The sequence below is a fragment of the Nomascus leucogenys genome, chromosome 5 (assembly GCF_006542625.1).
Source record: "Nomascus leucogenys isolate Asia chromosome 5, Asia_NLE_v1, whole genome shotgun sequence".
Lineage (NCBI taxonomy): Eukaryota > Metazoa > Chordata > Mammalia > Primates > Hylobatidae > Nomascus > Nomascus leucogenys.
This window is the reverse complement of record NC_044385.1, coordinates 73,485,609-73,557,697: the sequence shown is the minus strand read 5'-3', so window position 1 is coordinate 73,557,697 and position 72,089 is coordinate 73,485,609. Positions and strand designations below refer to the sequence as shown.

The 72,089-nt window shown below is 37.7% G+C and overlaps 1 pseudogene; it reads right to left on the bottom strand.

Moving 5' to 3' along the window:
• Positions 1 to 33,496: 33,496 nt before the first annotated feature.
• LOC115835063 lies at positions 33,497 to 33,671 on the bottom strand (annotated as a pseudogene).
• Positions 33,672 to 72,089: the final 38,418 nt, after the last annotated feature.

Sequence of the window (72,089 nt, the reverse complement as noted above, 5' to 3'; positions counted from 1 at the left end):
ATTGGTTTTGTGTTGGTTGGCTTCCAGGCAGGAGGTGGCGCTTTTAAAAGCACATCAGCTGCAGTAGTATAGGTAGGATCAGGCAGTAGGTAGGGCCATAGAGCACCCAAGAGATTATGTCCTTTGTCTTTGGCTACCAGGGCTGGTAGAGAAAGACCATCAGGTGGGGGCAGGGTTAGGCCTGTTTGAACTCAGACTCTCCTTGGGTGAGGCTTGCCACAGCTGCTGTAGGGGATGGGAGTGTGGTTCCCAGGCCAATGGACTTATGTTTCCAGAGGGATTATGACCACCTCTGCTGCATCACACAGCTTGCCAGGGAAGTGGGGGAAAGCCAGGAGTCACAGGCCTCACCCAGCTCCCATGCAGTCCACAGCCTGAAAGGCTGGTCTCACTCCCACCATGCCCTCCACAACAGCACCAAGTTTATTTCCAGGCAGCCTTTGAGCTCAGCTGAGAACTTGTCTCAGGCTACAAGCCTCCCAGCTGAGAAAGCAAGCTGACTCACAGTTCCTTAGCTGTCCCACAGAGCCTGCAGCAGCAATCCACCTCCTTCAAAGGGTCTGTGGATTCTCCCTGCTTTCCTGGTATGTTCCTATGGTAGTTCTTGGAGCGAACGTTCATGATGTGGTTCTCCGCATGCTGCTCTGTCTGTCCTAGTGGGAGCTGCAAGATAGTCCTGCCTCCTAGCCACCTCCTATCCCAAATTATTTTTCAAGATGGTTGTACCATTTACATTTCAACCAGCAAAATATGAGAGTTCCAGTTGTTCTACACCCTTGCCAAAATTTGATATTGTCATTTTAAAAAATGTTAGCCAATCTTGCACATAGAAACTGATTTTTCATGTTTTTAATTTGTATTTACCTTAAGATTAATAATATAAAGCTTACGATTATGTTCTTACTGACTACCTTTATCATCTTTTGAGAAAAGTCTGTTCAAGTCTTTCAAATATTGTTTTATTACTACTTTGGAGAAGTTGTCTATGTATTCTGGATATGAGTTGTTTTGTCATATACAAGTATATCTTTTGCAGCTTAGTTGTTTGCATTTTCAGTTTTGTAACAATATTTTTAAGTACAAAAAACTTTTAATTTGAGAAAGTCCATTATATCATTTGTTTCTCTTAAGCTTAATGCCTGTTGGGTCACTGCATATCTTTCCTATGCCAAGGTTGTCAAAATATTTACTATATTATTTTTCCTAAATGTTTGATGCTTTTAGCATTTATATTTATGGTCTATAATCTATCTTGAGTTAATTTTCATATATATCATAGATATGAGGTAGATATCAAAGTTTATTTTTGTCTATGTGAATAGCCAGTTCTCCCAAGACCACTTACTGAAAAGATTACCCTTTCAATATTGAAATACCATGGTACTGTTCCAAATAGCATTTTTGTATCTATTTTAGGGCTGTCTACTCTGTTCCATAGATCACTATATAGTTATATTTATGCTAATACCATAGTTCCTGGATTTCTGCATCTTTTCAATGAGTCTTCAAATAAAATATAATAAGTCTTCCAACTCTGTTGTTCTTTCTCAAAATTGTTTTGGCTATTCTAGCCATTTGCATTGCATATGAATTTTGAGATCAGTGTTTCAATTTTGATTGGAATGCTATTGAATCTATAGACCAATTTGAGGAGAACTGATATCTTAACAGTATCGAGTCTCCCAGTCTCTTTGTATGGCATATCTCTAGATTTTATAAACATATTCTTTGTATTATATAGAATTTGTTTATCATTTAAAACTGACAACTAAAACTTGTATATATTTATGGTGTATAACATGATGTTTTGATATATGTATACATTTTGGAAAGGTTAAATCAATCTATTTAACATATGCCATCACTTCACAGTTATTTTGTTTGGTGAGAAAACTGAAAATCTCTTTCAGCAATTTTCAAGTATACAGTATATTATTATCATCTATAGTCACCATAAGGTAAATTTTTTAAGCTTATTTCTACTGTCTAACTGAAACGTTGAGCCTTTTGTCAACTCGTACCTAATTTCCCTACCCCCAGCCTCTGGTAACTACTATTCTACTCTTTGCTTCTGTGAATTCAGTTTTTTTTTATTCTGTATATAAGTCAGACCATGTGATATTTGTCAGTCTGTGCCTGGCTTATTTCACTTATCCTAATGTCCTCTAGCTTAATTTATGTTGTTATAATCGATGGCATTTTCTTCTTTTTAAAGGATGAATAGTATTCCATTCTGTATATAAAGTATATCATATTTTCTTTATCTATTCATCTGTTGGACATTAGATTTATTCTTTATCTTGGCTATTGTCAATAATGCTGTAATGAACATGGGAGTACGTGTATTTTGCCAGCATAGAGATTTCATTTTCTTTGGATATATAAAAAGTAGTAGTATTGCTGAATTATATAGTAGTTTCATTTTTAATTTTTTGAGAAACCCTCATGCAGCTTTCTTTATTAGTATGACTGTACTAATGTACATTCTCACTTACAATGTACAAGGGTTCCTTTTTCTCCAAATCTTCATCAACGCTAATCTTTTGTCTGATAATAGCCATTTTAACTGATGTGATGTAATAGCTCATTGTGGTTTTAATTTGCATTTCTACAATGATTTGTGATGTTGAGCATTTTTTCATATACCTATTGGCCATTGGTATGTCTTCTTTTGATGTCTATTCAAGTCCTTTGCTCATTTTAAAAAAATCAGTTGTTTTCTTACTATTGAATTGAAATCCTTATACAACATACTTTAGATATTAATCCCTTATCAGATGTGTGGTTTGCAGGTATTTTCTCTCCCTACATTTTCTGATTAGTTGTATATGAGGAGTTTAGTTATGGGAAAGGAGGCCGGATAGAAAAGGGGGAAGAATTATTAATGGTTGGAAATGTGTAAAGTGAGAAGGAAGAGAAACTAGGTGGGTAAGTATCTTCTTAAAATCTTGGCATTTTTAGATTAGAACTAAGTATATAGAGGGAAAATGTACAAAGAAATAGGAAAAGGGGGCTGGGCACGGTGGCTCATGCCTGTAATCCCAGCACTTTGGGAGGCTGAGGCAGGTGGATCACGAGGTCAAGAGATGGAGACCATCTTGGCTAACACGGTGAAACCCCGTCTCTACTAAAAATACAAAAAATTAGCCGGGCGTGATGGCGGGCGCCTGTAGTCCCAGCTACTCGAGAGGCTGAGGCAGGAGAATGGCGTGAACCCAGGAGGCGGAGCTTGCACTGAGTGGAGATTGCGCCACTGCACTCCAGCCTGAGCGACAGAGTGAGACTATGTCTCAAAAAAAAAAAAAAAAAAAAAAATAGGAAAAGGGATGTTTGCTTCATTTTGGGCAGGAGCCACAGCTGAAGGCACCACTTAGTTTGTTGGGATACATTTTGGGGTCTTGACGACAAACTGATGTGACAACAAACAGAAATCTCTGAGCTTCTCACATTGTGGGAAAAGCAAACAAGACTCTGAAAACACTGTTGAGCTGGGACATTGGGGCAGCAGAAAAGAGTGAAAGAGACAGAGAGAATAGGAGGTAGAGAGATTTCACTATTGAGGTGACAATGAAACATCCAGTTGTAGATGATTATGTAAAGTGGAACCAAAATGCAAGATTTCAAATCAGAATAAGTTTGTGAATTATGTGGGAGCAGCTCATGTAAAAAACCATAGACATTGGAGTTAGGTAGACCCAGTTTAAAACCCTATCCCTGTCATTTTTTAAGTGCATGATACTAAGCATGTTTCTTAATTTTTAAAAATACTATAATAAGCTATAAAATGGGTGCATTATGCATCATGGTGATGTTATAAAGGTTAACTACATCTATTATGGCACCTGGAAATAATGGTTTAGTCTATTTCTCTTCTAGAAGATCAAAGTTTTGTTCAGACTGCATTGTATTGCTTTAAAACTTCAGAAGCCATTTGGCATTTTGTCCCAGAACCACATGTTCCCTCATCTTCAAAATAAAATAGGAAGCAGAGTTAACACTGTTGAGTCACTGTATCAGTCAGGGTTCTGGCAGAAAATAGAGGTTTTAATGAAGGAACAGTTACAGAAGTATAAGCAGGGGTAAAGGACAAACAGCAGATGTTGAGTCACCAGTGATGAACAACTCCAGGAACCCATTACCAATCCTGAGGCTGATGGGGTAGAGGGAAGAAATAGTGTTCCTGTAGCCCAGTGGGAGCCAGAGCCATGGGGGAGGGTTTGCCAGCAGATGATGCTCCTAAAGAGACACATGCGCTAAAGCTGGGTAAGAGGCCAGGGGAAATACTCAAAACCTTTTCTCCTCCCAACTTCTGATCTTCTGGCAGTATTTTTCTTTCACTGAAATAATTTGGAAGCCAGAGAGAAAGGAGTTCAGATGCTACAGATGGTCAGAATCAGCCCCTGGTGAGAAAAGAATGCATCCAAGGATGAAACAAATGTGCACATAACCAGTGCATTCGCTATGGCAAAATATACCAAGGATGAGACACTAGCTACTAGTGAAGATCCCTTATGCATCCCGTAGCGACAGTCTCACTCTCACATTTGAGTGCTGTGAATACTGAGAAATTAGACTTGATGAGACTAACTTCATCCACCAACCCTAGGATGCCATACCTCGGCTGTGAATTTGCATTTCTCTGATGATTCATGATGCTGAGCATTTTTTTTCCTATACCTTTTGGCCATTTGTGTGTCTTCTTTTGAGAAAAATTTGCAAATGCAAAACATCTGCATCTCATCCAACCTACTTGTCTGCTGGAAACATGGGCCTAAATCCCTTAAGCTTTCCTCACCTGGATTTCTTGCTATTATCTCAAAATGAATGATATAACTCCTGGTATCACTTTCAAAAGATTCCTCTTTACTCATGTCTATATTCTCAGCAGACATGAAATCCTTTCTACACATCTCACAGGGTCAGAAGCCTGGAATGATTCCTGTCTCTTATCTGAGCCAGAGTTTTCATCACTGGGTATTGAGACACGTGTATTTGCTATTGTCACTTCCTGGCTACTTCCACTCATTCTTTAGGTCTGGCTTTGACATCACCTTCTCTAGGTGGGTGACATGGCCCTTCAGTTTACTCTCCAGGTACCCTATACTTCCCTGCTTATCACTTATTACCCAGATTTGATATTGTCTAATTTCATGTTGGTATCCACTCCCCAGGTGCTAAGCATTTAAGGAGTAAGATGGTGACTCTCCAGGACTTTGCCCAGTGCATGACACTTAGCCAGGACTTGGTAAATATTTATGGAACTAGTGAATGCAGGAATATGTGAATGAATTAAAGTCATAATGTAACTGTGCTTGCTTGATGGAGGTGCATATGAACACATCTATGTGGCTTTATGACCTTGTACTTGGTACAAATCTTTTGAGCCTCGTATTTAAACTTAAGGCTATTTGTGATCTTTTAAGAGTCTGTTAAGTACTAAAATGAGATATCCATGTTTTATGAAAAATAACAAATATGACCATACTTAATGATTTCTTTTGAGAAGAAAGAGTATCCCCACCCAAATCTCATGTTGAAATGTAATCCCCAATGTTGGAGGTGGGGCCTGGTGGGAAATGATTGGATCAAGGGGGTGGATTTCCCCCATGGAACTATCCTTGCAATAGTGAGTGAGTGCTCGCAAGATTTAGTTTTTTAGTTTTTATTTTATTTTATTTTATTTATTTATTTATTTATTTATTTATTTATTTATTTATTTTTTTGAGACAGAGTCTCGCTCTGTCACCCAGGCTGGATTGCAGTGGCGCGATCTCTGCTCACTGGGGTTTCGCCATGTTAGCCAGGATGGTCTCGATCTCCTGACCTGGTGATCTTCCCACCTTGACCTCCCAAAGTGCTGGGATTACAAGCGTGAGCCACTGCGCCTGGCCAAGATTTAGTTTTTTAAAAGTGTATAGCACCTTCCCTCTCTCTCTCTTGCCCCTCCTCTGGCCTGCTTCCACTTTTGCCATTTGATATGCCTGCCTCTCCTTCGCCTCCCCCCGTGATTGTAAGTTTCCTGAGGCCTTCCCAGAAGCAGAAGCTGCTATGCTTCCTGTAAAGCCTGTAGAACATGAGCCAATGTAACCTTTTTTTAGTATATAAATTATCCAGTCTTGGGTATTTCTTTATAGCAATGTGAGAATGAACTAATACAGAATGGAATGTTTCTTTTCAGAGAATAGGGAGGTGGCATATGAGTGTCACAGTTAATGTGTCACATATTGCTTTTCCGTCCACCACTGAGGATTAGTTTCTGTGATGGTAAAGCACTTTTGGTCTCCATTTTACCTTTGAGTTTCCCAACACCTGTATTATTGAGTTTTGAAGAACACATATTATGATGCCTTATTAGGGATTTTTAAAAGTCTAATACTTCAGATCACTTTGATTGTTATAAACAATTATACTGTGTAGTACTAAAAGTAAGAAGAGAGCACAAGCAATATAGAGGGCCAAGGATCAGCATAGGCAGTGCACGGAAGTAGGGGTCTCTGTGGAGCTTAAAGCGAAGAGCGAGAGATGGTGTGGTTTAAAGTTAAGAGCAGGGAGCTGGAGCAGTTAGGCATGGGTTTGAAGGTCTAAGAGACACAGGCCTTTTCTGCGCTGTGTGATCTTGAGCAAACCTCTGAATTTCTCTTAACCTATAGCTCTTCACCTGTAAAATGGAAATTATAATTCTCAACAATAGTGCGAGTAATAACTGGGGTGTGAAATGTAAAGGATCCAGTGCATAGTAAGTACTCAACAAATGGTAACTAGTGCTCTTATTATAGGCACAATATAGAGTCACAGGTGATAAGAAATGATTATAAATTGTTCAGTTAATCCTGATGAATTAAATAACATGTTCCTAATATCAGTTTTATCATTGTTAGGGTTTATGGGCTGATTTCTTCTAGTAATAATAGTGCTTTACACGCGCTAACAATGAAGTCTGCAATAACATTTTTCAAAGCACCATTAAATGAATTACCTCATTTTGTTCTCATTCCAGTGTACAAAGCAAACAAAATGTTCCAAAAGCCTTCCTGTACTGAACCAATTGTCTGGATCAACTTTTTTTGGGGGGGTATATATTAGAACTAGATCTGGTTCCTTTCAAATGCTCAAAACACTTTTCTAATGTTCTGTTGACCTTAGAAAACAACTGCCAGTGACTTGATAAACTAATTAGTAAATTGCATAGCTTCTTTGGATGAACACCACTCAGATGTAGCAATCTGTATCTCTGAATATTTTCGAAGTATTCTATCTCTAGCATCAAGCTATTTCAACAGGCTTTAATTACTTTGCTGTCTTCCCAAAATCTTATTTTCTTTTGCTTAGGACAGATTTTGAAAAAAGGAGTTCCACATAAATTAATGAAATAGCAGCTAAGAAAAAAATGTTATTTGCCTATAATTAGTGAGAGTTTATTATGCAAGAGAAGTGTCACCAACAATGGCAGGAGCCAATAAAAGCATGTCAGCAGATAAAAAGTCCTCTCTTCCCATGAAATCTGTTCAGACCATCCATCAATACACAGCACAGCGTTCCTATTCAGTCTAGCAGGTACCACATTATTTAATTTTGTTGCCCTGTTGTATGAAGACAAGTTTGGACCTTTTCTGATGATAATAAATTTAATGTGGACAGAAACTGTGTTTCACAATGTGAATGAAAAAATAAATCACAAACAAAATAAATATTGAGGGACTGCTCTGTGCTAGGTACTCCAAGGCATTCAGGATGAATAAGGCAGAATCCTTTCTTCAGGGAACTTACTTTCTAACTGCAAAAAAAAAAAAATCACATACAAAATATAATACAAAGAATGAGTTAAAAAACATAAAAATGAGATGTAGTTAATATTTACAATATGTCAGGCATTGTTTCAAGTAATCTACATGTCCTGTCTAGGGCAATCTTGTGACAATCCTTTGAGAAAAGCACTGTTTCTATCTTTATTTTACAAACGGGAAAACTGAGGCACAGAGCAGTTAAGTAACTTGCTCAAGGCTACCGGGCTATTAAGTGCTCAACTCACGATTGAAATTCAGACAGACCCCAAATCCATGTTTTTAAGCAATGTCGAAAAGTAGAGCCAAAATAGTGAATGAGAATTTCTTGAATTCATTCCAGAGACTAGAGAAATTATTTTCGGATCTATCTCAGAGTGCTTGCCTGTAAAATGTGAATAACTATGATGCCTGTTCATAAGAAAGTTATGAGATTAACGAAGACAATGCCTGCAACGTACTTCACCTTGAGCTGAAGTTTAGACTCTAGCCATGTGGGATCCCCCAACCACAGAGAGGATGTCAACTTCCCAGCACCAGCTGAGCAGGCCTAACCCACTGGGAGCACTGCACCCACTATCCCTCGGCACTGGGTGTGCTAGAACCCCACTGGACATACACAGATTTCAGGGGTAGTGAAGGGAGTCCACACTGTACCAGGCTGGTGTCCAGGAGAGCACTCAATATATTAGCTATCATTGATGTGCCAACTCCAATCCACTATTTGAGGTGGTTTATAGACACCTGAGTTCAAAATGTGGCTCTAAAGACTATTGGAAGCTTTTTTCACTTCTGAGCTGGAAGGTTTCAAGGAGAAACTTTAAAAGTGCCACTGAGATTTTTATAACAAATGTAATTGCCCCAGACACGTATTTTCAAACGAAAACAAAACAAAACAAATTTCATAAAGCTTTTTAACAAAGCAGCATATAAATAAAAGTGAATAGATGAATTTATTTCTCCTTGGGGAATAATAATTACCCCTAGGTATAGGATGGAATGGCAGGAGACAGTTAAAAACATCAAACTTCTAAAATCACTCACATCACTTTTCCTAAGTAGATCCTATTCTGTTCAGTAGGACACTATTAAATTGTTAACCTAGGGGAAATGTAATCAATACATCCTTAAATTATTATATCAGAGAGTCACAAACTCTAACACAAGGATTTAAAATAATCTTAAATTTTAGGAAGGAAATCAAGTTGAAGCTGTGAATGTATGACAGGAGTAATTATTTGAAGAACTCAAAAGAAAATTAAAATTCTCTGACATAAAAATCTAGAAGAGACCAGATGTTTAAGAAAATTAAAAAAATAAAGAAATAATGTCGTTCTAAATATTCTGCCAGCTGGTGTCCTACAATTACCCAAAAGTATAGCCTTTCCTCAAAAGGACTAGAAATGTGATAGTCTGTTCACACCATGATCCATATATCTGTAATTTGCATTTAGTGGTATTTTTAGTTTCTTAGTATCAAACTAAAAGTGCAAAATCAGCTCTCAAATCTGACAGTCTCCTTCACACAGCAACATAGTCACACACACACACATTTCTTTCAAAAGAGACAATTTATTAAGATTAAATTATATATATCAAAATGTTATTACATTTATTTTATTGTATCACCTAAAAGAATTGATACACTGGGTAATTTCAGGATCAATATTTTTGGTGATACTGTTAATGACTGAAATAGGCTGAATAATGATCCCCCCCAAAAAAATATATGTATATATGTCCACCTTCTAATCCCTGGAACCTGCAAAAATATATTACATCTCAAAAGGAACAGTGCAGATGTCATTAAAATAAGTATCTTGAAATGGCATGATTATCCTGGATTACTCAGGTGGGTTCCTTATTAGAGGAAGGCAGAAGGGTCAGAAAGGGAAGCAGGAGAGAAAGCAATGTGATAAAGCTAGCAGACGTCAGAGACAGAGAATTGCAAGGTGCTGTGATGCTTCCTCCTTTGAAGAAGGAAAGGGCCCTGAACAAGCAATGTAGGTGGTCTCCAGAAGCTGAAACAGGAAAGAAAATAGATTGTCCTTTAGTGCTTCTTGAAGGAACCAGCCCTGCTGACACCTTGGCATTAGCCCAGTGAAATGGATTTTGGACTTCTGGTCTCTAAAACTGTAAGGTATAAATTTGTGATATTTTAATCCACTGTTTCACAGTAATTTGTTACAGCAGCTACAGGAAACTACTACAATTACTATTACTGTGTTTTGGGTTTTTGTTTTTTGTTTTTTGTTTTTTTTCCCAGAGCAGAGCAGAGGACAAGCAGCAAGCTGATTGACACAAAGGGGTTTCAATCCATTGAACGTACACTTCTCCTTTGTTGGATCCTACTGAACTGTCAAATACAATCTAAAAGTATGAGATGAAGTCCAGTTTATCATTTTATTTCTTTTATGGCTTATGTTTGTGGTGTCATATCAGGAACATGTTGCTTAACTCAAAGTCATAAAGATTTTCTTCTAAAAAATTTTGTATATTTATCCACCATATTTAGGTCTATGATCCCCTTTGGGGTACTTTTTTTGTGCATGGTGTGAGGTAAGGATCTACTTTAATCTTTTCATTTGTGAATACCTAATTATCCTAGCAGTATTTGCAGAAGAGATGATTTATTCCCTCAATGAATCCCTTTGGCACTTTTGCAAAAAACCAGTTGACCACAAATATAAGGGCTTATTTCTGAACTTCTATTCTTTTCTGTTGATCTATATGTCTACTCTTGTGCCAGCACTGTACTGTTTTAAATACTGTAGTTTAGAGTAAGTTTTGAAATGGGGAAGTGAAAGTCCTCTAACTTTATTGTTCTTTTAAAAAAATTGTTTTATCTATTCTGGATCCTTTGCATCCTATATAAAATGTAGGATTTACTTCTTCATTTCTGTTGGCATTTTGATAGGCTTTGTGTTGAATCAATTTAGGGAGAATTTCTCCTCTTTCTTAAACCCGGCTTGCCCAAGCTTTAGATAGCTATACATGTACTTAGTCATCTGGTTAATATGTGGCCCCTCTTGGTCTTACTATTGGTAGGACAGAGATGTGAAATATTTTCCTGGAAGAAAGTTCTATCTTTCAATTACTGATTCAGGCTGCTTCAATCACATATCTATTTGGCAGGAATAGCTACCCATTTTGCCTTCTGCATTTCCAGCTGGTACCTTACCCATATCCACTCAGCATTGTTCAATCTGTGATCGCCCCGTTCCCACTCAGCCATTTTCTGGTTTGGCCTCAGGCCCCATTCACTTTCAGATTCCCTACTGTGCTTTCCTCTCCCAACAAAACAGTGTGGTTCCAAGTCCTGTGACCCAGAATCTCTTTATTATAATGTCAGCATTTGTCTCTCCCTGGTCCCATTCAAAGGACAAATGGGGCAATTGTGAAACAGTGGATCAGATTTCAGAAGATGTTAGAAAGGCTTTGGTTCCTAACCATATCACATACTAACTATGTAATCATGGGCTGGTTATTTAACTCCCTGCATCAGCCCCTCATCCCTAAAATGGGGATATTGATAATTTTCCCATCAACCTTAACTTCCCATCAACCTTTGCTTGAAGATCAAAGTAGGTAACATATAAAGAAAGTTCCTTAAAAGCAGAAACATACATTAGTATAAAATGCTATATTCATTAAGCATTTGAAACTTAACATATATATTTGTCTCCTCAATTAGATTATATAATACCAGTATATTTTGTGGTATTTAATATTATAAAGTGCTTAGGATGCCTGTAAATAGCTTAGTTGAAATAATAAAAACCAATGAGGCAGTTAGAAATAGTATTTGGACCTGGGACAGGATTATATAACTTGTGTGAGCACAGGCATGCATATGTGCGTGTGTGTGTGTATGTGTGTGGCAGAGAGAGAAATAAAGAGACAGAGATAGACAGAGACACAGAGAGAGATTACTTTCGATTAACATTGTAAGGACTCTGATGTCTGTGGTCCTATGGAGCAAATGTCAGTAGAGTCTTGAGAATGACCATAAAAAACTGAAGCTTGTTTGTGGAGAGAACCACACACTGAAACTCACATCAGTGGTACATAGTTAGACATGGTTAGGTACCATCATCCCCACAAAAGAAGTACAGTTTTCATAGAAATAGAAAAGAGTAGATCTTTGCTTTCACTTCATAGTTCTTTAGAAACACAAAGGGTATAGAAAGAGACATGAAAGTTATAGCAAGATGACAGTTCTAACCAAAATCTCAGAACCCATGTCTACTTGGGTTTAACTCATTACCATAATTAAATCTTAATTTTTAAGATTTCATCGAAGATGACACCCAAGGGTAGGTACGTGCCACCATATGCAGTTAATTCTTCTGAAATTTCTCAGGCCTTCTTCTGTCTCATCCTTTCCTCATATCCTGACACATGTGCTCTCCAGAGTTCTGGATGTCAGGGCTCATTTCCCACTTCTGCCTCCAAGACATTGTTCAGTAAGTGCTGCCTGACTCATCCTTCTGTGCTTTGACACCACACATGCAGCTTGGTCTGCATTAAATGCTTATTGAATTGATTCCTGGACAATCCTCTCTTCCTTATCTACACTAAATGTTTACTGTGTTGAGTTGACTCCTGGACAGTCCTCTCTTCCTAATCTCTTTTCTTCCAACAGAACTAAGTTTTCATTCATTCATTCACTATATGCATGCTTACTCCATGCAAACATGGTGTAGGGGATTAAAACTATATTAATTAAATATATGACAATGTATTAATTAAAATCTACATAGCACAATTTACCAACTGACATTCTGTCATTGTAAACTGTAAGCCACTGTTGTTCATCACCTTTGCTGGAATAAAGCAATCTCTTATAAAGAAGAGTTGTGATCTTAAATTTCAAAGGGCTCACTTGGTCTTGGCACTATGGTTGGGAGAAAGATAGAGTACGTGTTCCTGCTACTCAGCCTAACTCACATTCCAATAGTACTTACTATGTAAGGTTGTTATGGGGAATGAATACATACATGCATGTAAAGTGCTTTAAACAGTTCCTACTGCATGGTAAATGGTATATAAGGGTTTGTTGTTATTATTATTATCTAAATAGGAAATTAGTTTGTATGTTGCAGTATACGCTCTTGTGCCTTCCTCATGTGATCAGTTACCTATTTAGAGGGCATGTTCTTTGAGAACAGATGCTTTGTTTTTTGAATGGAGTGTGTGTGTGTGTGTGTGTGTGTGTGTACTCATGTCGTATCATACAGGACTGTTAAGAAAAAAAGGTAAAAGCCTACTCATCCTTAATGAACCTTATATACCATCTTGCCTCTTCACTGAAATAATACCAACTATCTTATAGTGTAGATGCAATGAAACCTGTAGGTACAAATTTAAATTCTTTCCACCAAACCAAGCCTGAAACATGGAAACTAAGGCTTCCAACAAGCAGAGTAACCAAGCACATTGTAAGTACACATTTTCTTTGATCTTTGCAGGTACCTCACTTCTGATAGTATTCTAAAAAGCTTTTCCAAATCGAAGAAACATGGGCTTAAAGAAGATGGCCCTGTTTGCCCAGAATGCTCAGGGATCACATATTGAAAAATATTGACTTGAGAGTTGGAGGAAGATAATTCTTATACCATGACTACCAGGTTTTTAGAATAAAAACTTAACTAGAACTATCTCAAACAGATTATACTGAGTAGAATCAACACTCCCACCTTCACCCTCCCTGAAAATAAAAAGGTTAAGAAAAGGGTTTTCGTTCTCTAGATTCAAACTTCCCTACTGCCCTATTCATGAGGATTTCTCTCTGAAAAGCACAGAGGTGCTGAAAGAAAAGCCAACTTTTATTCCCACCTTGTCCATTACACTAAAGGGCAAAATCAGGTTGTTTTTTTTTTTTTCTCCAGGTTGTAGCAATGAAAGAGCAAGAGGTGAGAAGGTTCAATTATCTCCCTCCCTTTGCAAATTAGATCTTCCTTCATGGCATAACCTTGACATTGCTCTCAATCCTGAATTTCTTCCTTTTGAGCATGGAAATCATATAATTGACATTAACTAAAAGAAAACATGGTTTTAGCATATAAGTAACTCATATGGGAGACAATGTCCTTTGAAAATTCTTCTAGTCTTTTAATTTCATTTAAAGAACTCTAGTACATTGCTTTCAAACACAATATCTAGACATGTTTCTCAGTTACTTGCTTAACCACAATTATTTTAAAAATAAAAAAGATAAAACAATGATTTGTATGGCTGAAGGGAAAACCTTCCTTTATTCAATAGTAAGAAATCCTATTTTATTTCAAGTATTTAAAAAATTAAAATGGTTACAAAGAACATTGAGATGTGGCCAAGAAACTAAACAGGAGCAATTTATAATTGAAGAATGAAACACTTTGAATATTAAATAATGAAGGGAGATGAAATCAGATGCAAAAAAATGCAAAATACTTAAAACCTTTCATTATGACAGTATGTCTTCCCCAGAGAAAAGTATGAATATTAAAGCTTGGCTGAATTTCTTTCTTCCAGTTTTGATATAAAATACAAAATTCTTTCAATTGACAGAAATAATATCTGTATTTAGAGTCTGTCATGAAGAATATGTTAAGTAGCCTAGGTTTTAAGGATAGACTTTATCTGTAGACTCCTGGATTCATTCTCAGCCTTCAATATCCGTTCCATTTCCTGCAATGTCTCACCCTCTGCTCTCTGCTTGTCTCTCTTCCATTGCTCAAACTTGGAATCACTGTGCAATTGGGCTTATCATCTTTATGTTTGACTTCTTATATAAGTATTGCTTAATGTTAAGGCTGGTACATTATGGACCTTTTGGAGGGTAATAACAGGTAGAGGGGTTATATTTTTTTCCCAATCAAAGAACCACAATGTAGTATCAGCAAATTTCTCTCCTTCTCTTTGGTTATTAGTTTTATTCAAAGTGATGAAGATGGCTATAGTTAGTGCTCTCCGTTGATTTCTCTTGGCCCACAGATGTATAGCATGGAAGTAGGAACTGTCTAAGGAAGGAAGATGTGCATGGAGAAAGATGTGTGGCACCAGCTTCCCTGGCCACTGAGTGCCTTGTGCTGATGGGCAGTTTAACCCAGGAGATAGAGAGGGCAAATATAAGCCTTGGAGGGTTATGCCCTCATGGAAATTACCATATAGCCGGGGATCCTAAAATTGAAACCACTAACTCCAATATGAAAGAGAATGGAAAGCAGTACCACATGGGAAAGAGAGCTTAAATATGACTGGATGACTTGGAAAGGCTTTACAAAGATGCCATTGAGCTTTAAGTTGAAATATGGATACAATTTTGATATGTAGAGAAGGAAAGGTAGAACATTCTGCCTGAGAAAAACAACAACAAAGAAAACAGGAAATGTATGTTGGGTTCTAGGAGAGCAGCCAGGCTACTTGGCTGGAGGACATGGAGGAAGGAGACTGGAGCATATCAAGGACAAGGTGGCATGGGTTTTTGTGCTATTCAGAGCACTGGGGGCTGTGTTCTGCTGGGACGGAAAGCTGTTGAACCTTTACTCCTTCTCCTCATCCTTCTCTTTCTCTTCCTCTTACTGCTACTCCTGCTTCTGATAGTTTCATGATAACAGCTAAATGACATGGTGTACTTTCTATCTACCATGCACTGTTTTAAACATTTTACATTTATTCACTCAATCCTTGTAATACCTTTGAAATTAGGTACTATTAATATCATCTTAAATTCACCAGATGAAACAACTAAGGCACATAAAGATGAAGTAGTTTGCCAACCATTACAGCTAACACTTGACAGTCAGGACAGCAGGCAGTCTGATTCCAAGGTTAGACTTTTATTCCCACCCTGTGCTGTCTCCAGTGAAATTTTTAAAAATTATGTGGTTAAGACCAAGCAAGCAGAGAGGAGTGGGATGGCCCACTGTCACTGCTGGCAGCAGGTGCTGGCTCTGAGAGCCTCCCATCATAATTATTCCTTATCCAGGAGGCAACAAAGAGACACCCCAAGTTCCCATTATCCAGAGTACTGCCAGCATGAAGAATTTTCCCTCTCCTCTCTCACAGAAGGAGGTACTCTGGGCATACGGAAGACATATCATTAGGGAGACCCAGTGCTGGGGGCCCCAGGAGGAAGTTATATAAAGAAGCATGGAATAAAGTCATCTATAGCCATATGAATCCCACTTCCCAGGCTTCCTTTGAAGTTGAGAGTACTCCTCAGTCACACATGAGAAGACTGAAGATCAAAGAAGTTAAGTGACTTGATGCAGTTATATAAATCAATAGTGGCAAAGCCAGAACAATAGCCAGGATTTCTTGCTCTTAGACCAGAGCTTTCTTTACTTGCCCTAGTTGCTTCACTCATTATAGTCCATGAGGCATACACCCAGGGAGACAGACAAGATGTCACTAAAAAGCCAAGATGTGCCCTCACAGTAACAGTGGGAAAGAGCTAGTTAGGAAATACATTTCAGAAAACATGGAAATATATGTGGCCTAAAGCAGAAGAATGGAGCCAGATACTCTATTCACCGTACAACTTCAGCTCCAGGGATTTACAACAAGTGTGACAGCTAAGATAACCTCTTTAAATAAAAACTGTCAGTGATTATAAACCCTGGAGATGTTATAAACAGATTATCAACTTTAATTGTTTGAAATCATTTCCTAGAATTTGATCTTTTAATCTTGCACAAAAATGGAAGATACAGGTATACAATTTGTTTTTTGTGCTTCTTTTACTATTTGTGAATCATCATAACACTGATGTAATTTGCCTTTGCAAGTGGGCTAACGGATTGTTAATATTTTTGTGAACTCATTTGAAATCAATATTTTATGGGTGTCTGCCATGTGCAAGTATGTAGTTAGGTGCTGCATAGTGTGTACTAGATGATAGGGATGCTGCATATACTAAAACAACAATGCAAGATTGACCCTGAAAGATACCACATGAAATAAACAGTTACAGGGATTGGTATCTTACACTCTACAAAGCCTCAAACCTAGTCCTCTCCTGGTGAATGGTTCCACCACTTTGAGGAGCAAATAAAATTCTGAAAGATAATATTGTGAGAAGCACATGTTTAGGAAAAGAAGTGGCATGAGAATAGGTGAAGAGATATAGAAGGTGGCTTGAGCATTTAGTTAACTAGTTTTGGAGAATAAATGGAGAGAGATATAAATAGAAAAGTAGAATTAATATAACAAAAGACTTACTAACACTCCAGCCTACAGAGAAGGCGCTGTCTGTGGCAGGAATGTGGAAGAACTGAATGTTTCTGAGCAGGGCTGATGCTCTGTTGATGCACTGAATAATAATTGTGATAGATTGACTCTTTAGCCCATAAACTGTGAGAGTCTAACTCCGTGATCAAGTGGCTTTGTAAGAACATTAACCAAGTTGGTCCACGAAGGATGAAAGAATCAGAAAGAGAGAAAACCATCAGGAGGCTATTACATTAGCTAAGTTGTGAAATAATAATAATAATAATAAAAATATTAACTGGGAATTAAAGGTTTTCACCTTTAATTGTCTGGTTGGGGATGTAAAGGTTGTAATAAAAGCTATAGAGAATGTAAAGACAGCATGCAGGTGTGTTCAAGAGTCGACAACTTGCTGTATGTAAAAGGTCATATGTGAAAAGTCGAAGATAAACTGTCTTGTAAGCTCCCTAAGGTTAGACTTCTCATCATGCTCTTCTGTTGAATTAGTTTTCTACTGCTGCTGTGACAACTTCTCACAAACCTAGTGGCTTAAAACAACATAAATTTAATATCTTGCTGTTTGGGAGATCTGAAATGGGTTTCACTGCACTAACATCAAGTTATCAACAGGACTGAGTTCTTTCTGGAGGCTCCAAGGTAGAGTTTGTTCTCATGCCTTTTCCAGCTTCTGAGGCTGCCCCCACTCTTTGGCTCATGAGCCTCCATTCTTTCAACCTCTGATTCTGCTGTCAGATCATCTGTTCTTACTCTGACCTTGCTGCCTCTCTCATATGGGGACCCTTGTAATTTCACTGGGTCAACATGGATAATCCATGGTCATCTCCCCTGGAAATGACATAACATTTAACATACTTGGAAAGTTGTCTTTGCCATGTAACATACTTACAGGTTCTGAGATGAGAATGTGGGCATCTATCGGGGTCATTATCCTTCCCACTGCAATGTAGACCCTCCTAACTGCCCATCCCAATGTACATATCTGTCATAGAGAGGGGCTCAACAGTTATTTGTGGTGACTGAGATGATGAAGGTAAAATTAAATTAGTGATTAGCTGACTGTTCAGAGAACTCAAGAGAAGAAGATAAATCGTATAGCAGTATACAACCTAAGAAGGTGTGTGGAAAAGGGCCACTTGGTACACATTCAGTTAGAGGAGATAGAGGTGAGTGGAGGAGCTTCCAGGAACTGCTAATATTTAAAAGGTACCAGGAACTTTGAATTATTTTTGTACTTTGGTTTAGAACCTCAGGTATCCAATGTGCATATCTCAGGCACACAAGGTAGAAGTGCCCCTGAAACATGTCACTGTCATTTAATAAACCATCAAAGCTCTGATAAATTTCTTACTCTCAGCCCACACTTGGGTTTTCAGATTGATTATGTACCTGTACTCATTCAGTCATTGAGCCATTTATCTATTTATTCACAAATTTTTAAGAAGCTATTCCTATACATCTGCCTCTATTCTTAGTGTTAGGAGATTTAAAAATGTACTTTAGTGGGCACCATCATGAGTATGTTTGAAAATTAGTTGCCGTGTTATTCAGTTTAATATTTAATAACTTCTGTGTTCTGGACTCTACAAGACACGTTGAGTTCCTGCTCCCAAAATAAGATAAACTTGTATTGCGGTGTAGGAGGTTTGCAGACAATAAACAGAAAATAGCAGCATAATAAGGTAGAACTGCAACTAGAAATAGGATTCATTCCCTAAAGGGTTAAGGAAGGCATCTTTGAGAAAGGAATATGTAATGTGAATCCTCAATAATATGGCACTAGTGAACTTGCCCTTCTGAGTTTATGATGCAAATACTTGAGCCTTATGCTATAAATTTGAGAAGTGAGCATTTATAGACTCAATAAATAGGCCACCCTTATCAATCAATCCCTATTCACAAAGCATGTAACTTGTATAGGTTCTCAATGAATTCAATCACCTATTCACCTTTCAAAGAAAAGCATTACAAATTCAGAAGCCTTGTGCTTATGCCCTAATAGAATTTATGGCTACATTATCTTCAGCCCACCTCTCTGATGTGCCCCACCAAATGATTCCTACCAAATGACAGATTCTGGCTTCCGATGTAAGTTTCTGCAGGTCACATCTCCTCTAGTATGTCCCCTCTTCAGTCTCTTCTAAGCTGAGCAGTTGCCCACCAAAGTGTTTGGGCCAAACTTTTCTGGGAACACTGATAAAACCATTCATTAGCTAATGGATTTCTAAGATAATTGAATTGAATTTCCTCTTCTTCGATCCAACTACTAGAACAGCAAATTCTTCACATTTTTATTCCAGGACCCCTGGTCTCCAATCGAAATGAAATAAACTGCCTGGAAACATGGATATTGCTCAAATTCATTTTTGTCCTTCAAGTTTTTAGTTTAATCAGAAATATGTGTGAGTCTGCATTAGACAGTGATCTGCTTGGGTAGCAGAAAAGGAGGAAAATAAATAAGAAAGAAAAAGAAAATGAGGAAGTAGGAAGGAAGAAGGGGAGGGAAAAGGGAAGGGAAAAGGAAAGAGAAAAGAAAGCACCTTTTACATTCTGGGCCTATCCAAGCAATATCGATGAAAGGTTGTAGGATGTATCAATATTTATTTACCAATATGCTATCCTCAGAAGTTTAGATCCTCTTCTAGGGCTGACAGCAGTATTATTGTTGAACCAGTCTACATTCATATAAACAGCAGGTAGAGAACACTTCACATCATATATTTGAACAAAAGAAACACAAACATTTCCCTACCTCCTCATCCCCTTTTCTGAAAAATCAAACAAGACAATGACATTTTTTGAAACAAATAGCACTTCCACTCCAGTAAAAAATTCTCCTCAGGGGAAATGTATATTTGCATGCTCTCTTAGCAACTTTAATAACTTATCAACGTTTAAGAAGGGCAAATACTTCATGATACCACTTATATGAGGAATAGTCATATAATATAGTCAAAGAAGCAGAGAGTGGTATGGTTATTGCTAGGGTTGAGGGATAGTGGGGAAAATGGAGGAATCAGTCAAAGGGTGCAAAGTTTCAGTTACACAAGATGATTTAGTCCTAGAGATCTACTGTACAGCGTAGTTCCTATTACAGATAATACTGTATCGTATACTTAAATTTCACTAAGACCAGAGATCTTGTGTTCTTATCACATGCAAAAAAATAATAATAATAAAGAGGATGGGGATAAATTTTTGGAGTAGGTGTATGTTTATGATGTAGAATGTGGTGATGGTTTCACAGGTGTATACATATTTCCAAACTCATCCAATCATATACATTAAATATAAAATATATACAGCTTTGTGAATGTCTGTCATACCTCAATAAAGCATTTTTTTTCCAAAAGAATTGTGACCATTTCTGATTTCTGATGGTAATGTTTTAGAAAAAAAGAAGAAATTCCTTCTAGGAGAATAAAGCAGATAGCGGGAAAGAATAAAAGGGTTTCTTCTTCTTCCTAAAGAAACCTTGGGTGGGAGGGGGAGGAGGAAGAAGGAGGAAAGTAAAATTGGATCTTTCAAGGACACTTTGGAGACCTCTCCAGGGCAGATGGGACTTGAGAGCCATCAGAGTAGCTTGTCCATGTAGTACTCATGCAGGTGGGGACCTGGTACCTGGGAACTGCTAACAGCATAGAGGATCAGATTCAGGCACAACTTCTTGGTGTGTTTTAGCAAAAACAAAACAAGATGCATTTGCCAGCACACACTGAAACTACATGGAAAAGAAATTCTGAAAACGTTTCAAAGGATCAAGGTACAGTAGACCTAAATTAATAGTACAACATCTCTCATTACTAGAATGGAAACAACAGGTCTGGTTGATGCCTGTTTCATCCCACTTTCTTCTGGCTCTCCTGCCATCCTCTAAAGAAAGGTCATTACTTGCCAGACAGATTCTGTACAAAGAAAGGTGCACAAATGGTAAGTGTGCAGCTTGATGAATATTCAAAAAGTGGACACACCCATGAAACTGCCACCCACCATCACAGGAAATGGAATATTGGCAGCACACCAGACAACCTCTGTGCCCTCAGTCATGATCCTCTCCCTGCAAAGGTACACACCAGCCTGACTTCTATCAAAATTTTTTATTTTGACCTTCTTTAAACCTTATATAAATGGAATTATACAGTATATACGACTGTATCTGTCTTCTTTTGCCAAATGTATGTTAGTGAAATTATCCATCCATATGCCAATAAATTCCCATTGCTATATAATATTCTATTATATGACTGTACCACTATGCTATTACCATTGCATTTAGGTTGTTTCAGATTAGTGTAATTAAGAAAGCGCTGCTATAAACATTATTTATTGAACATATATACTTTTAGAAACCTGTGTACACCTATCCAGGAATGAAATCACTGGGTCATATGGCATCACACTTTTGCGTTAGTGGAGACTGACAAACACTTATGTGCTCATAGCATATGAGAATTCTAGTTTGTGTACTGGTAATATGTGGTATTGTTAGTCTTCAATTTCAATCGCTGTGGTGATTGTTTAGCAAATAGTTGTGACAGTAAGTTCTGGTTCCAGAATCACTAACAAGTTTAAGCACCTTTTTAAAATATATATATATACTTTAAATTCTGGGATACATGTGCAGAACGTGCAGGTTTGTTACGTAGGTATACATGTGTCATGGTGGTTTGCTGTACCCATTAACCATCATCCAGGTTTTAAGCCCTGCATGCGTTAGGTATTTTTCCTAATGCTATCCCTCCCCTTCTCCCCACGCCCCCAGCAGGCCCCGGTGTGTGATGTTGCCCTCCGTATGTACATGTGTTCTCATTGTTCAACTCGCACTTATGAGTAAGAACACGTGATGTTTGGTTTTCTGTTCCTGTGTCTATTTGCTGAGAATGATGGTTTCCAGCTTCATCCACGTCCCTGGAAAGGACATGAACTCATTGTTTTTTAAGGCTGCATAGTATTCCATGGTATATATGTGCCACATTTTCTTTATCCAGTCTATTATTGATGGGCATTTGGGTTCGGTCCAGTCTTTGCTATTGTAAATAGTGCTGCAATAAGCATACGTGTGCATGTGTCTTTATAGTAGATTGATTTATAATCCTTTGGGTATATACCCAGGGATGGGATTGCTGGGTCAAATGGTATTTCTGGTTCTAGATGCTTGAGGAATCACCACACTGTCCTCCACAATGGTTGAACTAATTTACACTCCCATCAACAGTGTAAAAGCATTCCTATTTTTCCACATCCTCTCCAGCATCTATTGTTTCCTGACTTTTTAATGATCACCATTCTAACTGGCATGACATGGTATCTCATTGTGGTTTTGATTTGCATTTCTCTAATGATGAGCTTTTTTTATATGTTTGTAGGCTGTATAAATGTCTTCTTTTGAGAAGTGTCTGTTCATATCCTTCACCCACTTTTTGATGGGGTTATTTCTTTTCTTGTAAGTTTGTTTAAGTTCTTTGCAGATTCTGGATATTAGCCCTTTGTCAGATGGATAGATTGCAAAAATTCTCCCATTCTGTAGGTGGTCTGTTCACTGTGATGATAGTTTCTTTTACTGTGCAGAAGCTCTTTAGTTTAATTAGATCCCATTTGTCAATTTTGGCTTTCGTTGCCATTGCTTTTGGTGTTTTAGTCATGAAGTCTTTGCCCATGCCTATGTCCTTAATGGTATTGCCTAGGTTTTCTTCCAGGCTTTTATGGTTTTAGGTCTTACGTTTAAGCCTTTAATCCATCTTGAGTACATAACAGAGGCCTCAGAAATAACACTACACATCTACAACCATCTGATCTTCAACAAACCCAACAAAAAAAAGCAATGGGAAAAGGATTCCCTATTTAATAAGTGGTGTTGGTAAAACTGGCTAGCCATATGCAGAAAACTGAAACTGGACCCCTTCCTTACACCTTATACAAAAATTAAGCACCTTTTCATACGCTTGTTAACTGCTTGGATATTATGTTTAGGAAAGTGTCTGTTCAACTTCTTTGCTCTTTTTTCTTTTTTCTTCTTCCTTCCTTCCTTCCTTCCTTCCTTCCTTCCTTCCTTCCTTCCTTCCTTCCGTGTTTTAAAAAATATACTGTATTTTTTATAGCAGTTTCAGATTTACAGAAAACTTATAAAAATTATTTTCTGTTAACACATAGGAGTTCCTTTTATGTTCTACAAACATGTTTTCTGCTGTTTCTATGTATTGCATATATTTTATCCTACGCCATGATTTGACTTTTTATTCTCTCAGTATCGTTTGACAAGAGGTTCTCAATTTGAAAGTAATTTACAAAACTTTTCCTTCAGCATTAGCATTTCTTGTGGCAAGATATCTTCCCCATCCTAAGGTCATGACAATATCTTGTCCCCTACCTCATATCATATGAACAAATCAATTTCCGGTGACACATACACTCAAATTTTTTGTCCACTTTGTAGTATGTTGTTTGTTTTGAGTTATAAGAATTCCTTATATATTACAAGTACAAATCCTTTTTCAGATATCTGTTTTGCAGATATTTTTCCCAGTCTATGACTTGCCTTTACTTCTTCTTAACATTGTCTTTTGAAGAAGAAAACTTTTATTACAAATTAATAAACTTCAATTTATTAATCTTTTATTCTATACTTTATGCTTTTTAATGTCATGTTGTAAAAAATCACTGCTAAGCTTAAAGTTACTAAGATTTTTCTCCTAAATGTATCTCTGGATTTTATATCACTTTATATTTAGTCCTGTGACTCGAGTTAATTTTTATATATTGTTTGAGGATCATATTTTTGCATATGAATATCTACTTGTGTCAGCACAACTTTTTGAAAAATTATTCTTTGCCATTGAATTCCTTTGAGACATTTATTAAAAATCAATACACACACACACACACACACACATATATATATATATATAGGTTTATTTCAGGATTCTTTTTTCTGTTCCATTGATATATTTGTCTACTTTTATACCAGCCCTACACTGTTTTTATTGCTATAGCTTTATAGTAAATTTTGAATCAGATAGTGTTCTTTTTCAAAGTTGTTTTGGCTATTTTAGTATTTGGCATTTTCTTTGTAAATGTTAGAATCAGTTTGTTAATTAAAAATATACCTGCTGGAATTTTAATTGGAATTGTATTGATGCTGTAGATCAATTTGGGGAGAATTTATATATTAACAACATGAGGCAGGGCACAGTGGCTCAGGCCAGTAATTCTAGCACTCTGGGAGGCTGAGGTGGGTGGATCACCTGAGGTCAGGACTTTGAGAACAGCCTGGCCAACATGATGAAACCCTGTCTCTACTAAAAATACAAAAATTAGCTGGGTGTGGTGGAGAACGCCTGCAATCCCAGTTACTTGGGAGGCTGAGGCAGGGGAAGTACTCCAACCAAGGAGACAGAGGTTGCAGTGAGCCAAGATTGCACCAGTGCTCTCCAGCCTGGGCAACAGAGTGAGACTCTGTCTCAGAAAAACAATATGATTCTTCTAATCCATAAATACCTCTCCATTTGTATAGCTTTTCTTGTATTTCTCTCACCAGTGTTTGTAGTTTTTGGAAAATCTTGGATGTTCCATGTTCATAAATTACAAGAATCGATATTGTTAAAATGTCCATGGTTCCCAAAGCAATCTATAGATTCAGTGAAGTTTCTATCAAAATATCAATGACACTTCACAGAAATATAAATAGAAAAACAATCCTAAAATTTATATAGAACCACAAAATATCCAGAATTGCCAAAGCTATCTGAAGCATGTATATTATATATATTTTTTATTTCCATGGGTTTGAGGGGAACAGGTGGTGTTTTGTTACATGAATAAGCTCTTTAGTGGTGATTTCTGAGACTTTGGTGCATCCATCACTTGAGCAGTATATACAGTACCCAATTTGTAGTCTTCTATCCCTCATCCCCCTCCCACCTTTTCCCTGGAGTCCCCAGCGTCAATTATATCATTCTCATGCCTTTGCATCCTCATAGCTTAGCTCACACTTGTAAGAACATATGATGTTTAGTTTTCCATTCCTGAGTTACTTCACTTAGAATAACGGTCACCAGTTTCATCCAGGTTGCTGCGAATGCCATTATTTCATTCCTTTTTATGGCAGAGTAGTATGCCATGATGTATATATGTATATATATACACATATACATAAAACAATTTTTAATCCACTCATTGATTGATGGGCATTTGGGTTGGTTCTATATTTTTGTAATTGTGAACTGTGCTTCAATAAACATGTATGCAAGTATCTTTTTTGTATAATTAGTTTTTTTCCTCTGGATAGATACCCAGGAGTAGGATTGCTGGATCAAATGGTAGTTCTGCTGTTAGTTCTTTAAGGAATCTCCACACTGTTTTCCATAGTGGTTGTACTGGTTTACATTCCCACCAGCAGTGTAAAAGTGTTCCCTTTTCACCACATCCATGCCAACATCTATTTTTTTTTAATTTTTTGATTATGGCCTTCTTGCAGGAGTAAGGTGATATCGAATTGTGGTTTTGATTTGCTTTTCCCAATAATTAGTGATGTGGAGCATTTTTTCATGTTTGTTAGCCATTTGTATATCTTCTTTTGAGAATTGTCTATTCATGTCCTTTGCCTACTTTTTGATGGGGTTGATTTTTTTCTTGCTGATTTGTTTGAGTTCCTTATGGATTTTGGCTATTAGTCCTTTGTCAGATGTATAGATTGCAAATAGTTTCTCTCATTCTGTGGGTTGTCTGTTTACTCTGCTGACTGTTTCTTTTGCTGTGCAAGACAAACTAAACTAATGTAGTTTAGTTAAGTCCCATCTATTTATTTTTGTTTTTGTTGCATTTGCTTTTTGGTTCTTGGTCATGAAGTCTGCCTAAGCCATGTATAGAAGGGTTTTTCCGATGTTAACTTCTAGAATTTTTATAGTTTCAGGTCTTATATTTAAGTCCTTGATCCATCTTGAGTTGATTTCTGTATAAGGTGAGAGATGAAGATCCAGTTTCATTCTTCTACATGTGACTGGCCAATTATCCCAGAACTATTTGTTAAATAGGGTGTCTTTTCCCCCACTTTATGTTTTTGTTGGCTTTGCTGAAGATCAGTTGGTTGTTAAGTATTTGGCTTTATTTCTGGGTTTTCTATTCTGTTCTATTGGTCTATGTGCCTCTTTTTAGACCAGTACCATGCTGTTTTGGTGACTACGCCCTTATAGTACAGTTTGAAGTCAGGTATTGTGATGCCTCCAGATTTATTCTTTTTGCTTAGTAGTGCTTTGGCTGTGTGGGCTCTTTTTTTGTTCCATAGGAATTTTAGGATTGTTTTAGTTCTGTGAAGAATGATGGTGCTATTTTGACCCATCAAAATTGCATTGAATTTGTAGATTGCTTTTGGCAGTACGGTCATTTTCACAATATTGATTCTACCCATCCATGAGCATGGGATGTGTTTCCATTTGTTTGTGGCACCTATAATTTCTTTCAGCAGTGTTTCATAGTTTTCCTTGTAGAGGTCTTTCATTTCCTTGGTTAAGTGTGTTCTAAAGTGTTTATTTTCTCTTTCCTTTTTTTTTTTTTTTGCAGCTATTGTAAAAGGGGTTGAGTTCTTGATTTGATTCTCGGCCTGGCCGCTGTTGGTGTACAGCAGAGCTACTGATTTGTGTATGTTAATTTTGTATACTGAAACTTAGCTGAATTCATTTATCAGTTCTAGGAGCTTTTTGGATGACTCTTTAGGGTTTTCTAGGTATATGATCATATCATCAGTGAACAGTGACAATTTGACTTCCTCTTTACTGATTTGTATGCCCTTTATTTCTTTCTCTTGTCTGATTTCTCTGGCTAGGACTTCCAGTCCTATGCTGAATAGAAGTGGTGAAAGTGGGTATACTTGTCTTGTTTCAGTTCTCATGGGGAATGCTTTCAACTTTTCCCTATTCAGTATTATGTTGGCTGTGGAATTTTCATAGATGCCTTTTATTACATTAAGGTATGTCCCTTCTATGCCCATACTGCTAAAGATTTTAATGATAAAGGGATGCTGGATTTTGTCAAATGTTTTTTATGTGTCCATTGAGATGATCATGTGATTATTGCCTTAATTTTGCTTATGTGGTCTATCACATTTATTGACTTGCAGACATTAAACCATCCCTGCATTCCTGGTATGAAACTCACTGGAAAATGGTGGATTATCTTTTTGATATGCTGTTGGATTCAGTTAGCTAGTATTTTGTTAAGGAATCTTGCATCTATATTCATCAGGGACATTGGTCTGTAGTTTTGTTTTTTTGTTATGTCTTTTCCTGGTTTTGGTATTAAAGTGATACTAGCTTCATAGAATGATTTAGGAGGGATTCCCTCTTTATCTTTCAGAATAGTTTCAATAGGATTGGTATCAATTCTTTGAATGTCTGATAGAATTCAGCTGTGAATCCATCTAGTCCTAGATTTTTTGTTGTTGTTGGCAATTTATTTGTTACCATTTCAGTCTTGTTGCTTGTTATTGGTCTGTTTGGAGTTTCTATTTCTTCCTGGATTAATCTAGGAGGGTTGCATATTTCCAGGAATTTACCCATCTCTTCTATGTTTTCTAGTTTGTGTGTGTAAAGGTGTTCATAGTAGCCTCGAATGATCTTTTGCATTTCTGTGGTATCAGTTGTAATATCTCCTGTTTCATTTTTAATTGAGGTTCTTTGGAGATTCTCTCTTCTTTTCTTGGTTAATCTTGATAACAGACTATCAATTTTATTTATCTTTTCAAATAACCAGCTTTTTGTTTCATTTATCTTTTGTATCTTTTTTGTTTCGATTTCACTTAGTTCTGCTCGATCTTTGTTATTTCTTTTCCTCTGCTTGGTTTGGGTTTAGTTTGTTCTTGTTTATCTAGTTCCTTGAGGTGTAAGCTTCGATTGTCTATTTGTGCTCTTTAAGACTTTTTTTGATGTACGTATTTAATGCTATGAACTTTCCTCTTAGCATTGCCTTTGCTGTATCCTAGAGCTTTTGATAGGTTGTGTCACTATTATCATTCAGTTCAAAGACTTTTAAAATTTCTATCTTGATTTTATTGTTGACTCAATGATCATTCAGGAGCAGGTTATTTAATTTCCATATATTTTCATGGAAAGGTTGCATATGCAACCTTTTAAGCTTGATTTCCAATTTTATTCCACTGTGGTCTGAGAGAGTACTTGATATAATTTCAAATTTTTAAAATGTATTAACACTTGTTTTTCAGCCTATCATATGGTCTATCTTGGAGAATGTTCCATGTACTGATGAATAGAATGTATATTCTGCAGGTGTTGGGCAGAATGTTCTGCAAGTATCTATTAAGTCCATTTGCTCTAGGGTGTAGTTTATGTCCATTGTTTCTTTGTTGACTTTCTGTGTTGATGACCTGTCTAGTACTGTCAGTGGAGTATTGAATAACTCTACTATTATTGTGTTGCTGTCTATCTCATTTCTTAGGTCTAGTAGTAATTGTCTTATAAATTTGGAAGCTCCAGTGTTAGGTGCATATGTATTTAAGATTGTGATATTTTCCTGTTGGACAAGTCCTTTTATCATTATATAATGTCCCTCTTTGTCTTTTTTAACTGCTGTTGCTTTAAAGTTTATTTTTGCTGATATAAGAATAGCTACTCCTGCTTGCTTTTGATATCAATTTCCATGAAATATCCTTTTCCACCTCTTTACCTTAAGTTTATGTGAGTCCTATGTGTCAGGTGAGTCTCTTGAAGACAGGAGGTACTTTATTGGTGAATTCTTATCCATTCTGCCAAATAAGTGGAGCATTTAGGCCATTTACATTCAATGTTAGTAATGAGATGTGAGGTACTATTCTATTCATCGTGCTGTTCATTTCCTGAATACTTTTTAAAAAAATTTGTTTATTGTTGTTGTTTTATAGGTCCTGTGAGATTTATGCTTTAAGGAGATTCTATTTTGCTGCATTTTGAGAATGTGTTTCAAGATTTATAGCTCCTTTTAGCAGTTATTGTGGTCCTGGCTTGGTAGTGGCAAAATTCTCTTAGCATTTGTTTGTCTGAAAAAAAATCTGTATCTTTTCTTCACTTATGAAGCTTAAATTCTTGCCTGATAATTGTTTGTTGAAGGAGGCTGAGGATAGGGACCAATTCCTTTTAGCTTGTAGGGTTTCTGCTGAGAAATCTGCTGTTTAATCTGATAGGTTATCCTTTATAGGTTACCTGATGCTTTTGTGTCACAGATCTTAAGCTTCTTTCCTTTGTCCTGACTTTAGATGACTTGATGACTATGTGCCTAGGCAATGATCTTTTTGCCATGAATTTCCCAGGTGTTCTTTGAGCTTCTTGTATTTGCTTGTCTAGATCCCTAGCAAGCCCAGGGAAGCTGTCCTTGATTATTCCCTCAAATATATTTTCCAAACTTTTAGATTTCTCTTCCTCCTCGAGAATACCAATTATCCTTAGGTTTGGTTATTGAACATAATCCCAAGCTTCTTGGAGGTTTTGTTCATTTTTTAAAATTCGTTTTTCTTTGTCTTTGTTTAATTGGGTTAATTCAAAAACCTTGTCTTTGAGCTCTGAACTTCTTTCTTCTGCTTGTTTGATTCCATTGATGAGACTTTTCAGTGTATTTTGCATTTCTGTAAGTGTGTCCTTCATTTCCAGTTCTGATTGTTTTTATTTAGCTATTTCACTGAATATTTTTCCCTTCACATTTTGCATCACTTTTTTACTTCATTAAGTTGGACTTCACCTTCCTCTGGTGCCTTCTAGATTAGCTTAATAGTTGACCTTCTGAATTCTGTTTCCGGCAATTCAGAGATTTCGTCTTGGTTTGGATCCATTGCTAGTGAGCTGGTGTGATCTTTTGGGTGGAGGGCGGTTAAAGAACCTTGTTTTGTCATGTTACCAGAATTGTTTTTTTCTGTTTTTTTTTTTTTCCTTTTTGAGTAGACTATGTCACCAGGAATATCTGGGCTCAAGGGCTGCTATTCAGGTTCTTTTGTCCCAGGAGGTGCTCCTTTGATGTAATGTTTCCCCCTTTTTCCTAGGGATGTGGCTTCCTTAGTGCCAAACTATAGTGAATGTTATTTCTCATCTTGATCTAGCCACCAAATGGAGTTACCAGGCTCTGGGCTGGTACTGGGGGTTGTCTGCACAGAGTCCTGTGATGTGAGCCATCTTCAGTCTCTCAGCTGTGGATAGCAGCACCTGCTCTGGTGGAGCTGGTGGCAGGGGAGTGAAATGGAGTCTGTGAGGGTCCTTAGTTGTAGTTTATTGCACTAATTTTGTGTTATTTGGCCTCCTGCCAGGAGGTGGTGCTTTCCAGAGAGCATCAGCTCTGGTAATATAGAAGTGATCATGTGGTGGGTGGGGCCCCAGAGCTCCCGAGAGAATATGTCCTTTGTCTTTGGCTACAAGGGTGGGTAGAGAAAAACTATCAGGTGGGGACAGGGTTATGCATGTCTGAACTCAGAGTCTCCTTGGGCAGGGCTTCCTGTGGCTGCTATGGGAGATGGGGGTGTGGTTCTCAGGCCAATGGAGTTATGTTCCCAGGGGGATTATGGCTGCTTCTGCTGTGTCTTGCTGGTCACCAGGGAACTGGGGAAAGCTGGCACTGACAGGCTTCATCCAGGTCCTATGCAACCCAAAAGGCTGGTCTCACTCGCACCCTGCCCCCTTAACAGCACAGAGTTTGTTTAATGGCAGTGGGTGAGCAGGACTGAGAACTTGCCCCAGGCTACCAGCCTCCTGGCTTTCAGGTTTCAAGCCTCCGCGCCTGCTGTGGCTTCTGTGCCGTGTCTGTACTCCAGATTCACCCCTTCTTCAGAGTTCTGTCCAGGGATCTTTGCATTGGGTCAAAATTGTTACAAAGTTCAGCTGGAAGTTTCCTTCTTTCTGTGGTCTTTTCTCAGTTCCTCTGGCAGCCCTCCCCAAGGACCTCTGTGAGACAAAGTCAGAAATGGCTTTCCTGGGGACTGAGAAAGCCCATAGGGCTCTTCCTGCTGCTTCTTCTACCCCTGTATTTTGCTTAGTTCTCTCAAGTTGTCTCAGCTCCAGGTAAGGTCAAATCCTTCTCCCATCATCTGGACCTTCAGGCTCCCCACTGAGAGTGTGTGTCTGGGGATGGACTATCCCTCTTTCCCACTTTCACACTTTGGGCACTCACAGTTTTTGGGCTGTTTCCTGGGATCTATAGGAGCAATCTGCTTCCCTCAAAGGGTCTGTGGATTCTCTCAGCCTTTCTGGTATGTTCCTGTGGTAGTTCTTGGAGCAAAAGTTCATGTCTCCACACACTGCTCTATGAGTCTGAGTGGAAGCTGCAATTCAGTCCTGGCTCTTATCTGCTATTTTTCTCCCTTCTTGTATTAAATATTTAAATCTAAGACCTAAAACTATAAAACCATGGCAAGAAAACCTTAGAAAAACTCTCCAGGACATTGGTCTGGGCAAAAATTTCTTGAACAATACCCCACAAGCATAGACAACCAAAGCAAAAATGGACAAATGGGATCACATCAAGTTAAAAAGCTTCTGCACAGCAACGGAAACAATCAACAAAGTGAAGATAAAACCCAAAGAATGGGAGAAAAATACCTATTGCAAACTACCCATCTGGCAATGAATTAATAACCAGAATATATAAGGAGCTCAGACAGCTCCCTGGGGAAAAAAATCTAATAATCTCATTTAAAAATGGGCAAAAATTTGAATAGACATTTCTCAAAAGAAGCCATACAAATGGCAAACAGGCGTATGAAAAGTGCTCAATAGCATTGATCATCAGAGAATGACAAACACTACATGACATATCATGTCACCTCAGTTAAAATAGCTTATATCTAAAAGTCACACGATAACAAATACTGGCAAGGATGTGGAGAAAAAGGAACACTACGTACGCTGTTGCTGGGAATGTAAATTAGAACAACCACTGTGGAGAACAGTTTGGACGTTCCTCAAAAAACTAAAAATAGAGCTACCATACAATCCAGCAATCCCACTACTGGGTATATACCCCAAAGAAAGGAAATCAGCATATTGAATAGACATCTACACTCCCATGTTTATTGCAGCACTAATCACAATAGCCAAGATTTGGAAGCAAACTAAGTGTCCATCAACAGATAAATGAATAAAGAACATGTCATAAGTATACACTGTGGAGTACTATTCAGCCATTAAAAATGAGATCCTGCCATTTGCAATAACATGGTTGGAAGGGAAGGTCATTATGCTAAGTGAAATAAGCCAGGTAAAAACAACAACAACAACATAGCATGTTCTCATGTGTTAGTGGGATCTAAAAATAAAAACAATTAAAACTGTGGAGATAGAAAGCAGAAGAATGGTTACCAGAGACTGGGAAGGGTAGTTGGGTCTGAGTGGGGTGAGGTGGGGATAGTTAATGGGTACAAAATATAGTTAGAATGACTAAAACCTAGTATTCGATAGCACAACAGAGTGACTACAGTTAATGATAATTTAATTGTATATTTTAAAGTAACTAAAAGAGTGTAATTGTAACACAAAGGATAAATACTCAAGGGGATGGATACCCTATTTTACATCATGTAAAATAGTAGGTATATATTTTTAATTTTTGTGGGCACACGGTATGTGTATATATTTATAGAGTAGATAAGATGTTTTGATACAGGCATGCAATACCCACAAAAATATACCCACAAAAATCAAAAACTTTTTTCAGAAAGTAAAGAGTGGAAAGTAGGACCTTGGGAGTACTATGAATATATGAAATTCATAGTGCTATGAATATATGAAAGTACTGTGAAATATGAATGGTGCTAAAGAAATGCAGCAAACTCAATAAATAAACCTAGAGACTAAAAAACATGTAGTGGGTCTTTTATCCCCCTCACTCGGCCAATCTTTGTCTTTTAGTTGGTATATTTAAATTATTAATGTTATGTAATTATTGATATATCTGACATATTTCTTGTTCTGCTTGCTTCCTCTGTTTTTCCTTTTCTGTTTCTTTTCTGCCTTCCTGTAGGCTACTTGAATTTTTTGGAATTTAATTTTTACTTTTCTGTAGTTTTACTTTTGTAATTTTTTTAGATCTTTTTGTGTGTATTTTTTAGTGGTTGCTATAGATACTACATTATAGAGACATAGCTTATTACAGTATATTGGTGTTGACTTTTTACCATTATGAATAAAATTTAGAAATCATACCTCTCCTTTAAGTTCTTTTAATCTTTCTCATTGATCATACAAAGATCTTACGTGTTTTCTCTATATACATTGAAAATCTCATCAGACAATATTGTCATTTTTTATACTAAGTATTTTATTGTATGTTGCTGCCAGTGTATATAAAACAATTAACTTGTGAAATAGAAATTCATGGAAATTCAGAGAGGTAGGCGTTAAGGATTGACAAAAGTAAACGTTTGTGTATTATGGCACATGTATTACAGGAATAAGCTTTTGTATAGGCTTCAAGTTTAGCGCTCTTGAATATTCACTGGTTCATGAGAAATAATTTGGGAAACCTTTGAAAGATTCATTTTACTATGAAAAGGAACAGACCTTCTGGGGTCTGAAGGGATTCATACTTGAAGATACTCCAGTCAGCAGAGGTCAGGATTGTTCCAAGTCTGCAGCTGCCTGGGAAATGTTTACACTGTTGAGCTGTTGAACCACTTTTTTCATAGGAGAAAGTGGTTACACTGGAGGAACCAGACATGGCACAAGCAAGAGTCTGACTGATTATTGGGTTGGTGGGTCATGGGTCCAGGGGTGCCAGATAGCAGAGCCATTATTGTCATTTTCGTCACAGTCATCAAACATAATTTAGAAACTTAAGAGGATAATAAAAGTCTATTGTATTTCCCATCTTTTCCTCCTTTCATTGTTCTTCCTCCCTTCACGATGTTCCAAAATGCTTTCCTTTCTAATTTTCTGTTTTAAGAATTTCCTTTAACAATTATATTAGCATAGGTTTGCAAGTAACAAATTCTCTTAATTCTATTTCATATGAGAATGTCTTTATTTCTCCTTCATTCCTGAAAGACATTTTCACTGGATACAAAATTCTGGGTTGACAGTTCTTTTTTCTTTTGGTCCTTAAAAAATCCTATGCCAATTTGAGGGGATAATCTGGACTTCTTATTCAGTCTCTGTTTATACCTTGGGTGAGGGATGACATCTCACTATGCCTTCTCAAATTGCCCCCACTGACACTACAGGGTAGGGGCAGTGCTTATTATTATCCAGTGTATTCGAAAGTCCTGGCTCCACACTCAGACTTCTCTGATCCCATCGCAGTGCTTTAACACACACACAGCCAGGTGAGGGTGGAAGCTTTTGATGACCAAGATGAGTTAAGGCCAGAGTTTTTTATGTAGTGTTTGCTTGAAGTAGGACAGTTACTGTCTAAAAGTTTTGTGTCTTGCTATGCTGCATCTCTCTTGCTCCTTTGACTAGAAAGAGTAGGCTTTTCTTAGGTCCTTCTTGTCCGAACATATTGGTATTTCCAGTATTTAAGCACCCAGTGGGACATATATGAAGCAGAAAGAAAACCGAGGAAACTCATTGTCATCTTGTCACTCAGGACCTGAAGTCCCTGGCCAATGTGCCTTCTTCTTGCTATCTTTCAGAGCATTCCTATGTTTTTCTTATATGCAATATCATAGGTTTTCAGTGGTACTTAGTGGGAAGAACAACAGAGGAGTTCGTCTACTACATCTTTTCCAGAACAGAAAATCCAATCACATTTTAAAAATTGGGTTGTTTGCCTTTTTATTATTTGGGAAGAACTGACATCTTAAAAATATTTAACCTTTCAATCAATAAACATGGTTTATATCTTCATTTATTTAGATGTTGTTGAATTTCTCTCAGTGAAGTTTTCATTTCTACCTTGAAAATCCACATTTCTTTATTCACTATGTCCATTTTCCTTTAAATTAACAAACATAATAATTGTTTAAAATCCTTATCTGCTAATTCCAATATCTTGATCCTTTCAGTGTCTGCTTCTTGTTTGTTTCTTCTCTCAATAATAGGTAATATTTTCTTTTTTTAACATATCTTACCAGTTTTATTTATTTATTTAATTAATTTATTTTTTTGAGACAGAGTCTCATTCTGTCACCCAGCCTGGAGTGCAGTGGTGTGATCTCAGCTTACTGCAACCTCTGCCTCCCCGGCTCAAGCAATTCTCCTGCCTCGGCCTCCCTAAAAGCTGGGATTACAGGTGTGTGCCACCACGCCTGGCTAATTTTTGTATTTTTTAGTAAAGATGGGTTTCACCACGTTGGCCAGGCTGCTCTTGAACTCCTGACCTCAGGTGATTTGCCCACCTTGGCCTTCCAAAGTGCTATCTTACCAGTTTTAAAATCTTATTCAGAATACTGTGTTTTAAGCAACAGTGGAGACTAAAGTATGATTTTCTTTTAATTTTATTTTGTTTTCACTAGAGGTTTCAATGCTCTCTTCTCTCTGACTGCTAGAATAGGGGCTACTTATTCAAATTTCAAAAAAGATCAAGTTTAACTGGTACTGGTTCACAGCTTTAATAGATTCAATTTAACTTTGGATAAAATAGTTTTCAACCTCTCACACTGCTGCTATCATGTTACTGACCTCTATATTCTCAGCAGTATTTGAGCTGGAAAAGAGTTGTGACTCAGTTTTAGATAGATTTGATTAACCTTTGGATTGAATCCCACCAGGGGTCCAGAATTCAAGTACCAGTAGAGTCACTAGCACCTTCTTTACTGCTGCCTTCTCAGTAAAATTTTGTAGATAAAAGAGAATTATTAAGTTGAGTGATATATTTTTTGTATTTAGGGATCATCTAGATCTCTATTTTTCCATATCACCTTAAATTTAAAAGTTCGATATATTTTACTTTCCCTTGCAGTGGTATCTATTGTAGGTTTTCTTTCCTATCTGTTAAAACCCAAACCAGTTGGTTGACTTCACGTATGGAAGTTGATATAGCCATCTGCTCAACTTTGAAGGGTTCTTCCTTCTCTGGATGTCAGTTCACCAACATTTCCTTGAGTCCACAACTCTTTGATAACTCAGTAAAAAGTATGATGATAATTTTACCTTCATTTTCTTGTTTGTTATCATAGAAGCGAAAATGTTTTTCATTCTTTCGCAGTCTAACCTGATGTTCATGAAAGTGTTGTTTACTTGCATAATTAGGTTAAATTGTGGTTAAGCTGCAGCCGAGAGACACTCTTATCCATGGTTGGGTTTATGTTAACCGGTAAAATATGACTCCTAAAAATTATTAATATATATCAAGAACTTCTTCAGTGTTCATACCTTTGGACTGATATTTTTTTCATCATAAGTACTTGAAAAATAATCAGAATTGTGGATAATTATTTATATCCCAACTGGTAATTACAGTAGTATTTATAAGAAAAAATTGGAAATTCCCCAAATCTTCAACAAAACAGGAATGATTAAATTATGGAGAATTCAAATAATAAAATATTACTCAGTAATTAAAAATTTTTTATTGAGTTTTTAATAGTTTGGTAAATTATTATGATATGCTAATAGAATGAGTAAGTACAAAGATAGAAATCTCTATATTTAGTTTAAGCTCAATTATGTAAAAATATATATTCACAGAGTATATATCAATATATCAAAATACTCTCTCTAGTATTATATCCATTACATGTTTCTGTAATTTACTTATTTTTACTATGATAACTTTAAGAATAAATATTAGAAGTCCAATATAGGGACTGCCTAGAAACAAAGGTAAGAATGGGTAGATGATTAGTCTGGGAAGGAACTGGCATGAAAACTAGGATGAAGGGAATTGAACAAAGTAACAGATACTTGTAAAGCTAATATAATTACAGATATAGTGAAGCAGATGAAGTCCTTTCAATGAGACGTGTTATGTTTTTTGAGAGAATGCAGCTATGGCAGGAAATGTTCAGCTAATTAGTAACTAAGACTGAGTTAATATTACATATACACTAGGCCAAAGCAAGAGCTGAAGAACTCGTACATCCATCACACGGCTTGCACAAGAAAAACAGTAGTAAATGCTTCTTTAGGGTCACACCTTGTTTGAATTTCACCTGGTTGCATATTGCAACCTAATATTATTATTATTTTTTCTTGTAGCCTAATATTATATCACAGGCAAGTGAATAGGATATTGAGGGGTATACCAGGCTCCTCCCAGGCTTTGTGGTTTTGCGTTCCATTAACAGTTTATTTAATTCTTTCAGAATATTGTAGTCAATCATTGAGATAGGGTTGCATAACAGACTTTTTTAAGGGAGTGTAAATCTAATTATTCTATCATGGCATGTGGCAGAAATTATATTTCTTCAATTAATAATATTGTAAATAATATAATAACATTATTATAATAGGCAAAGAGGCCATTACAATTTAATAGTGATTAAATTGTGAAGACTGGAGCTAAATTTTAAGGGTTTGAAATCTAGCTCTACCACCTACTACCAATGTGACCTTGGACAGATCACTTGACCTTTCTTTGCCTCAGTTTCTTCATCTGAAAAATGGGAATAGAGTGACTGCCTTTTAAAGTTAATGTGATGATTAAATGACATGTAGTAAGACTTATGTTGATATTAATAATTCTATTATTATACATCAATTATGGTCTTCTCTTTTCTTTGCACCAAGGATGGGGGATGATCCCTGGGAATAAAAGATAGGAAAGCCGAACTGTATATCAGCATCTCTGTGTCACTGATATAACACAGTCTTAAAAGGGAACATCAGTTCCCACTTTCTCAGCTCCCTTAACCATGTGTGTCACTAGTTTTCCTCTTTATTGTGGGATTTTCCAGGATGTACTAACAGAATACAACTTGAGTTTGGATATTAAACATAGCAGCACACCTAGAGCTGATATAAAACATCCTAGAGCTGATATAAAACATCCTCGTTAACACATACCAATCCAAAGAAACATTTTATTTAATGCAAAAGTTGTAGGTGGAAAAGAGAAATGATTTTTTGTTTTTTCAGAATTAAAAACGACAAATGCAGCCCATATGTCAGTCATCAGCCTCCCACATTACATTTTCCTTTGAAGGTTTATTCATATTTTTTGTTTCAGGGCAAAACTTCTGGCCAATCTATTGTAGAAGAGTAGTAAAACTAGTAAGTTATTTTTTTTCCCTGTTGGCCCAGTTAGAATATACTTTTTTTATTAAAAATAATTGTATAGATCTAAATTATACAACTTCTATTATTTGCAGATAAGGTAATTTTAGATATGGAATTTAATCAGTCTACTAAAAATATTTATTCAGCAGCTTCTATTTGTCCAGGTCTGAACTTGATGATGTGAACAATACAGTTAAATTATAAGGCATGAGTTCTTCCAAGAAGCTGATAGGATTCAGCCCACAGATGTCAGTAGGCCTGCAGTGTCAGTGTAAATAGTTTTGGCCATTTATAAAACTGAGACTCAACTCAAAATTTATCATTTTAATTCAGGTGAAACAAAAGGCAAACTAAATAAATAAATAGGCTCTCCACTGAGAGAAGGATGGCCTTTTCACACTCCCATGCAAAAGACACCAGGACATCCCATGGCCTGAGTTTGGGTTCCTGGAAAGGGAAGAGAAACATCTTTTTTGTTTGTTTGTTTGTGATGGAGTTGTTGCCCAGGCTGGAGTGCAGTGGCGTGATCTTGGCTCACTGCAACCTCCACTTCCTGGGTTCAAGTGATTCTCCTGCCTCAGCCTCCTGAGTAGCTGGGATTATAGGCACACACCGCCACGTTCAGCTAATTTTTGTATTTTTAGTAGAGACGGGGTTTCACCATGTTGGCCAGGCTAGTCTCGAATTCCTGACCTCAGGTGATCCACCCACCTCGGCCTCCCAAAGTGCTGGAATTGCAGGTGTGATCCACTGCACCCGGCCAAGAAACATCTTAATACATTAGATAGGTAGGTATGTAGGTAGAGAGGCAGGTATGTAGGTAGGTAGACAGACAGACAGTCAGACAGATAGATTAGATAATGGGGTAGCTATTGGGAAGAACAGTCTGAGCAAAGCACTGATGACTTTGCATGTATGGATGAAAAATATCAATGATGACAGGTAGAGAAATACAATGCCATCTTAGAATTTCTGTGCAAAGCATATGATAGACAGGCAGGTCAATCAAAATGGAAATGTCTAGTGTCAAGCACATAGTAAATCCAATAATAATGAATGAACAAATGAAGGAAAGTACAAAAATCTTGTGAAAAAATATTTGCTACAAATACTCGTCATTCAAGAAATAGAAGTGATCTGAAATAAGAATATATGAGTACCATGTGGCAAGCAATGATGTAGGGAAAAACAATTGACATCTATTAAATGCTTTGATGTGCCAAGGATTATACAAGCATTGTCTTATGTAACTCTCATAACCATCTAGTGAGTAGGTACTAGTATTGAAATTCTATAGTTTAGGAAACTGGGACCAGTAAATAATAAACCTGGAGTGTGCACCAAGATCTGGCAGACTTCAGAGCTCATGCTTTTTACCATGAGCCTCTACTCTCTTACCAGAAGTTGAGGTCTGACTGCTGTTATCATATATTGCTTTTCAGACTAATGAGTACAGTGTTTCAATATTGCAGTTTGGAAATTAAAATGGAAATTTAATATTTCAACCAGGGCTTCCTTCCACACCACAAGTAACTGAATTAAATATACTGGGAAAATGAAGCAATCATGTGTGTATTATGCTAGACTCTTCCCAAGTAACAGGGTCTCTCTCAGAGGTCAGGTATCCACAGAAGATTAACAGTAATTCTGATAAAGATTACCTCTTCAACATAATGTCAAACTACTTCTTGCACCAGGCTCATGAAAATCAGGCCTGTGACCCAGTGGGAGTGCCAAAGCACTGGATTTCCAGGATTACAGTCATCCACCAGACAAAATGCAGTCTCCTTTGGCTTATCAAGAACACTGAAATATCTGTCCTCAGATGGGATTTTTTTTTCTTTTTCTTTCTCTTTTTTTTTTTTTTTTTTTTGAGATGGAGTCTCACTCTGTCACCCAGGCTGGAGTGCAGTGGCGCGATCTTGGCTCGCTGCAAGCTCCACCTCCCGGGTTCACGCCATTCTCCTACCTCAGCCTCCTGAGTAGCTGGGACTACAGGTGCCTGCCACCACACCTGGCTAATTTTTGGTATTTTTAGTAGAGACAGGGTTTTACCATGTTAGCCAGGATGGTCTCGATCTCCTGACCTTGTGATCCGCCTGCCTCGGCCTCCCAAAGTGCTGGGATTACAGGCATGAGCCACTGCACCTGGCCAGATGTTTTTATATTTGTATATTTATGCTTCCTAATTTCAGGGCCACCTTTGAAAACATGATTTGTAATAAAAAATAATTTCATAAAGCTTTCCTATTTTTGACAAAGTTCCAAATAGCCTCCTGCCCTCCACACCGTCCTCAGCTATTTTTGAAAGCACAGTTCTGATCATGGAGCTCCTCTGCTGGAAAAGCCCAAATGGCTGTTCAACTCGGATTGGTTGTTAAGGTTTTTACAATCTACGTCCAAACTATTGTTCAAACTTTGTCCTCAACAACACCTTCTCTTTGCCCCAAACTGTGCCCTTTCCCAAACATTCTTACACTTTCAGATCTCAGAGCCTTTGCTCCCGCCATGCCTTTGCTAGGGTATCCTCTCCCCTCCCATTCTCCACTTGTCCAGTATTCCTACTTATCGTTCAGGAAATTACAGTTTACATCTTCTACGAATTATTGTTATCTTTGAGTTTTCCAATCAGAATTGCTTTCTGTTCCCTTTGAGTCCCATGGCTTGGTGCATATGCCTTTAATATTTATCACAATTTAACATGTGATAATTGCCTATATTCCAATTTTTCCCACTAGATTATGAGCTTCTTATGTAAAAAACAACAACAAAGGTTTATTCATTTTGGTGTCTTGTTGCCTAGCCAGAACATTTAGTGAACAAAGATCAACCATTAGTTAGTTGATTTTAATCAACTGGTGATGACTGATTCAAAAGATTCTTGAAGTCTAAAGAATGAAAGTTCTGAGATTAAATTTGATTTCCAACTGGTCTTATTTTAATGGAATTCCCCTTTTTTAGATGAATAAACAATGTAGAACTCTTGTATTGTTTAATTTAAGAATGCCTCTTTCACCTTCCAATTAATTTTTTCCAGCTAACATTAGGAGCTTGTTTGTAACTTACAGAAAAGACTGGAGGGTCAAAGAAACATTCCAAATGCAATATTTTACTGTGAGAAACACTGGCTTAAATAAAGAGAAGACAAACATACTTAACAGACATCTTAGTGTTTAGACCAGTTAAGGAAAAATTTAATCAAGAGGCCAGGAGACAGCTCAATGACTCATGAATATTTAACATGAATTTCATTAAGCCTAACAACATTGAGAAATGCTGTTATACTTACAGGAGTACCTTTGGAAATGGTCTGTAATACCCAAATGCCAACTATTAGATAGCCCTTCAATGTAAATCATATATTTGAACTTAATTTATACTATACCAGAATTAGGAATCATTGATAGAGCCAAGTAAAATATGTGGTAAATGTAATATTGTCCTTAGTTTAAAAAGCCATTTTGCTGGGTTCGAATTGTTGAATGTAAGCAAATATGAAATAATATTTTGGGAATAATAGTGTGGTTATGGTAATAGCAGCAAAGAACAATTTGTGGACTGGAGACGTGCCCCTAACTTTCCCAAAGGCCTTAAACTAGGGATCCAGCAATAGGAAAGGATGAAGGAGAAGCATATTTTTGACCCAGTTCTCATTGCACAAAATGGGGCACAAAGCAATGGCTTGTTTCCTTTTCTCCTTGCCTCCTGTGGCTGGACATTCAGTGGTGATTGAAGTAGCATATGATACATCATTTGCAGCTTTCATATTCATGACCTTTAAATTGATTTGCCCTATTTTTCACTTACTATATTTCCATCTTGATTGCAAAAACTTCCATCTCAATCATACTAAGGAGATTTCTGAGCCACAACCACTTCAAGCCATTAATCTGCTGTATCTTATGTGTCTGACATCAGCATGACAAACTGTTGGAAGTAAGGGCGATGGCTGTAACAGTTGTCACCCCACTCATCAGAGATTATATTTGGCTGACCCTTCAGGTGACCCCTTCTTCATTCATTCTTCCACATGCTTCCTTTCAGACCAGATAATTGGTGGAAGAGAATGATTCACCCAGAGAAAGGAAGGCCAGGTTTTGGTAGTAGGTATGATAAGTGAGTGAAATATGATGAGTAAGAAAGGTAAGTGTTAGAAAATGAAGGAATTGGTACCCCAGTTGTATCTTTGTGTTTTCCTGGTTTAAGGACTACCCTTAATAAATTTTGTATATTATTTGTTCTTTCTTATGTTCAGACCCAAATATTGAATTCCACTCTTCTAATAACCATCTGTACTGAGTCAAACACAGGTTTTACATGTTTCACTTAATAGTATATAAAGCTGAAGGTCTTTGAGTAAAACTTCAAAGTGTTTTATATTAAAGAATTGTATTAAACAGGAATAGTTTGAAATATTTCCTATACCTAGAAAACCCCATACTTTTGGCCCCAAAGCTCCTTGATCTGATGCATAACCTCAGCAAAGTTTTAGGATACAAAAATCAATGTCCAAAATTCAGTAGCATTCTTATACATCAACAATATCCAAGCTGAGAGCCAAATCAAGAATGCAATCTCATCCACAACAGTCACAAAAGAATAGAATACCTGGGAATACAGCTAACTGGGGAGGTGAACGATCTCTACAATGAGAATTACAGAACACTGCTCAAAGAAATCAGAGATGACACAGAAAAATGGAAAAACATTCCATGCTCCTAGATAGGAAAAATAAATATTGTGAAAATGGTCATACTACCCAAAGCAATTTACAGATTTAATGCTATTCTTATCAAACTACCAACAACATTCTTCACAGAATTTAAAAAAAACTATTTAAAATTTTTAAAAACTATTTAAAATTTTTTTTACATTTTATATTATATTTTTATTTTTATTATACTTTAAGTTCTGGGATACATGTGCAGAGCAGGTTTGTTACGTAGATATACGTGTGCCGTGGTGGTTTGCTGCACCTATTGACTGGTCCTCTAAGTTCCCTCCCCTCGCCCCCTACTCCAAACTGGCCCTGGTGTGTGTTGTTCCCCTCTCTATGTCTGTGTGTTCTCATTGTTCAACTACCACTTATGAGTGAGAACATACGGTGTTTGGTTTCTGTTCCTGTGTAGTTTGCTGAGGATGATGGTTTCCAGCTTCATCCATGTCCCTGCAAAGAACATGATATCATTCCTTTTTATGGCTGCATAGTATTCCATGCTGTCTATGTACCACTTTTCTTTATCCAGTCTATCATTGATGGGCATTTGGGTTGGTTCTATGACTTTGCTATTGTGAATAGTGCTGCAGTAAACATGTGTGTACATGTGTCTTTATAGTAGAATGATTTATATTCCTTTGGGTATATACCCAATAATGGAACTGATGGGTCAAATGGTATTTCTGGTTCTAGATCCTTGAGGAATCGCGATACTGTCTTCCACAATGTTGAACTAATTTACACTCCCACCAAAAGTGTAAAAACGTTCCTATTTCTCCACAGCCTTGCCAGCATCTATTGTTTCTTGACTTTTTAATAATCGCCATTCTGACTGGCATAAGATGGCATCTCATTGTGGTTTTGATTTGCATTTCTCTAATGATCATTGATGTCGAGCTTTTTTTCATATGTTTGTTGGCCAAGTAAATGTCTTATTTTGGGAAGTGTCTGTTCATATCCTTTGCCCACTTTTTAATGGGGTTGTTTGCTTTTTTCTTGTAAACTTTTTTAAGTTCCTTGTAAATTCTGGATATTAGACATTTGTCAGATGGACAGATTGCAAAAATTTTCTCCCATTCTGTAGGTTGCTTGTTCACTCTGATGATAATTTCTTTTGCTGTGCAGAAGCTCTTTAGTTTAATTAGATCCCATTTGTCAATATTGACTTTTGTTGCAATTGTTTTTGGCATTTTTGTGAAGAAGTCTTTGCCTATGCCTATGTCCTGAATAGTACTGCCTAGGTTTTCTTCTAGGGTTTTTATGGTTTTGGGTTTTACATTTAAGCATTTAATCCATCTCGAGTTAATTTTTGTATAAGGTGTAAGGAAGGGGTCCAGCTTCCGATTTCTGCATATGGCTAGCCAGTTTTCCCAGCACCTTTTACTTGCATAGGAGATCCTTTCCCCATTGCTTGTTTTCTGTCAGGTTTTTCAAAGATCAGTTGGTTGTAGACATGTGGTGTTACTTCTGAGTTCTCTGTTCTGTTCCATTGAGCTGTATGTCTATTTTCACACCAGTTCCATGCTGTTTTGGTCACTGTAGCCTTACAGTATAGTTTGAAGTCAGGTAGGGTCATGCCTCCAGCTTTCTTTTGCTCAGTATTCTCTTGGCTTGTATTCTTTGATTCCATATGCAATTTAAAGTATGTTTTTCTAATTCTGTGAAGAATATCAGTGGTAGTTTGATGGGAATAGCATTGAATCTATAAATTACTTTGGGCATTGTGGCCATTTTCACAATATTGATTCCTCCTATCCATGAGGATGAAATGTTTTTCCATTTGTTTGTATCCTCTCTTATTTCCTTGAGCAGTGGTTTGTAGTCCTCCTTGAAGAGGTCCTTCACATCCCTTGTTAGCTGTATTTCTAAGTATTTTATTCTCTTTGTGAATGGGAGTTCATTCATAATTTGTCTCTCTACTTGTCTATTGTTGGTGTAAAGGAATGCTTGTGCTTTTTGCACATTGATTGTGTACCCTGAGACCTTGCTGAAGTTGCTTACAGTTTAAGGAGTTTGGGGGCTGAGATGATGGGGTTTTCTAAATATAGAATCATGTTGTCTGCAAACAGAGACAATTTGACTTCCTCTATTCCTATTTGAATATCCTTTCTTTCTTTTTCTTGTTTGATTGCTCTGACCAGAACTTCCAACACTATGTTGAATAGGAATGGTGAGAGAGGGCATCCTTGTCTTGTGCCGGTTTTCAAAGGGAATGCCTCCAGCTTTTGACCATTCAGTATGATATTGGCTGTGGGTTTCTCAAAAATAGCTCTTATTATTTTGACATATGTTCCATCAATACCTAGTTTATTGAGAGGTTTTTTTCAACATGAAGCGATGTTGAATTTTATCGAAGGCCTTTTCTACATCTATTGCGATAATCATGTGGTTTTTGTCTTTGGTTCTGTTTACGTGATAGATTAAGTGTATTGATTTGGGTATGTTTAACCAGCCTTGCCTCCCAGGAATAAGGCTGACTTTATCATGGTGGATAAGTGTTTGATGTACTGCTGGATTCAGTTTGCCAGTACTTTATTGAGGATTTTCAGAGACACGAAAAACCCTCCAAAAACCGATGAATCCAGGAGCAAGTCTTTTGAAAAAATTAAACTAAAGAGACCACTAGCTAGACTAATAAAGAAGGATCAAATAGACACAATAAAAATGAGAAAGGGGATATCACCGCTGATGCCACAGAAATACAAACTACTATTAGAGAATACTATAAACACCTTTACACAAATAAACTAGAAAATTTAGAAGAAAATGATAAATTTCTGGATATATACACCCTCCCAAGACTAAATGAGGAAGAGGTCTAATTCCTGAATAGATTAATAACAAGTTCTGAAATTGAGGCAGTAATTAATAGCCTACCGACCAAAGAAAGCCCAGGACAAGACAGATTCACAACTGAATTCTATGAGAGGTACAAAGAGGAGCTGGTAACATTCCTTCTGAAACTATTCCAAACAATTGGAAAGGAGGAAATCCTCCCTAACTCATTTTATGAAGTCAGCATCATCCTGATACCAAAACCTGGCAGAGACCCAACAAATAAAGAAAACTTTAGGCCAGTATATCTGATGAACATTGATGCAAAAAAAATTTTCAAATAGCCAAGAGAATTCCAAGCAAAAAGAACAAAGCTGTAGGCATCATGTTACCTAAATTCAAACTGGACTACAAGGCTATAGTAACCAAAACAGCATGTCCAAAAACAGACTTATAGACCTATGGAACAGCGAGCCCAGAAATGATGCTGCACACCTATACCCATTTGATCTTCAACAAAGTTGACTAAAACAAGCAATGGGGAAAGAGCTTTCTCTTCAGTAAATGGTGCTAGGATAACTGGCTAGCCATATGCAGAAGATTGAAACTGGACCCCTTCTTTACATCATATACAAAAATCAACTCAAGATAGATTAGATTTAAATGTAAAGGATAAAACTTTGAAAACACTGAAAAATAACCTAGAAAATACCATTCTAGACCTAGGGCCTGGCAAAGATTTCATGACAAAGGCTCCAAAAGCAATTGCAACAAAAATAATTGACAAATGGTATCTAGTTAAACAAAAGAGTTTCTGTACAGCAAAAGAAACTATCAACAGAGTAAACAGGCAACCTACAGAATGGGAGAAAACATTTGCAAACTGTGCATCTGACAAAGGTCTAATATCCAGAATCCATAAAAACTTAAATCAACACGCAAAAAGAACCCCTCTATAAAGTGGGCAAAGGACATGAACAGACACTTTACAAAAGAAGACATACATGCATGTGGGCAAAAAGCATATGAAACAATACTTAACATCACAAATCATTAGAGAAATGCAAATCAGACCACAATGAGATACTGTCTCACACCAGTCAGAATGGCTAGTATTAAAACATAGAAAAATAACAGATACTGGCAAGGTTGCAAAGAAAAAGGTACACTTATACATTGCTGGTGGGAATATAAATTATTCCAGCCATTGTGGCAGGCAGTTTGGTGATTTTTCAAAGAACTTAAAGTGGAATTACCAATTGACCCAGCAATTCCATTATTGGGTATACACCCAAAGGGATAGGAATTGTTCTACTGTAAAGATGCATGCATGCATGCATGTGTTCATCGCAGCACTCTTCACAATAGCAAAGACGTGGAATAAACATAAACGCCATAAGCAGTAGACTGGATAAAGAAAATGTGGTACATATTTCTGTACCACATGGAACAACAGACCCCAGGACCTACTTGAGGGTAGAGGAGGGTGAGGATCAAAAAATTACCTATCAAATACTATGCTTATTACATGGGTGGCAAAATAATCTGTACACCAGATCCCAGTGACACACAATTTACCTATTAATAAACCTTAACCTGTACTCCTGAACCTAAAATAAAAGTTTAAGAAAGAATTATGTGAACAGAGATTACTTAAGATAGTGGGGAAATGCTAATAATGATGAAAATAAGAAGAAAGCTGTTTTTCTTTACAATACCAAGGGTGACCAACCAGTAGTGGACAACAGGAAAGAGATGAGAATCTGTTCTGGCCATTGGGTATTTAGAAGCAAGATACTTTCCTGGTGTCTCTGTCTTCCAGTTGTGATAGTGATGATTAACGTCTCTTGTTGATGATTAACGTCTCATTGCTTAACGTCTCTTGTTGAAAGTAAAATAAAGCCAAACTAACTTAAGTGGAAAATGAAACTTTTGGAAGTACATACGGCATCCCAACTAGGCTTCCAGAGGGGAATCGCTGCCTGGAGTACTGTGGAAAACAGGGAAATTCTCTAAACCCATTCTCAGCCCTGCTCCTTACTACATATCTGCTTCAATCCTCACGCATGAATCCTCCTGTCTGTTTCCCAGTGTCAATGGTATAAAGTGGCTTCTGTTCACGGATCTAAAGTTTTATGTGTTAGTTCTAGTTACCCTGAAGGAGATTAAACTCAGTCTCAATCTTTCCCTCTCCCTCTCATTCTCCCTTTCCCCTCTTCCTTCCGTCTCCTTTCCTTTGCTCCACAGTTACTGCATTTACCAAGGAAGGGACCAAGTGACCAAACTTGTTCAAACAGTCTTGATATATCTTAAATCTTTCAAGGTAAGGTAACTATTTCCTAAAATAAAATAAATGTTAGGAAATAGCTACTTAAAAATATCTGAATTATAAACTCTTTATAATTTGTGCCCTCATTTTACACATTAATGTCCTCCAAGTATCCTGTAGTGTTCCTACAGTGTAGCTGGCATTTTGAGATACTAGGAGAAGCAATTTGGAAACTGTTAGTGGGAAGTATCTTAGAAAGAGCCAGAATAAACTTTTTAGAGGACAGTATTGTTACTTATATCTTTGGAAGCATCAATATGACTTTTTGGCAGGTGTTTCTCTGCCTTGAGAGCATGTTACTGCTATCCTTGGAGGCGGTGGATGAGTCAAGCTCCTTTTGACAATTGCTTTACTTTCATAATAACAAAATAAGTTATTTAATACTGAGGAGACTTGTTTCTTATGTATGTATTGCAGGTAACTTCTTACCATAATGACGTTCTCTTAATTTAAAATGAAATTTTAAAATTAAATACTCTTCTCTTGTAAAAGGATAAGGAATAACCTCAATTTCAAAACAGAGTGAGTGACTGAATTTTCATCGTGACTTTATCTAGGCTTTTTAAAATAAGCATAGCATTAAAAATGAAAGAAAAAATCTGCCCTGCAGACTCAATGATACCCATAATTTAAATTGTGTTTATAAGTATTTTCTTCAGGGAAAAATCTTACCCCCAAAACTGCTAAATATTATTAATGGTAAGTACATATTACACATCTTAACATTTTTTGGAGTGTGGTGGTCCTTTTTTTTTTTTTGAGACAGAGTCTTGCTCTGTCACCCAGGCTGGCGTGATCTCAGCTCACTGGAACCTCTGCCTCCCGAGTTCCAGCGATTCTCCTCCCTCAGCCTCCTGAGTAGCTGGGATTACAGGCACACACTACCACACCTGGCTAATTTCTGTATTTTTAGTAGAGACAGGATTTTACCATGTTGGTCAGGCTGGTCTCGAATTCTTGAACTCGTGATCCGCCTGCTTTGGCCTCCCACAGTGCGGGGATTACAGGCGTGAGCCACCATGCCCAGCAGGTGGTCCATTTTTAAATTAAGGGGGAAAAAAAAGCTAGGGAATAAAGCCGCCGACTTGTATTTCCTCTGTTTTGCCTGAAAACTGTAGGAACTCTAACACAAGGATAAGTGTTCAAGTTCCTTGCTGAAGGCTGGCTGTCATTTTCCCAATGACAGTTCCCAGTTCAGTGTTAATTCACAGGCTCCAGCATGTCTCCTTGCCTCTGAGCTGAGTGTCAGAGCACTTGCACCCTGAGCTGAAGGTGACCAAATGTATATTAGAAGGCGGCACTGTAGTGTTTTAACTAATTCTGACTCAAGTGATGACTTACTGCTTGACAAGGAGATTCTTCAAATATTTCCTCTTTGATCTGTTTACTGATACTGTTGTATGTGGTTTTTCCCTAAGCACTTTGCTGACTTAATAGGAGGATGTCAAGTTTGTACTGTTGTCATTCCCACCTGTGATAACTGTACTTAGGAAGAAAATAGACAAAACAGGCAGGCGGAAGAAAATCTGTGTAAATTTTAGGCTGAGGAGTCTGCATTAGGGTCTGTTTCAAGTTGACATATTGGGAACTGAGCTTACTTGATTAAATAGATCTTGAAAGTCATATTTCATTCCAAAGGTGCATGTACCCCATTCACAGTTCATTGTGTAACTTGTCTCATAAAAAAATGACTTAAATTTCTACTCAAACGCGGATAGCATCTCCATTTTTCAAGTAAGGGAGCTCTAACAGAGACTGGTATCAGCGCTATATGGAGCAGGAATGCCAAGGTCAGCAATTAATATGTTCTTATGTTCATTGGGTATCTAACATTTTACCGTGAGCTCTATGGCTTTCATATGAAGAGAAAAGGCTATTTATGCCTTGCAAACATATGAAGAGCTGTTCTTCTTATACTTCACATGCAAGACTAGGACCACGCCATCAGTACATACACCAAATGTCATCTGATTTAGCTGCATATGATTGACAAAGATTTAGCCCAAACAAAAGTTAGATGTCTTAGTTGGTGTTCTACAATTTTTTTGACTTATTAGAACCTCTTTTTAAACTAAATATTAATTCTTCTGAATACTAGAATATTTAGTTACCCCTTTCATTTTTAAAATGACATATTCATCCTCCAAAATTTGTATTTCACATGCATGTATTAGGTGCATGATGCTGAATAAACAGTCTTTGCTTTCAAGAGGTTTGCAGACAAAAATATGAGTTGAATGCAATAAATTTCTATTTTAGAAATCACAACAGCGTCTACATATAGTGTAAAATACAAGTTATAGATGTGTGAGGTTTTTTAATCTGTCTAAGAAAGGTGATTGACATATATACTGTTGGCAGATCTCGGCATGAACTTGCCCCCACACTTCTACTTCTACCCAAATTCTGTAGCCAAGTGATAGAGAACCACTGGCCTAAGCTTCCTCCTTTCTCCCAGGAAGGGCAACTCAACCACCCTTTCAGAGATAATATAGAAGGGTGTTTGTAAAAGCATACTTTAGACCCAACTTCTGGCTCTACTATGACCAGCTATGGAATCTTGGGCAAGTTACTTAACATCTCTGTGCCTCTATTTATTTCTTTAAAGTAGAGATAATAATAATATCTATGCCATAGGGGTGTTGTGAGAATTAAGTTAATACATATACAACACTTAGAAATGATGATTATTAATTATTACTATTGTTATTACCATTTTTATTACTACTACTACTATTCAGTGCTGTCAAAGTAGGTACTGCATACTGCCTAGTTTGAGTCCAGCACTGACTCTGAAGCACAGCCTAGCAGTCAATCATGCATGAGGGTGTGGCAAGATTAGCTGAAGCTGATTAAAACTTCCATTTAGAAAGCATTTCATACTTTGGTTCCTTTGACATGGGTATGGATGACTCAGGCCTGTTCATTGTTTGCTGAGTGGATACACTCATTCTTGTTTAGTGCTTTATTGATCAGGACTGTGTGCAGGCACTCTGCTCAGGAGCCCTTCTTGGAGGGTGTCCAGTATTGATGTCTGATTGCCAAGGAGACTCTGTGGGCTGTTTCTTTTCTTTGTAGGAGCTGCTTAATAGCATCAGGCCATTGATCCATTTACTGTATTTGGCCCCCTGGCAATGGCTAATGCTAGGAAGCTCATGTAATGAATAATTCTGCTTAGAGGGTTAGAAGAAAATAATATATTTTCCTTGACTGAGGGAGGCAGGGAGCAGGGGGAAGTTTTTAGACGTCTCTTTGCCACATTTATAGTAAGGTCTACAAGTTGCCACATTTATAGTAAGGTCTATACATGTGTCATAACCTATCATTTACATTTCCTTCAGCTTTAAGTACGGTGCCCCTAAATATGTTCTTTTCTTATCTTTTTAGAGAATTTTAAATGCATCCTCAGAGGATTGTATCGAAGGTAATAAGAAAATGTGCTTAATTTTTGCTAAGCTGAGAGCAATAGAAAAGAGCTTTATTTTAGATTAGAGATAAGAATACTTTTTGGTCCGTAGGTAGAAATGTCACTCAAAGAGGATGCAGGGTCTCCTTTCTGACACCATTATTTATAGGGAAAAGATTTTCTATTGTTATTTTAAGTTAAAATGTGGGGTAATGTAGAAAGCATGGCTTTTGCTTTTGGTAACCTTAAGTTCAAATGATAGCTGTAGCACTCACTGCCTTGTGGCCTTGAATAAGTTGCATAAAATGTTTGGCTTGTCTATATAAACAGGATAATAAGAGCTACCCCTATTGGCTGGTATGAGAAGTAAATGAAATAAATGTAAAACAAGTGAAGCATAGTGGCCACAGGCATCCCATGAATGCTAGTTTCTGTCTGTCTGAAAAGTCTTGGTTGGCACACAGGCAGGAACATTAGTCTCTAGTCTGAGTCCTCAAATAAAACATGTGATGAGGCCTCCTTTCAGCCTCAGATTTGAGAGGTGTCTACTCCTTTGGAGGACACCACACTAGGAAGACTATTGCTTGGCAGATGGCTCTGCCATAAGAAAGGCTTACTCGTGGGCAAATGAATGGATTCTCTTCATCCCTGGATTTGATTTTCCATCTCTTCTTAAGGTCTTTAAAAACACTGCTATATAAGTACATGTAAGTGATAAGACAAGAGAAGGAAAGTGTGGAAAAAACATAATTCTATAGCAAATCTTTATATTAATTTTCATAAATATTCTCTGCTCTTTCCTGCGGGAGGTTTATTTCCTGCCTCTGATGGTAGGCATCACTGTGTGCCTTCCCCTGGGCAAGGGACCTGTGAGAAAAGTGCCATATGTCATTTCTAGGAAGAAGCTGTAAGAGCAGACTAATCTCTTTTTCATTCCTCCTCTATGAGACCCATAATGTTTCAGATCATAGCTGCCCAGCAGCTTGGGTTACATGAAGGATTACCTGGAACAGTGCCACAGCCAACATGGTGGAGATGTAGCATGAATGAGAAACGAGCCTGTGTTTTGGGGAGCCACTGGGATGTTGAGGTTGTTTGCCACTATAGTATATGCCCATTCCTATCCTCTGTGATGCATTCCTATCCCTGAAGTCCCAAAGCCAGATTTGTCCTGTGCTCTGCTACATGGGTCAACTTGCATGGCCAAGTACTTCTTAAACCCTGCCTATTTTGAAGGTCCAGACCCCACCTTCTATAATTTGAGAGAGTGTTGGGTTTCCAACACTGATCACATTTTTATTGTATTTTTATTTTAAAACTAAATCTCTAAATGAACTATGTGATAAGGTCTTCACCCATCCATAAATGCACACAATATAAGATCTACTTGAAGGAGGCTGGCTGTTGATATTGAATCACTTCAATCCTGTGGTCCCTCTGGCATCATGGGGGGTTTGCATATTATTTGAATGTCACGCTGGGCTGGAATGTTATTTAACCTAAAGTTTGTTCTTTCACTCTGCCTCTAACTCACTATGGGGAACTTCCCTATAGACCTCGGTTTCATCTTACATAAAAGGAGTATTATAATTATTCCTACAAGTAGGCACAGAGTTGTTTTGAAGAGCAAATGGATTAATGTACATGGAAAGACATTGGTGAACTGTAAAGCATTACACAAACACTGATTCCAATTTCTCCAGCATTTAGCTTCCTGAGTCATGGCTTCTTCATGTTTGCCAGCACACAAACCAATTTCCCCTAGTCAAGAGCACCTCAGCAAGCATAGTGTGGTAAAAGGTGTTCTGCCAGCAGGCCTTTGTGGTGATGGGAAGACAGCCACAACTATCGTCTATCAAGAAGCCCCCTGGTGTGAGCCTTCAGCTCACAATGTCAGAAAAGTAGAAAAGAAGATACTTGCAACTTTACACTTCCACATTAGCAACACTTTCCCTTTAAACATACACACATACACACAAACATATCTACCTGTAGATACATGTGCAAACCTATGCATACTGGCATACACAAACATATGCACACATACACACATACATATACATATGCATGTATTCACTCATACACACATATATGCACACAAATACACACGCAAGGCTGCCAGGTTATCAGCAATGGCAAAGGGTGAGTCACAGTTCTGACTTTTCATTAGTCTGCTAAGAGTTGGGAATAGGGAAAGTTTGGGTAATTTTCTCACCAAACTAAGGAAGTTAAAGCTAGACATGATTGTGATAGTGACTCTGCAATGGTTAATTTGAGGACTTGATCTGACAACATTTTACCCTTCCTTTTTTCAGTGGTTTTGGAAACAAAAGAAATTCAGAGCCCTTGTGTTTGAGAGCCACTTCATACTCAGATGGGCAATCTGGAAAGCCCTGGTTTTTTGGTGTTTGAGGAGCACACCAGTGTGCTTGGAAGATAGACAGATTTAGATAAAAGGAAGCTGTACATCCTTTCCCCTGATCAATGTTATCATGAGTTAGAACCAAGGAACTACCAGTTCCTTCTGCTTGTGCAAACAAGCAAACTGCATATAAAGCCATGTCTCATGGTCGGAACTGTCTTTTTCCTCTAATCTTACAAATGGCCACTTGTGATTATCCAAGAATCATCACTGCCAGGCAAGCCACAGTTGAATTAGGCTTTATAGTTGGCAGTAATCAGAACTGTGATAATTTCTTCCTCTGCAATACTTTTTCTCTATGACACACACACACACACACACATACACACACACACATATATATGTATGTATGTATGTATGTATGTATGTATGTATACATATACATACACTCTCTTCTGGATAAAACCAGGGTAATTTCCCATAGAAGCCAACTGGCTTTTTGATGGATGGTATTGGTACCAACATGATCTATTTGTGCTTTCAGGTCAGAGCAGTTGAGGTGGACAGGTTGAAGCAAGGTCTTTCCCAAACTGAAAACCTGGGTGGAAGGTTAGACATCATTTGGATTTGCTGTTTGCTTTTGGATATGAAACAATCCCACACACAAGTAAATCATTTAGTGACTGTTTAAATTTATTGATCCTCATAATTTTCTATTGAGACATAAAATGGAAATTTTTTTAACGTATGTAAGCCTCTCTCATAATTTATTCAGCCTTTGGAAGCATTTAATCTAGTCATTATATCTTCTTCCTGGAGACTTTTGGAAACTTTTAGCATAAAGCCTCTATAAGCACCAAAAAATATCTTGAAATATCTGGGATCTCATGACTCCTTTGTACCAGAGTTACTAGCTTGGGTTGGGTTCTCTCCCTTTTTTGGTATTAATATATCTGATAAATGCCAAAACTGTATAGGTCAATGTTCTCAACCACAAGAAAGGTAAATATTAAATACTTTAAGATAAAAGGGAATCCTTTTTATAATCAGATAACCCTTTTCAGTAGATACATGCTGGTTTGAGGGGTCTTGAATTGTAAAACAAATAGGAATGGGAAATTGATGAAGCTAATTTTACTTTAGAACTCTATTCCTTAAGCATGAGGCCCCAAAATAACCCAATTTTAATTGCCTGTAAGTTTTCTTCAACAATTATAACTGTTGTGTTTTTACTAGTAGAAATGCTCATTTTCGTTTGGATGATTTTGTTTGAGTGGTGTATTTGAGAAACAAAAAATATAGAAAAGTATCAAGCATAGTATATCAGAGACACATGTAATTAACATCCCTGCATGTACAATTTTTAGTAACTTAATGTATGTTCCTTAATGCTGTAAATGAATAAAATGAATTTAAGTGCACTTTCTTTCCCACACCTTTCTTCACAGAAAAGTATCTGCTATGGTAACTCTGGTGTGCATCTTTCCAAGTTCATTGTTAGGTAGTTTTACATTTATATGGATATCTACAAGAAATATAGTGATTTTTAGTGTATCAAAAACATTACATAAATGTTAAACTGTATATCTCCCTCTGAAATCTGATTTTTTTTCATTCAAAGTGATATTTTTCAGATCTGTGCATGTTGGTAAGATATATGCGTATCTCAGTCTCTTCAACAGTTTCATCATTTCTATAGTGTGAATATACCATATTTTATGTATCTATTCTCCTAAGTACAGTAGTTTTTAGGATAATTTTCCCAATTATTCATTATTGTGAGTAATGCTGCATTGAATACCCTTTTGTATTTCTCCTGTGCACATGGGTAAAATTTCCTTCAGGGAATGTGTCCAAAGGTGGAATTGGTGGATGGTAGGGTTCACACATTTTCAACTTTAATAGATGCTGCTAATTTGCTGTCACTAATGTTATACCAGATTTACTCCACCAACACTATATGCTAGTTGTGTTTTTCCCATGGTTGCTAGTGAATAGTAGTATGAGCATTTTTAAAATTCATTTTGAATTAATGGGTATAAGGTATCAAAATGTCATTTTAATGTGTAGCTTGTTGATTACAAATGAAGCTGAGTATCTTTTCAGATGTTTATTATTAGCCATTCTGCCTCCCTATTCTGTGACTTGCATGTCCATTTTCTTATAAGTAAAATATGTCATATTTTATAGTAACACATTTAATAGAATAACTTCATGATATTACATTAGTCCATGGATATCTCAATGAAAATGGAAGGTCAGATTTCTGGGAAATTGGATATTTTTATAAGTTCTTTGTTCCTGTTTAGTAAATAAAAGTCAGGGAAGAATCTCATTAAATGTAAAAGAGAACTTCCTTATTTATCTAGTCTTCCATTGTGCTCTTTGTTGAGTACTCACCTATGGTCCCAGGAGGTTAATATTCTCTATTTTATGTTTCTTAGCATAATATTTTGAGAACTTATAGTACTCATACCATCAGAATTATTTTCTAAGGTTCATTCTCAAACACTGTGATTTAAAATGTTTCTTTTAATTTCAATGAATTAAATAATAGTGTTTAAAATTTTTATTTCCTTCTAATCTACATTCTTTCCTTTGGTGATTTTTATCCAGTTCAATAATTTTAAATATAATTTATATGTTGAAGACTCCCAAATTTATAATCTTACTATTGGCCTCTCCCCTAAATGCTATGCTCATACACCCAATTACCTTCTTGGCATATGGATGCCTCATAGGAAGCTCAAACAACACATTTAAGAACTCTTAAATATTTCTCTTCCTGCCTGCACTTCCCTACTCGTACTATCTCACTAAATGGCACCATAATTCACTTTGTGCTGAGATCAAAAATTGCAAATGATATTCTCCTCTGTCCTGTCACAGTACACATCCACTCTACTGGCCAGTCCTATGCTTTACCTTCACAACACAGTCTGGATTCATTTACCTTTCAACTCCATCATTGTCATCCAAGTCTAAGCAGACTTCATCTTACATCTTCTAACTTCCCCTTCTTGCTACCTTCTATTCAATCCACACAGCAGCCAGAATGATCTTTTAAAACATGTATAAACAATATAAATTTTCAAAAAAGACATACATGTGGCCAAGGAGCATATAAAAAATGCTCAGCATCACTAATCATTAGAGAAATGCAAATCAAAACCACAATGAGATACCATCTCTCACCAGTCAGAATTGCTATTATCAAAAAGTCAGAAAAATAACAGATGCTGGTGAGGCTGGAGAGAAAAGGAAATGCTTATACACTGCTAGTGGGAATGTAAATTAGTTCAGCCATTGTGGAAGGCAGTTTGGTGATTTCTCAAAGAACTCAGAACTATCACTTGACCCAGCAATCCCATTATTGGGTATATACGCACAGAAATAGACATCATTCTACCAAAAAGACACACACACTCATATGTTCATCACAGCACTCTTCACAATAGCAAAGACATGGAATCAACCTGAATGCCCAGCAGCAGTAGACTGGATGAAGAAAATGTGGGACATATACACCATGAAATACTACACAGCCATAAAAAATAATGAGATCATGTCCCCTGCAGCAACATGAATGACGCCGGAGACCATTATCCTAAGCAAACTAACACGAGAACAGAAAACCAAATACCGTATGTTCTCACTTATAAGTGAGAGCTAAACATTGAGAACATATTGACACAAAGTAGGGAACAACAGAGAGTGGGGCCTACTTGTAGGTGGAGGGTGGGAGGAGGGTGAGGACTGAAAAACTACCTATCAGGTACTATGCTCATCACCTGGGTGATGAAATCATCTGTACATCAAATCCCCATGACACACAATTCACCTGTATAACAAACCTGCACATGTACCCCTGAGCCTAAAACTTTTAAAAATAAAAATAAAAATGATACTTTCACAGTTGGATGGGGAAGTTCAAGATTATGGTTCCAGCAGGTTTGGTGTCTGGTGAGGGCATCTTCATGTGATATTCTCACATGGCAGAAAAGACTGAAGAAGTTAAAGCCTCCTTAAGCCCTTTGGTAAGGTCACTAGTTCAATTTTTGAGGGCTGAGCCCTCTCTACCTAATCATCTTCCAAAGGCTCCACCTCTTAATACCTTCACCTTAAGGATTAAGTCCTAACATTAATTTTAGAGGGACACATATATTCAAACCACAGCAGTAGCAAATAAGAATCAGGCTGTAAAACCGGGAACCATAAAGCAGTGTTTCTAAATGATTCATCCAAACACCTGCACATGAATTACATGACCGTTTGTTTACAAGGGAACCTTTTGGTTCTCATGCAGGAGCTCCCAGCTCAGTATTTCTGGGAGTCAGCCATCTAATCCTGGTTTTCTATCAGTCTCCTTGGTGATTCTTGTCTACACTGATCAATCACATAATTCAGGCTACATAATAAATGTGTACCTTTAGTTCCAAGAACAAACAGAAGCGAAATTGGGAAAATGTCATCATAGCAGAGTCTCATTCCAGAGAGAACCAGAGCCTGTGTCTTCATAGCTCTGTTTGTGTTTGTCACCACTCACAAGGAGAGAGCACACTGAGGTTGGGGAGCTGGGAAGAGTGAGCAGGGATTTTTCTTGGTGAGCTGACAATGATTCCGAGGAGGCAAAATGGGAAGTAGGTGTCTTAAGAAATTGAGAGCATTGAAAAGGAACCTAATGTTTTCTTTTTGATAATTTTAAAAGCAGGTAGTTAAAGATGAGGGTGTAACTTTTTTTGAGGTAAAATAGGCTTGAGCTAGCTATGCTGTAGCAAGCACATGGGAACTCCAATGAACATTTATTTTTAATTACTTAAAGAAATGTAAATGTTCTTTTTAAGTCAGCATAAAGAAGATTAAAATTAAATTTAGCAGTAATTAATAAAAACAGTGGAAAATTAATAAATTATTAGACTATACCTAGTCTACATTTTTAACTCTTGTTTTAATTCGTGTGTTTTTTTTTTTTTTTTTTTTTTGCAGAAAAATTCTTTATTGGTGGGTCCATGCCAAGCATTGTGAGATGTCTTTTATTCTTGGCTCCTGCTCACTAAGTGCCAGAACTATTTTATTTTTTGTTGTTTGTTTGTTTTTTGTTTTTTTTTTTATTATACTTTAGGTTTTAGGGTACATGTGCACAATGTGCAGGTTTGTTACATATGTATCCATGTGCCATGTTGTTTTGCTGCACCCATTAACTCGTCATTTAGCATTAGGTATATCTCCTAATGCTGTCCCTCCCCCCTCCCCCCACCCCACAACAGTCCCCGGAGTGTGATGTTCCCCTTCCTGTGTCCATGAGTTCTCATTGTTCAATTCCCACCTAGGAGTGAGAACATGCGGTGTTTGGTTTTTGTCCCTGCGATAGTTTACTGAGAATGATGTTTTCCAATTTCATCCATGTCCATACAAAGGACACGAACGCATCATTTTTTATGGCTGCATAGTATTCCATGGTGTATATGTGCCACATTTTCTTAATCCAGTCTATCGTTGTTGGACATTTGGGTTGGTTCCAAGTCTTTGCTATTGTGAATAGTGCCGCAGTAAACATATGTGTGCATGTGTCTTTATAGCAGCATGATTTATAGTCCTTTGGGTATATACCCAGTAATGGGATGGCTGGGTCAAATGGTATTTCTAGTTCTAGATCCCTGAGGAATCACCAGGCTGACTTCCACAATGGTTGAACTAGTTTACAGTCCCACCAACAGTGTAAAAGTGTTCCTATTTCTCCACATCCTCTCCAGCACCTGTTGTTTCCTGATTTTTTAATGATGGCCATTCTAACTGGTGTGAGATGGTATCTCACTGTGGTTTTGATTTGCATTTCTCTGATGGCCAGTGATGATGAGCATTTCTTCATGTGTTTTTTGGCTGCATGTCTTCTTTTGAGAAGTGTCTGTTCATGTCCTTTGCCCACTTTTTGATGGGGTTGTTTGTTTTTTTTCTTGTAAATTTGTTTGAGTTCATTGTAGATTCTGGATATTAGCCCTTTGTCAGATGAGTAGGTTGCAAAAATTTTCTCCCATTCTGTAGGTTGCCTGTTCACTCTGATGGTAGTTTCTTTTGCTGTGCAGAAGCTCTTTAGTTTAATTAGATCCCATTTGTCGATTTTGGCTTTTGTTGCCATTGCTTTTGGTGTTTTAGACATGAAGTCCTTGCCCACGCCTATGTCCTGAATGGTATTGCCTAGGTTTTCTTGTAGGATTTTAATGGTTTTAGGTCTAACATTTAAGTCTTTAATCCATCTTGAATTAATTTTTGTATAAGGTGTAAGGAAGGGATCCAGTTTCAGCTTTCTACATATGGCTAGCCAGTTTTCCCAGCACCATTTATTAAATAGGGAATCCTTTCCCCATTTCTTGTTTTTGTCAGGTTTGTCAAAGATCAGATAGTTGTAGATATGCAGCATTATTTCTGAGGGCTCTGTTCTGTTCCATTGATCTATGTCTCTGTTGTGGTACCAGTACCATGCTGTTTTGGTTACTGTAGCCTTGTAGTATAGTTTAAAGTCAGGTAGCGTGATGCCTCCAGCTTTGTTCTTTTGGCTTAGGATTGACTTGGCAATGTGGGCTCTTTTTTGGTTCCATATGAACTTTAAAGTAGTTTTTTCCAATTCTGTGAAGAAAGTCATTGGTAGCTTGATGGGGATGGCATTGACTCTATAAATTACCTTGGGCAGTATGGCCATTTTCACGATATTGATTCTTCCAACCCATGAGCATGGAATGTTCTTCCATTCGTTTGTATCCTCTTTGATTTCATTGAGCAGTGGTTTGTAGTTCTCCTTGAAGAGGTCCTTCACATCCCTCATAAGTTGGATTCCTAGGTATTTGATTCTCTTTGAAGCAATTGTGAATGGGAGTTCACTCATGATTTGGCTCTCTGTTTGTCTGTTATTGGTGTACAAGAATGCTTGTGATTTTTGTACATTGATTTTGTATCCTGAGACTTTGCTGAAGTTGCTAATCAGCTTAAGGAGATTTTGGGCTGAGACAATGGGGTTTTCTAGATATACAATCATGTCATCTGCAAACAGGGACAATTTGACTTCCTCTTTTCCTAACTGAATACCCTTTATTTCCTTCTCCTGCCTGATTGCTCTGGCCAGAACTTCCAGCACTATGTTGAATAGGAGCGGTGAGAGAGGGCATCCCTATCTTGTGCCAGTTTTCAGAGGGAATGCTTCCAGTTTTTGCCCATTCAGTATGATATTGGCTTTGGGTTTGTCATAGATAGCTCTTATTATTTTGAGATACGTCCCGTCAATACCTAATTTATTGAGAGTTTTTAGCATGAAGGGTTGTTGAATTTTGTCAAAGGCCTTTTCTGCATCTATTGAGATAATCATGTGGTTTTTGTCTTTGGTTCTGTTTATATGCTGGATTACATTTATTGATTTGCGTATGTTGAACCAGCCTTGCATCCCAGGGATGAAGCCCACTTGATTATGGTGGATAAGCTTTTTGATGTGCTGCTGGATTCGGTTTGCCAGTATTTTATTGAGGATTTTTGCATCAATGTTCATCAAGGATACTGGTCTGAAATTCTCTTTTTTGGTTATGTCTCTGCCAGGCTTTGGTATCAGGACGATGCTGGCTTCGTAAAATGTGTTAGGGAGGATTCCCTCTTTTTTTATCAATTGGAATAGTTTCAGAAGGAATGGTACCAGTTCCTCCTTGTACCTCTGGTAGAATTCAGCTGTGAATCCATCAGGTTCTGGACTCTTTTTGGTTGGTAAGCTATTGATTATTGCCACAATTTCAGAACCTGTTATTGGTCTATTCAGAGATTCAACTTCTTCCTGATTTAGTCTTGGGAGGGTGTATTTGTCGAGGAATTTATCCATTTCTTCTAGATTTTCTAGTTTATTTGCATAGAGGTGTTTGTAGTATTCTCTGATGGTAGATTGTATTTCTGTGGGATCAGTGGTGATATCCCCTTTTTCATTTTTTATTGCATCTATTTGATTCTTCTCTCTTTTCTTCTTTATTAGTCTTGCTAGCAGTCTATCAATTTTGTTGATCTTTTCAAAAAACCAGCTCCGGGATTCATTAATTTTTTGAAGGGTTTTTTGTGTCTCTATTTCCTTCAGTTCTGCTCTGATTTTAGTTATTTCTAGCCTTCTGCTAGCTTTTGAATGTGTTTGCTCTTGCTTTTCTAGTTCTTTTAATTGTGATGTTAGGGTGTCAATTTTGGATCTTTCCTGCTTTCTCTTGTGGGCATTTAGTGCTATAAATTTCCCTCTACAAACTGCTTTGAACGTGTCCCAGAGATTCTGGTATGTTGTGTCTTTGTTCTCGTTGGTTTCAAAGAACATCTTTATTTCTGCCTTCATTTCATTATGTACTCAATAGTCATTCAGGAGCAGGTTGTTCAGTTTCCATGTAGTTGAGCAGTTTTGAGTGAGTTTCTTAATCCTGAGTTCTAGTTTGATTGCACTGTGGTCTGAGAGACAATTTGTTATAATTTCTGTTCTTTTACATTTGCTGAGGAGAGCTTTACTTCCAACTATGCGGTCAATTTTGGAATAGGTGTGGTGTGGTGCTGAAAAAAATGTATATTCTGTTGATTTGGGGTGGAGAGTTCTGTAGATGTCTATTAGGTCCACTTTGTGCAGAGCTGAGTTCAATTCCTGGATATCCTTGTTAACTTTCTGTCTCGATGATCTGTCTAATGTTGACAGTGGGGTGTTAAAATCTCCCATTATTATTGTGTGGGAGTTTAAGTCCCTTTGTAGGTCACTCAGGACTTGCTTTATGAATCTGGGTGCTCCTGTGTTGGGTGCATATATATTTAGGATAGTTAGCTCTTCTTGTTGAATTGATCCCTTTACCATTATATAATGGCCTTCTTTGTCTCTTTTGATCTTTGTTGGTTTAAAGTCTATTTTATCAGAGACTACGATTGCAACCCCTGCCTTTTTTTGTTTTCCGGTTGCTTGATAGATCTTCCTCCATCCCTTTATTTTGAGTCTATGTGTGTCTCTGCATGTGAGATGGGTTTCCTGAATACAGCACACTGATGGGTCCTGACTTCTTATCCAGTTTGCCAGTCTGTGTCTTTTAATTGGAGCATTTAGCCCATTTACATTTAATGTTAACATTGTTATGTGTGAATCTGATCCCGTCATTATGATGTTAGTTGGTTATTTTGCTCGTTGGTTGCTGCAAACTAGCCTCGATGGTCTTTACAATTTGGTGTGTTTTTGCAGTGGCTGGTACCAGTTGTTCCTTTCCATGTTCAGTGCTTCCTTCGGGAGCTCTTTTAGGGCAGGCCTGGTGGTGACAAAATCACTCAGCATTTGCTTGTCTGTAAAGTATTTTATTTCTCCTTCACTTATGAAGCTTAGTTTGGCTGGATATGAAATTCTGGGTTGAAAATTCTTTTCTTTAAGAATGTTGAATATCGGCCCCCACTCTCTTCTGGCTTGTAGAGTTTCTGCCGAGAGATCAGCTGTTAGTCTGATGGGCTTCCTTTTGTGGGTAACCTGACCTTTCTCTCTGGCTGCCCTTAACATTTTTTCCTTCATTTCAACTTTGGTGAATCTGACAATTATGTGTCTTGGGGTTGCTCTTCCCGAGGAGTATCTTTGTGGCGTTCTCTGTATTTCCTGAATCTGAATGTTGGCCTGCCTTGCTAGATTGGGGAAGTTCTCCTGGATAATATCTTGCAGAGTGTTTTCCAACTTGGTTCCATTCTCCCCATCATTTTCAGGTACACCAATCAGACGTAGGTTTGGTGTTTTCACATAGTCCCAAATTTCTTGGAGGCTTTGTTCATTTCTTTTTATTCTTTTTTCTCTAAACTTCCCTTCTCTCTTCATTTCATTCATTTCATCTTCCATCAGCGATACCCTTTCTTCCAGTTGATCGCATCTGCTACTGAGGCTTCTGCAATCTTTGCGTAGTTCTCGAAACTTGGCTTTCAGCTCCATCAGCTCCTTTAAGCCCTTCTCTCCATTGGTTATTCTAGTTATCCAGTCTTCTAATTTTTTTTCAAAGTTTTTAACTTCTTTGCTATTGTTTTGAATTTCCTCCCGTAGCTCAGAGTAGTTTGATCGTCTGAAGCCTTCTTCTCTCACCTCGTCAACGTCATCCTCCATCCAGCTTTGTTCCGTTGCTGGTGAGGAACTGCGTTCCTTTGGAGGAGGAGAGGTGCTCTGCTTTTTAGAGTTTCCAGTTTTTCTGCTCTGTTTTTTCCCCATCTTTGTGGTTTTATCTACTTTTTGTCTTTGATGATGGTGATGTACAGATGGGTTTTTGGTGTGGATGTCCTTTCTGTTTGTTAGTTTTCCTTCTACCAGACAGGACCCTCAGCTGCAGGTCTGTTGGAGTTTACGAGAGGTCCACTCCAGACCCTGTTTGCCTGGGTGTCAGCAGCGGTGGCTGCAGAACAGCGGATTTTCGTGAGACCACAAATTCAGCTGTCTGATAGTTCCTCTGGAAGTTTTGTCTCAGAGGAGTACCTGGCCAAGTGAGGTGTCAGTCTGTCCCTACTGGGGGAGTGCCTCCCAGTTAGGCTGCTCGGGGGTGAGGGACCCACTTTAGGAGGCAGTCTATGGGTTCTCAGATCTCCAGCTGTGTGCTGGGAGAACCACTACTCTCTTCAAAGCTGTCAGTCAGACAGGGACATTTAAGTCTGTGGAGGTTCCTGCTGAGTTTTTGTTTGTCTGTGCCCTGCCCCCAGAGGTGGAGCCTACAGAGGCAGGCAGGCCTCCTTGACCTGTGGTGGGCTCCACCCAGTTCGAGCTTCCTGGCTGCTTTGTTTACCTAAGCAAGCCTGGGCAATGGCGGGAGCCCCTCCCCCAGCCTCGCTGCCGCCTTGCAGCTTGATCTCAGACTGCTGTGCTAGCAATCAGCGAGACTCCGTGGGCATAGGACCCTCCGAGCCAGGTGCGGGACACAATCTCCTAGTGTGCCGTTTTCCAGGCCCGTTGGAAAAGCGCAGTATTAGGATGGGACTGACCCGATATTCCAGGTGCCGTCTGTTACCCCTTTCTTTGACTAGGAAAGGGAACTCCCTGACCCCTCGCGCTTCCCGAGTGAGGCAATGCCTCCCCCTGCTTCGGCTCGCGCACAGTGCGCTTCACTGACTGTCCTGCACCCACTGTTTGGCACTCCCTAGTGAGATGAAACCGGTACCTCAAGCAGAAATGCAGAAATCACCAGTCTTCTGTGTCGCTCGGGCTGGGAGCTGGAGACCGGAGCTGTTCCTATTCGGCCATCTTGGCTCCACCCCTCGTGTGTCTTTTTAAATGTGTGATGAAATATCTATTTTGAGGATGTGATTGTGTTTTTATTTTAATAACTAATAGTTACAAGCAATAACCCCCAAACACAATTTACAAAAAGGATAAGGTGAGCAAACCATATGTTTCTAGCTATATACCAGCCTAAGTAAGATCCATATTAGAAGAGACTTAGAAGAACCAGATATAAAAGTAATAATTAATTATAGAGAAGAGGGTCAGTAACGGGAAAGTAGTTCACTCATCATAAGGTCAAGGAACAAAGAAAAGGCTGTATTTGACATTAATTCCCAAAGAATTCTTAGAGTTAAATCATAGAAATTAAGAAATTTTTCTGTCATGAAACTTTCAACAAATAGATGAATTAGATGCCTTAAATTAGCGTTAGACCCTCTAACGATAAACCATAAACAGCTACCATAACGGGATTGGTCACAACCCCTGGGTTTATGTTATTAAAGCCTCAAATTGCAAAGCTGACCAGCTACTATCAAACGACAGCATTTTGGTCAAAAAGATCTTGATAGAGGACCATATTAAAATAAGAGAAGCAACCAGGGAGGAATTAGTTCTCATATATCCAAACACTCAATAAACACAAAATGCAAAATCAAATGGTAATCAGAAATGCAAAGATGAGAATATAGAAGCACTTAAAATTTGTGCTTGAAAATGGCAAGTTGAATTTATAGGCTGTTATTGCTTGAAAGATCAGCAATGATCTGAATGCACACTTTCCTCCATCCTCTTATAAATCACAGAAAATGTGCACATTTTTCTAACTACTAGTGAAAACTACAGAAATCCTTTCAGTTGTCAACTAAAATCTAAGAAAAGACAAATCACCAACCATTTTGATGTTTCCCACATTTCTGGACCAAAAATGAAAAACCTATTTCTTATAAAATGTTTATTTCACTTTTTGTGGTTGCAGCAGGAGATAGAGATAGGGTTATCAACTCAGGTAGGCCAGATGGCTAGATAATAAATTCTTATCTGCACTCTCTTTATAAGTTGTGTAAATGTAGGCAAGACAGTCTTCTGTGGTCTGACTCTTCCAATCTCGATGGTTTTTCCTTTCTATGCCACAAGAATTATGCTAACGTGATCGTGTAATTAGCCATTTTTGAAAAGTTAAAAACATTGTATAAATGGCATGTTTTACAAAGCATTCATATGAACAAACAGAAACTAAGAAGTTAGAAAATTGGAAATTTCTGCTCCAGGCTGAGCTATAAGAAAACCTACCTACCCAGAACCCATTGACCATGCAACAGAGGGCTGCCCACAGGTGCCCTGCGGAGAGGTTTTTTTAACAGCATCAGAGCTCTTTTCAATGGCTTAGTTCGGTCATCCACTTCTGGGAAGGGGGAAAAAAAGATTCTTGATGTTCAGACAGGGAGAACAATGGTATTAGAAGGTTAATCCTCAGTGCTGATGTGTGGATGGCCCTGGGTAGGAATGAAAATTTACCTTCATAATAATCTTAATTTCCTGTGAATTGTAGGAAACAAAGACTTGTAGGAAATGAGTAGGGCCATTTGAACAATGATGACCTTTGTTTTCATAAGCAGCAAAAAGTAAGACTAGAGAGAAATCAGTAGGTGGACAGAATATTCAGTGTCCAGATAAATCTCTAGGTTAAGGGAGAAAAAGAATGGGAATTTCTTTGAAATATCAGGCACATGTTGTATGCACAAAAGCTCCATTAAGTCAAAGTGAAGGATTTAACAATAAGCTCTGTCATGATGCCTAGCCAGGGCACTGGATAATAGAGAGCCAGCACCTTCCACAAATGGCAGGCTATTCTAACTCAGCAAATAGAGCAGAAGACTTAAAATTAAGAGACAAAATTAATGAGTGTTAAAGTGCTTCTTTATAAAAGCTCTTAGTTCTCATTTGGCCCTATAAGAAGGTTCTGCTGTAAGGCAGACTTTAATGGAGATAGACCAGCCAACCAATTCAATTACCAAACATTAGAAAAGTCAAAATAATGAAGATGGCTAGTTTGAGTAAATGAAGGAAGAATGAAGAACATGGTTCTGCAACCTGGAAAGGAAGAAGCAGACACCCAATTCTAAGAGAGACTGTCCAGGAGGGGGCTAGTTTTCCAGATCACCAATGACATCTTTCTCTTCTTGGACTCTTGGCAATGGCCAGATAGACCTTCAGGTCAAGAACTGCTTACGCTACCTTGGCTGGATGTCAGTACCCTTCTCCTCTTTAATTCCTGGTGGTGACTTTTGGAGCCCTTGGCTCCCAGGATGCCATCCCTTGAAGTGGCTGGTTTTATTCTCATCCTCTTTCACTATCATTTCTCTGTTTCAAACTGTCATGTCAGTGAAGTCGAACAAAAACAATTCCTCTTCCCTAGGCTCCAGATCAAATTGCCAGAGGGAAAAAGCCAGGACAGGCTGGGCGTGGTGGCTCACGCCTGTAATCCCAGCACTTTCGGAGGCCGAGTCAGGCAGATCACGAGGTCAGGAGATTGAGACCATCCTGGCTAACACGGTGAAACCCTGTCTCTACTAAAAATACAAAAAATTAGCCGGGCATGGTGGCGGGTGCCTGTATTCCCAGCTACTTGGGAGGCTGAGGCAGGAGGAGCTTGCAGTGAGCCGAGATTGCACCACTGCATTCCAGCCTGGGCAACAGAGTGAGACTCTGTCTCAAAAAAAAAAAAAAAAAAAAAGCCAGGACAAAGAACAAAACTGGATAAGCATGTATCCGTTTACACAAAACACTGACTTCTCACTAGGCTTAAGTTAAAGAAGATGACATTCCCTTAACACCTGCCAGCAACCCAGCAACCCACCTATCCCCCTGGGGTGGAGATGGGACTCAGCATTACAACAGATCTTCTGAAGACACAACTCCAAAAATCCTCCTGTTCTTCATTCTGCCAAGCTATATAACTGATCTAGCTGAGATTTCAAAGTGGTGGAATATGTGTGCATATGCAGTCTAGCTTTCGACATTCTCAGCTACTGTAGTTCCTGGTTAAAGCTAATTTTAACATCCTGGTACATATACAATGATAATAATATTACATTATCTGTTAGGCCTCATTGTATTTAAGTTGAAGCCATTGCTGAGAAAGAAGTATATTATACTGAACATGGTGAGAACCCTTGGGAGATATTTCTTCCAAGTGTTATTAGAATAACTATTTTTCTGTAGCACTTTGACTTTATCTTGACACTGTATATGGTGTTGCTGATCATATTTTTCTTCCTGTGTAAAATTCAGAGCCTAGTTTATACCTTGCTGATAACAAGTATATAGGACTCTATGTAGTGAAATTTTCTATAACTTCATAGCTGGCACCAGTTTCTTTGAATGACTGCCTTACTTTGATTTTTTCTATTTGACTTCTGAAAGGCAACATAATATATTAAGAGCGAAATTTTTGGAGCAGGACACATGTGGTTTTATACTCCTGCTTTACCATTGCTGTATGGACCTTTTTCATTTCTTCTCTAAGTCTCATTTTTCTTATCTGGGAAATTGTGATAAAAATAGTACCTGCTTCTGAAGATTACTGTGGGAACAATGCCTATAAAGCACGTAGGACTTGCATATAGTGAATGTTCAAGAACTAGAGGATACCATGATTATTGTATTTATTTTAGCATTCTGTTCTTTATAAATTTCTAAGTTGCCCTAAATTCTTTCTGGCAGTAAGTGAAAAGTGAATAAGTAAAGTAAAATAAGATATTTACATTTGCATAGCACTTGTGCAGGTTACTTTAAAACATTATTTCTTCTTATTGACAAAAAAAATAGCCCTTTTTTCTTGTGACAGAATCTCACTCAGAGACGTGAAATGGTTTTCCCAGGATTGCACAATGTGTGAGCAAAATGCAAGTCCATGTCTTCTGATTCTAAGTCTGGTGAGCATTTCACTAGATCACATATTTTTGATAACATGAGCACCATCACTGCCAATTATTTCCTATTAAACATTACATAGCATCAGAATCTCAAAGTAGATTGAAAATGTCCTACCAGACTATATTTTTGCCTAGTTCCTTCTTTAATAGGCTTTTGGTTATTTTCAAAAACTAATTACCATCTTTTTTTCTTTGCCAAATATATTTCTTACTAACTGACCCTCCTTTATCAATTTTTACTCTGCCTCCAAGCCCTCTCTGTAGCCCCCTCATCCCTCACATGTAAATTTTCTAGCAGTCTTTTGTGTAATCTATCTGTGCTGTCTCTCACCTGCCCAGCCTACCCTGTCCCACATATCATAACCAAATGCAGAATAGGATGCATTTCCTTTCTATTTAAAATATTTCATTCACAATATAGCCTATGTGGGTCCTCTGTCAGCCTCCCTTTCAGCTCTCACATTCTCAGTCTGCCTTAAGGACCTGTGTGATATAGCTACCTCCATACTATTAACAGTATTAAACTTTACCTGGGCCTCATGCTCCCTGAAAAGAGGAACAGTGATGGAACCCCCTCACCCTTTTTTGTTCTAGCAGCAAAGACTTCCCTGTTCTTGCATATGCTGAAATAAGACCCACTTCTATGCTTCCTCAATGATGCCTTTGTTGTATAAAACCTGTTTTTTTCCTCTCATCTTTGAATCATACCCCATTAATGAATGTCCTTCTTATTGAAATAGCAGGAATAAAATCGTCTCCTTAATTGTCTGACATATTTAGTCTTTCATGCCATCTGATATAGTTTGGATCTATGTCCCCACCCAAGTAGCGTATGAAATTACAATCCCCAATGTTGGAGGTGGGGCCCGGTGGAGGTGATTGGATTATCGGGTGGTTTCTCATGGTTTAACACCATCTCCTTTGGCGTAGCCATTGTGATAGTGAGTTCTCCTGAGATGTGGTTGTTTAAAGTGTGTGGCACCTCCCCTCTGCCTCTTGCTCCTGCTGCCACGGTGTGAGATGCGCCTGCCCTGGCTTTGCCTTCCATCATGGGTAAAAGCTCCCTGAGGCCTCCCCAAAAACAGAAACTACTATGCTTCTTGTACAGCCTGAAGAACCATGAGCCAAATGAACCTCTTTTCTTTATAAATTACCCCATCTCAGGTATTTCTTGGTAGTAATGCGAGAACAGATTAAACTCATCATCAAACCTATTTTCTACTCTGATCCAACAAGAAGCCTCAACTTTAGACAAGACAACCTTCTCTCTGACTACAAACCCATCATCTTTGTCCCTCTGTTGCACCTTGGGTATGTGGTCCTTAACTTTTTGTTGATATTCTAGCCCTCCTCCTTCTTCATGCCTTGAAAAGTTTTCTCATTTTGTCCCATTCCTCATATCCCAGTTCAAACCCCACCTCTCTCACTAAATCTTTCCTACTTAGGTTATCTTTTGTTGATCTCCCCATTTAAACCCCTATAGTTTTTATGGTTCATATCTCCTTATTTATCACATTATTACAAATGTGTTGGGTGCTGAAATATGTATTCCAAACAAGATTTGCAATTCTTCGTCTCATCCCATTTTTTGATCTTCTTTTATGCTTTTTCTTCTCCCAAGTTTTTCTCAGGGACAAGCATAGAAGTTGACAGTTAATCAGTACTCAATAGATATTTGCAATTAATCCCCATCTGGGCTTTTCTCTAGAAAAACAAAACCTGACATTCTTTCTATTACCTAACTAATTAAATAAAAATACCAAGGAATTAGATAATATTGCTGGCGATACGCTTATTAAAGGTTTGTTTTTAGATATGTAGTATATTTGTTGATACATTAATTATTTTAATTGAATTCTAATTGCTTTAGAATAGCTTCAAATAATATTGTTTCTATATAATTAGGGGTTTATTCTGGCTCTGTGACAGGACTTTCAGAATAATTTCTTGAATTAGCAGGTAATAGAATGCCTTGGTATAAATAAATCAAGAAAAGGTAATAATATTACATACAGTCTCTCCGCTAGGCGTCCTCTTGTTTGGAGGAAGGAAGTGGACGTTTTTTCATGTGACAAATAACTTTAAAAGTTTTGTTTAACCTAGTTCTGTGAATTTAGCCTCTGGGATCTACAGAATTAGGAAGTGCTTTGTAAGACTGCACTTGGACCCTGGTGATAGTGAACATAACAGAGATAGGCAACATATAGCAAGAAGTCTTTGATATGAGGCAAACAAGAGTGGCGAGGTGGAGGTTTCAGTGAGCCGAGATCGCACCACTGCACTACAGCCTGGCGACAGAGCAACGTCTCAAAAAAACAAGAGTGGCCATAAAACTGTCCCAATCTTAAATTCACAAGGGAGATAAGGCTCCTAGCTTGGGAAAGCCATCAAGACTAACATATAAGGTTTAATCTTTTTTTCAGTTATGTGTTCATGAATACACACACACACACACACACACACACACACACACACTTTGCCTTCTTCGAAATGTACCTGGATTATGCCAATCTATACAAGGTTTAATATCAAAATTCAGTCTTATTCTCTCAGCATTAAAATAAAAAGTCTAGTTACATTACTGTTTCTTGGTTTATATTCATAATTGAAACCCTGTATGATCTCAGTTCAAGCAGGGATTCTCCTCTTTCCCTAATTAGTTTCCCAATTACCATCATCATCATTATCTTCATTATTTGCTAGGTTTGTGGTGACATGTAGCATCTACTCACAGTGCTCCATTCTACATCCAAATGTGAATCAGTGACGCTGAGCCTAGAACACACAAGATCCTTTATGTATTTGCACAGCTTTGTCAGCTCTCTGAAGAAAACAGTCAAAGGAAACAAAAATATATACTTCTTGCTTTTACTTTTTGTTTTACATATATGCAAACATACAAACCCCATGCACCTATAAGCCAGAAGAAAAGTTTTGTTTAGGAGAGCCAACACTGCAACTTTTTCATCCTTGCTTTTCTCCTACTTCTCATTTAAGATATGTAACAAGTTCATCAAGGAGTCTCAATATGTTAGTCTGTAAATATAAATTTAAAATAATAATTACCTTATTTTTAAAATAAGCAAGTGATGGTTAATCTTATGTGTCATCTTGGCTAGGCTATAGTATCCACTTATTTGGTCACACACTAGTCCAGATGTTGCTGTGAAGGTATTTTTTAGATGTGAAATGCACACACACACACACACACACATGAGCTTGGATGAAATAATGTATTAT